Source organism: Taudactylus pleione, unplaced genomic scaffold (assembly GCF_031769625.1).
Source record: "Taudactylus pleione unplaced genomic scaffold, aTauple2 ptg000105l, whole genome shotgun sequence".
Lineage (NCBI taxonomy): Eukaryota > Metazoa > Chordata > Amphibia > Anura > Myobatrachidae > Taudactylus > Taudactylus pleione.
Window position 1 is genome coordinate 1,286,737 of NW_028284507.1, and position 72,089 is coordinate 1,358,825.

Genomic DNA, 72,089 nt, shown 5'->3' on the forward strand with positions numbered 1-72,089 from the left:
TGCAATTCCTACACCGTTCACCCGATTTGGATGTAATTACCCTCAAATTAAATCTGAAAGTCTGCAGTTAAAGCACATCTTGTTTGTTTCATTTCAAAACCATTGTGGTGGTGAATAGAGGCCAAAATCTGAAAATTCTGTCAATGTCCCAATATTTATGGACCTGACTGTATATATATATATATATATATATATATATACAATGCATATACATATATATATTAGGGATGAGCGGGTTCGGTTCCCTGAGAACCGAACCCACCCGAACTTCGGGGATACGGGGCGATCCGAGCCCAAGCTCGGATCTCCCTGTCTGCCCCGGATCCCTCTCCCGAGGCAAAACCTCGAGATCTGCTGTCGGATCTCGAGGTTTTGCCTCGAGCGGCCATTTTAAAAAAAATGCCTTTGCCTTTAATGGGCAAAGTGCTGATTGGCTGACAGAGCCGTCTGTCACGGCTCTCAGCCAATCAGCATTATGGTGCTCATTTGCATGTAGCACGGACTCGTGAGATCCGTGCTACATGCATCTGTGTGATTGACAGTGACACAGAGCACAGATGGGTCAGTGAGACCCGTCTGTGCTGCTGTGTATTTCAATGACACAGATGCACGCACGGACCAGGAGATCCGTGCTACTTGCATCTGTGTCATTGACACAGAGCACTAACGGGTCCGTGAGACCCATCTGTGCTGCTGTGGTAAAAAAAAAAAAAAAAACCTGTGTAAAAAGAGAAAAAAATGGCGTGCCCCCCCCCAAAAAAAGAGCAACCAGCCCCGGGCATTAGTGACCCAATGCTGGGTGTGCTTAAATACAGGGGACAAACGACATAGGGGTCCCCTGTACTTAAACACAACCGGCACTGGGCTAGTCAGAACCAGAGCTGGTTGCCAAAATACGGGGGACAAACGACGTAGGGGTCCCCCGTATTCTGCGCAACCAGCTCTGGGCTCTGATCCGGTCCTGGTTCTGGAAATACAGGGGAAAAAAATGAGTAGGGTTCCCCTGTATGTTCCAGAACCAGCACTGGACTTTTTCTAGCGGGGGGCTGATGCCACAGCCAGGGGAGCCCTTTCACCGGGCCCCCCAGCCGCAGCATCAGCCCTGACCGCTAGTCAGCCCAGGCCGGGGATCCCTGGAGAGCTGGGGACCCCCCCAATAAAGGGGTCACCCTCTCCAGGGCTCCCCAGGCCCAGGCTGATAGCCCGGGGCTATCCCCGCCACCCCTGGTGGCGGTGGGTGGCGGGTTGATTGTGTGGTGTGGTGTAAATAAAGAATATCAAACATTGTCTTTACAAGTAGAACTGCAAGTCCCAGCAAGCCTGCCCCGCATGCTGGTACTTGGAGAACCACAAGTACCAGCATGCAGGGCATTAAGGGCCCACTAGTACCTGTAGTTCACCTGTAAAAAAATGTTTAAAAAAAACACAGGACACACACACCGTGACAGTATAAGTTTATTAAACATACATACACACACACACACACACACACACATGTACACATACTCACCTATGTAACCCTGTAGCATCGGTCCACTTGTCCGGTAAAGTATCCATAGGGGACCTGTGAAAAAAAACATACTCACCATCTCCTATGCGAGGTTCTGTCCTCTTCGTTCCAAAGTAGGCATCCCCGGACTTGGCAAAAAAAAAAAAAACGAAAACGCGATCCACGAACTTAGTACCGTTCTATAGAACGGTACTTCCCGAATGAGAGCTTAGCGGTGGGGTATCACCATGGAAACCCCGCTGCTAAGCGTTCATTGGCTGAGAGAGGCCATCTCCCGTCTCTCTCAGCCAATGAACGGCTCCCTCCATTGTAGTCAATGCTGGGAGCCGCAAGGTTATTAAAGTTTACCCTGCGGTTCCCACCATTGACTACAATGGAGGGAGCCGTTCATTGGCTGAGAGACGGGAGATGACCTCTCTCAGCCAATGAACGCTTAGCAGCGGGGTTTCCATGGTGATACCCCGCCGCTAAGCTCTCATTCGGGAAGTACCGTTCTATAGAACGGTACTAAGTTCGTGGATCGCGTTTTCGTTTTTTTTTTTTGCCAAGTCCGGGGATGCCTACTTTGGAACGAAGAGGACAGAACCTCGCATAGGAGATGGTGAGTATGTTTTTTTTCACAGGTCCCCTAGGGATACTTTACCGGACAAGTGGACCGATGCTACAGGTTACATAGGTGAGTATGTGTACATGTGTGTGTGTGTATGTATGTTTAATAAACTTATACTGTCACGGTGTGTGTGTCCTGTGTTTTTTTAAAAATTTTTTTTACAGGTGAACTACAGGTACTAGTGGGCCCTTAATGCCCTGCATGCTGGTACTTGTGGTTCTCCAAGTACCAGCATGCGGGGCAGGCTAGCTGGGACTTGCAGTTCTACTTGTAAAGACAATGTTTGATATTCTTTATTTACACCACACCACACAATCAACCCGCCACCCACCACCACCAGGGGTGGCGGGGATAGCCCCGGGCTATCAGCCTGGGCCTGGGGTGCCCTGGAGAGGGTGACCCCTTTATTGGGGGGGTCCCCAGCTCTCCAGGGATCCCCGGCCTGGGCTGACTAGCGGTCAGGGTTGATGCTGCGGCTGGGGGGCCCGGTGAAAGGGCTCCCCTGGCTGTGGCATCAGCCCCCCGCTAGAAAAAGTCCAGTGCTGGTTCTGGAACATACAGGGGAACCCTACTCATTTTTTGTCCCCTATATTTCCAGAACCAGGACCGGATCAGAGCCCAGAGCTGGTTGCGCAGAATACAGGGGACCCCTACGTCGTTTGTCCCCCGTATTTTGGCAACCAGCGCTGGTTCTGACTAGCCCGGTGCTGGTTGTGCTTAAGTACAGGGGACCCCTACGTCGTTTGTCCCCTGTATTTAAGCACACCCAGCACTGGGTTACTAATGCCCGGGGCTGGTTGCTCTTTTTTGGGGGGGTGCACGCCATTTTTTTCTTTTTTTACACAGGTTTTTTTTTTTTTTTTTACCACAGCAGCACAGACGGGTCTCACGGACCTGTCATTGCTCTGTGCCAATCACACAGATGCATGTAGCACGGATCTCCCGGGTTCGTGCTACATGCAAATGGGCACCATAACGCTGATTGGCTTCCTGTCTGCCACTGCAGTGCCACTCCTAGATGGGCCACGTGTTTGTGCCGCCCCCTTGTGTCGCTTAGCATAGTCATCCAGCTTCCTCGGTACAACCTTTTGGCCTAAAAACAATATTGTGAGGTGTGAGGTGTTCAGAATAAAGTGGAAATGAGTGGAAATTAATGTTATTGGGGTTATTAATAGCGTAGGAACAAAAAAAGGCCCATTTATGTGATTTTAGCGTTTTTTTGTATTTTTTAAGAAAAAATCCAGATCCAAAACACAAAACCCAGAACCTAAAACACGGAAGGGTGGTTTTGGCAAAACCAATCCAGATCCAAAACACGAAGAAAGATCCAGATCCAAAACCAAAACACAAAACACGAAAAGTGTCCGGTGCACACCCCTAATATATATACACACACACATGCACACAATTTGTATACATGGCCTTTTTATTTACAATATATATACACACATTAAATATATTTATAAACATATATTTTTTTATATTTAATAATTTAATGATGTATATGATTGATATGCATACATATCAATTAGGGGTGAGCGGGTTCGGATTTCTGAAATCCGAACCCCCCCGAGCCCCCCAGAACCGAGTCCGATCCGAGTCAGGCTCGACTTTTCCCGCCTGACTCGGATTCTGAAATCGAGGCAAAACGTCATCTTCCCGCCTTCCGAGTCTCGCGGGTTTTGGATCCTATATATGGTACCCGCGTCGGCGCCATTTTCTCACTCGGCTGTGGACAGTGAAGAGGGAAGGTGGGAGTTAGGGCTGGCTGGGCTGTGTAGTGTAGTGTAGTGTAGTGCAGAGTAATGTTGTGCTGTGCTGTGCTGCGCTGTGCTGCTGTTGTCCACTACTTCAAAGTCCATAGGGGCTGGCTGTGTTGTGCTGTGCTGCTGTTGTTAATAGGGGCTGTGTCCACTACTTCAAAGTCCATAGGGGCTGGCTGGACTGTGTTGTGCAGTCAGTTCTCCATAGGGGCTGTGTCCACTCCAAAGACCTGTGCAGTGTCCCAGTCCTAAAGGGGTGCTGTAGTGTTGTCCAGGGGGTGCTCTGTCCATCAGGGGTGCTCCCCCAAGTGCTAAAAAAATAATATTTTTTTTGTGTTTGTGAATTGTGTGCGCAGTAGCCACACGTGCATCAACAAAGTAGTGCCAAGCGTGCGCCTGTGTCATAAGTAAAGGGCCGGCTGGCTTGACCGTTAAAGGGTGCTGTAAACCCCCAAAGTACACTCCAGTCCAAACCAAAAAAAAAATTATTTTCTGTGTTTGTGAATTGTGTGCGCAGTAGCCGCACGTGCATCAACAAAGTAGTGCCAAGTGGGCGCCTGTGTCATAAGTAAAGGGCCGGCTGGCTTGACCGTTAAAGGGTGCTGTAACCCCCAAAGTACACTCCAGTCCAAACCAAAAAAAAAATTATTTTCTATGTTTGTGAATTGTGTGCGCAGTAGCCGCACGTGCATCAACAAAGTGGTGCCAAGCGTGCGCCTGTGTCATAAGTAAAGGGCCGGCTGGCTTGACCGTTAAAGGGTGCTGTAACCCCCAAAGTACACTCCAGTCCAAACCAAAAAAAAATGTATTTTCATGTGTTTGTGAATTGTGTGCGCAGTAGCCGCACGTGCATCAACAAAGTAGTGCCAAGCGTGCGCCTGTGTCATAAGTAAAGGGCCGGCTGGCTTGACCGTTAAAGGGTGCTGTAACCCCCAAAGTACACTCCAGTCCAAACCAAAAAAATATATATTTTCTGTGTTTGTGAATTGTGTGCACAGTAGCCGCACGTGCATCAACAAAGTAGTGCCAAGCGTGCGCCTGTGTCATAAGTAAAGGGCCGGCTGGCTTGACCGTTAAAGGGTGCTGTAACCCCCAAAGTACACTCCAGTCCAAACCAAAAAAAAAAATATTTTCTATGTTTGTGAATTGTGTGCGCAGTAGCCGCACGTGCATCAACAAAGTAGTGCCAAGCGTGCGCCTGTGTCATAAGTAAAGGGCCGGCTGGCTTGACCGTTAAAGGGTGCTGTAACCCCCAAAGTACACTCCAGTCCAAACCAAAAAAAAAATTATTTTCTGTGTTTGTGAATTGTGTGCGCAGTAGCCGCACGTGCATCAACAAAGTAGTGCCAAGCGTGCGCCTGTGTCATAAGTAAAGGGCCAGCTGGCTTGACCGTTAAAGGGTGCTGTAACCCCCAAAGTACACTCCAGTCCAAACCAAAAAAATATATATTTTCTGTGTTTGTGAATTGTGTGCACAGTAGCCGCACATGCATCAACAAAGTAGTGCCAAGCGTGCACCTGTGTCATAAGTAAAGGGCCGGCTGGCTTGACCGTTAAAGGGTGCTGTAACCCCCAAAGTACACTCCAGTCCAAACCAAAAAAATATATATTTTCTGTGTTTGTGAATTGTGTGCGCAGTAGCCGCATGTGCATCAACAAAGTAGTGCCAACCGTGCGCCTGTGTCATAAGTAAAGGGCCGGCTGGCTTGACCATTAAAGGGTGCTGTAACCCCCAAAGTACACTCCAGTCCAAACCTAAAAAATATATATTTTCTGTGTTTGTGAATTGTGTGCGCATTAGCCGCATGTGTATCAACAAAGTAGTGCCAAGCGTGCGCCTGTGTCATAAGTAATGGGCCGGCTGGCTTGACCGTTAAAGGGTGCTGTAACGCCCAAAGTACACTCCAGTCCAAACCAAAAAAATATATATTTTCTGTGTTTGTGAATTGTGTGCGCAGTAGCCGCACGTGCATCAACAAAGTAGTGTCAAGCATGCCCCTGTGTCATAAGTAAAGGGCCGGCTGGCTTGACCATTAAAGGGTGCTGTAACCCCCAAAGTACACTCCAGTCCAAACCAAAAAAAAAATATTTTCTGTGTTTGTGAATTGTGTGCGCAGTAGCCGCACGTGCATCAACAAAGTAGTGCCAAGCGTGCGCCTGTGTCATAAGTAAAGGGCCGGCTGGCTTGACCGTTAAAGGGTGCTGTAAACCCCAAAGTACACTCCAGTCCAAACCAAAAAAAAAAATATTTTCTGTGTTTGTGAATTGTGTGCGCAGTAGCCACACGTGCATCAACAAAGTAGTGCCAAGCGTGCGCCTGTGTCATAAGTAAAGGGCCGGCTGGCTTGACCGTTAAAGGGTGCTGTAACCCCCAAAGTACACTCCAGTCCAAACCAAAAAACATATATTTTCTGTGTTTGTGAATTGTGTGCACAGTAGCCGCACGTGCATCAACAAAGTAGTGCCAAGCGTGCGCCTGTGTCATAAGTAAAGGGCCGGCTGGCTTGACCGTTAAAGGGTGCTGTAACCCCCAAAGTGCACTCCAGTCCAAACCACAAAAATATATATTTTCTGTGTTTGTGAATTGTGTGCGCAGTAGCCGCACGTGCATCAACAAAGTAGTGCCAACCGTGCGCCTGTGTCATAAGTAAAGGGCCGGCTGGCTTGACAATTAAAGGGTGCTGTAACCCCCAAAGTACACTCCAGTCCAAACCAAAAAAATATATATTTTCTGTGTTTGTGAATTGTGTGCGCAGTAGCCGCACGTGTATCAACAAAGTAGTGCCAAGCGTGCGCCTGTGTCATAAGTAAAGGGCCGGCTGGCTTGACCGTTAAAGGGTGCTGTAACCCCCAAAGTACACTCCAGTCCAAACCAAAAAAATATATATTTTCTGTGTTTGTGAATTGTGTGCGCAGTAGCCGCACGTGTATCAACAAAGTAGTGCCAAGCGTGCGCCTGTGTCATAAGTAAAGGGCCGGCTGGCTTGACTGTTAAAGGGTGCTGTAACCCCCAAAGTACACTCCAGTCCAAACCAAAAAAAAAATTATTTTCTTTGTTTGTGAATTGTGTGCGCAGTAGCCGCACGTGCATCAACAAAGTAGTGCCAAGCGTGCACCTGTGTCATAAGTAAAGGGCCGGCTGGCTTGACCTTTAAAGGGTGCTGTAACCCCCAAAGTACACTCCAAACAAAAAAAATATATATTTTCTGTGTTTGTGACTTGTGTGCACTGTGGCTGCACGTGCATCAACAAAGGAGCAGCGCCAAGCGTGCGCCTGTGTCCCATAAGTAAAGAGCCGGCTGGCTCATTTCTTAAAGGGTGGTGTAACCCACAAAGTGCACTACTCTCCAGCAAAAATAAAATAATATTTTCTGTGTTTGTGTGCGCTTTAGCCGCACGTATATATCAATATAACATAAATGGAGGACCAAACTTTCCCCAATAAAAATAAAATAGGGAAAGATCAAGAACCACTTCCTCCTAGTGCTGTTGCTGCTGCTGGGAGTTGTTCATCATCCCAGAGAGGAAGTAGGAACATCACTACTTTTACTAAACAATTGACCCTCCAACAGTCCCTAGCGATGAGGATGAAGTACGACAGCAGTCATCCTGAAGCAAAACGTATGACTGAGGCCTTGACTGCTATGTTGGTGTTAGACGTGCGTCCGGTATCCGCCATTAGTGCAGTGGGATTTAGACAATTGATGGAGGTAGTGTGTCCCCGGTTCCAAATCCCATCTAGATTCCACCTGCATCCTCAAAGCAGCAGCAACAAGCGTGCATCTGTCTGTTAAAGGGTGGTGACACCCTCAAAGTGTGCTACACAAACAATAAAAATATTGTTCTTTTTTTTTCTGTCTTTGTGAATTGTGTGGGCTGTAGCCGCACTTGCATCCTCAAAGCAGCAGCGACAAGCGTGCGTCTGTCTGTTAAAGGGTGGTGTAACCCTCAAAGTGCTCCAAAAAATAAAAAACTATTTTTTTAATGTGTTTGTGACTTGTGTGTGATGTAGCCGCACGTGCATCAACATAGTAGCAGCGCCAAGCGTGCGCCTGTGTCATAAGTCAAGGGCTGGTTTGGTCATCTGGTCCGGACTGAAGGACGTGCCCACAATTTCTGACAAGTCTACTGTCACTGCATATGATACTGTCCTCAAAGCAGCAGCGACAAGCGTGCATCTGTCTGTTAAAGGGTGGTGACACCCTCAAAGTGTGCTACACAAACAATAAAAATATTGTTCTTTTTTTTCGGTCTTTGTGAAATATGTGGGCTGTAGCCGCACCTGTATCCTTAAAGCAGCAGCGACAAGCGTGCGTCTGTCTGTTAAAGGGTGGTGACACCCTCAAAGTGTGCTACACAAACAATAAAAATATTGTTCTCTTATTTTCTGTCTTTGTGAATTGTGTGGGCTGTAGCCGCACTTGCATCCTCAAAGCAGCAGCGACAAGCGTGCGTCTGTCTGTTAAAGGGTGGTGTAACCCTCAAAGTGCGCTCCACAAACAATAAAAATATTCTTTTTTTTTTTCTTTCTTTGTGAATTGTGTGGGCTGTAGCCGCACTTGCATCCTCAAAGCAGCAGCGACAAGCGTGCGTCTGTCTGTTAAAGGATTACATCGGTGACAGCATCCAAGTAGGCATGTCAAACAGTCCGTACCTGTACTGGCAGGAAAAAGAAGCAATTTGGAGGTCCCTGTACAAACTGGCTCTATTTTACCTGAGTTGCCCCCCCTCCAGTGTGTACTCCGAAAGAGTGTTTAGTGCAGCCGGGAACCTTGTCAGCGAAAGGCGTAGGAGGTTGCTTCCACAAAATGTGGAGAAGATGATGTTCATAAAATGAATTATCAACTCTTCCAGGGAGACCAGCCTCCAGAACGTACAGAGGGACCTGTGGTTCCAGCGGGGACGAATTAATACTCTGTGAGGATGAGGATGTACACACTGAAGAGGGTGAGGAATCGGTGGATGAGGAGGATGAGGATGACATCTTGCCTCTGTAGAGCCAGTTTGTGCAGGGACAGATTAATTGCCAGCTTGTTTTGTGGGGGCCCAAACGAACCAATCATTTCAGCCACAGTTGTGTGGCAGACCCTGGCGCTGAAATGATTGGTTTGTTAAAGTGTGCATGTCCTGTTTATTCAACATAAGGGTGGGTGGGAGGGCCCAAGGACAATTCCATCTTGCACCTCTTTTTTTCTTTGCATTATATACAGTTTGGGGCCTAGTTTTTCAAACTGCCATCCTGTCTGCCACTGCAGTTTCACGCCTAGATGGGTCACGTGTTTGTGACGCCCACTCGTGTCGCTTAGCATAGTCATCCAGCTACCTCGGTGCAACCTTTTGGACATAAAAACACTATTGTGAGGTGTGAGGTGTTCAGAATAGACTGGAAATGAGTGGAAATTAAGGTTATTGAGGTTAATAATAGCATAGGAGCAGAAAAACCTACAAATTCTGTGATTTTAGCTGTTTTTATGCTTTTTTTCAAAAAAATACAGATCCAAAACACAAAACCCAGAACCCAAAACACGGAAGAGTGGTTTTGGCAAAACCAATCCAGATCCAAAACACGAAGAAAGATCCAGATCCAAAACCAAAACACAAAACACGAAAAGTGGCCGGTGCACACCCCTAATATCAATACATATACTACTACACAGCAGCAGCCTGGCCATAAGGACTGAAATGCAGCTCACCCTTTGGGGGACTTCAAAGATCACACCCAGTGCTGCTGCAGTCACAGAGTCACCAGCTTAAACGGAGGAGCTGTGAGAATGTGACAGACTATGCCAACACCGTTGTACACTAGACCACCAGTTCTACTATCCACCAGTCTTATATCTCTGAACTGGTTAAGCATACCAAAAGTTCATGTTTTGTATTCTTTATCGATAATTCCCATTTATAGTGGTTTCCGATATTACTACATATCAATTAACGATCTTATCATATTTGACTATTTGTCTATTCTCTCATGTCTTGGACTCATGGACTCTTTTGTGGCATAATAGCATCCATCTCTGAATCAACCCCAAGAATAGTGATCTAGATATGATAATATCAGCAGTAAATATAATATGTAAATGCCACAGGAATCATTGTGTTAAAAGACACCTCCTGCCAGCTCCTCTGACCCGCTGAGGCATCTAAAGACGCAGCATCGGATCAACTGTATGAACATCGGACATCTGAGTAACTGTCAGTTTACTGAGGATGCCCGGGTAAATCACGCTGCTGGAGCCAGGAAGATGCGTCAAAGGAAATGGCGCTAACACTTCCCCTTTTTCGAAAATGCTCCCTGTCGACCCCCCCAAACGCCAGCAGCTTGTCAATCATGTTGCGGCTTTTGGGGCACTACAACCCATAAACAGAAACAGACCTGCACATGCACAGTACAGCTCCTGCGTATAAACGGATTTAAATATCGGATTTACATAAATCTCTGAATCAGACTCATTGTTCTTATGTCATTTCAAGTATTTGTTTACTAATAAGAGTCTATGGGCCTGATTCAGAGGTATGTGCAGTGCTGATATTTACGCAGATGTCCAATGTCTTTTGTACTGCGCGTGCATCCGAGTTACACTGCGCAAGTGTCATGATGGTTACCGCCGGGGTGTAGAACTAATTCAGTTGCAGAGATAGGCAATTTCGGTGGGCATTCCTGGGAGGTAACAGGGGAATAGGTAGTCAGATGTGGGTGTTTCGTGGGTGTGTCACGGCCAGCGACTGCTACTTTTTTTAGCATTAGTGTCTATGTTACAGTGTGACCACTAGAGCCCGCCCTCAGGTAGATTTTTCTATAGTGCCGACATGGGAGTAAGTTGGGTCTGTTTCTTTGACAGAATACTTACAGCTGCCCCCCATAGCCTTGCACTAATGTGACAGGAGAGCCACTAATTAGTGCTGACAGTGATTATTTATAATTTACACTGTTATTTAAAAAGTCAGGTGAGTGTAATGTTTGTTTGTTTTTCCTTTCTACCTCAGAGCCTGAGGTAAAGTCACTGCCAATAGTCACCTCTCTCCTCTGTTCAAGAGATAGAAATAAAGTGGCCTCTGCCTTCTAGCAGTGATTCTCTCGTTTAGGGCCTCATTCAGTAACGAGTTTTATCACCAAAACGAGTGATAAATATCACTGAGTATAATAAATTGTGCTCCAGCCAATGAGCTCCCAACTGTCAACTATTAGAAAAATGACAGTTGGTAGCTGATTGGCTGGAGCACCATTTATCATACACAGTGACATTTATCACTCGTTTTGGTGATAAAACTAGTTACTAAGGGCTCCATTTAATAACAAACTAAATACCAGCGGTAATTTTCATTTAGTATCACTGTGATGCAAATGAAAATTCCTCTGGTATTTAGTAATACTTACCCCTCCGGCGAGGTCCCGCGAAGTCCAGCAATATCCTCGTCTTCGACAAGGTCCTCCGCTGGGCTGCTGGTAGCCTAACGCTGCCAGCGACAGGGCTCCAGTGTTATGCGCATGTGTGACGGTCCGTCTGTGCATGTGCATGACACGGGGACCCGGCAGTACCTGGAAGGCAATGGGGCCCGCAACGCTCTCGCCATCTAAAAGATGGCGAGAGTGATGCTGTGCAAACAGCGGTAATCTAAGATTACCGCTGTTTTCTAAATAAAGGAAGGTGGAATAACCTCTTTAGCGAGCGCTAAAGGGGTTATTTTTCGTTAGTAAATGGGACCCTTAATGGGGGCCTTAGGGCTCTATTCATCATCACTTAATTTCTACAAAAGCAGGTGAAAATGAACATTTTCACCTGCAATTGTAGAAATGAAGTTATCGGGCCATTCATCAAGAAGGTAAAACAGGAAATATCACATATATGTCCTGCTTACCTTCCTCTTGCGGAATGGCCCACTGTCCCCATTCACTAGTATGGGGACAGGAATTCATCAAGCTCTGAAAATACAATATTTTCGGAGCTTGACTGTGGGAGCATTCGCTATCTTCAGATGGCGAATGCTCCTGCACTCACCGCTCACTCTGCTTCTTCCCTATAGGAAGGAGTCCCGGGTTGCGAAAAGGGATCCTTTAGGATCTCTCCGCCTCTGTCCGACTCCTTCCGCTGGACGTCGGGGCTTGTCCAAAAGGAGCAGTTAAAAAACTTGTGGAGACAGCTGATATTCGGATCAGCTGTCTCTGTGCCAGAGCAATGATGAATTGCTCCGGCGCTCGCAGCGAGTAGGAATGTCAATTATCGAGGTCTGTTCGGACCCCGATAATTAACATAATGAATAGAGCCCTTAAACTGTTAATTCTGATTCAAAAATATATTTTACCGTCAAGTAAGTGGAATACATGTATTTTTTTTACTACCTCAGAGTCTGAGGTACAAATCACTGCCAGAAGACACCTCTCCCTCCAGAGACTACACAGGAATGCCTGTTCAGTCAGAAATGTAGCAGCCCCTGAAATTGCCCAAAGGTGACAAAGCATGAGGTGCAAAACTGAATGTGGAGATAAATTCACACAGGGATGCTTGTTCAGGCGCAAATGGATCCTTCCCTGAAATTTCTCCAAGGCGGCAAAGCATGAAGTGCAAAAGTGAATGCAGAGGAAAATTCACACAGGGATCCCTGTTCAGGCACAAATGGATCCTTCCCTGAAATTGCCTGAAGGTTGCAAAGCACCAGTGTCTGCATCAGACACATTTCTCTGGCTAGTAGCTGGTATATTACCGCTGCCCAAAGCGAGTACCATTAGGGCACCATTTAATGCAGAAGGGAACCCAACACAATGCTTCACTATTAAACTCTCTTGAGTATGTTTGTCCACCACCATGTCCCTCTTCGGTGGACTGTGAGTCAGAAAAGGTGACTAGGTCCTCAGCCTCTTTAAAGAGGCAAGTGTAGTGACATAAAATGGACAGCATGGCACTAGCAGGTAAGACCTCCAAACAAATTATATACCTCATACTGGAAGCTTAGTCAGAGATATGAGGTGTACAAGTTTGGCCAGCTAGCCTGTAGAGCAGCTGTAGGGGGCCCTCCAGTTGCTGTGGGATTGTGCATCCCAGCATGCCCAGCCTCAGTTTTGCTATCAGGGTATGGAGGGGTGTGTGGGATGTGTGGTTCAGCAGTGGCTGATGGGCTGCTTATTGGCCACCCCTGATGCAGAGCAACCCTAGACAAAAATGACAAATGGGTTTTAAGAAGTTATACAGTGCTTACATATGCACCCACACTATTTGCCCTGAAGTTGACTCCTCTTTATGTTCACATGAAGATGACAGGTCTTAAAGCAACCCCATGGACCAAATGTTAAGGCAAATTCAGTATTAGAATAACCAGTGCTGCTGGTCCTTTATGTTCTGTTCCGAAAGGTTGATTCTGTAATAGCTGTGAAGCTAAGCAGTGGGAGACAATGAGCTGTAGGTTTTTTCTGCACAATAGAGTCTCTAGTAGATTTTAAATATATCTTCCTCAAGGCAATTAGTAGAGTCGCCCTCATTAATGGCGAAGAGCTCGCTGGCTGACCAGAGCTGGAATAATAAGTTTAACCCTGAGGCCACATGACATGCCCATTCTGGTTGATACAGACCTCTTTGGCTACTTTTCATAGGTGATGTCAAGGTCCAAAGGTCATGCCCAGACAGGTGGCTCCTAAAAATACTTTGAAACAGTTTGAGTATCCCTATTCACTCTCCTTTCTAAAATATGCTCAAGGAGTTGCAGCCCCTTGCTAGACAGTCTTGTCTATAGCTTGGCAGCAGGGGAAAACAGATTTGGCAGTCATGGCTTCCAAAGTCTGCACGATTCATTTCCCATAGAGGTCAAATGTGTCATTCAGACTAGAGCTAAATGTGAAGGCACTGAATACATTTATTAAAAAGAGAGGGTTCAGAATAAAAGGGCTAACATATACATTATTCCCTTTTTCTTGTGACCAGTAATTGGTTTTGCCTTAAATGATACCTATAGGAGGTAATTAATTTGGTCTCAGTCTACCACAACCATTGACATCTTTGCAATTTTCTAATAAAGAGACCACCTCTTTTAGAGGACTGCAATAGTGTTCAAATTCTCAATAGCACCTTGCAACTGCACAGGTTTAATGAAAGCAGAGATTCCATGCAATGTTATTGTCACATTTGTCAGAAAGGAGTCCATTGCATAATAAACTGGATCATATTAATCAGTCACCAAGGTCTAACTCTACCCTGGCCAAGCTTGGATTATCCATAAATGAGCTAAAACTTGTAACTAGACTTTTTGGTGCCCTGTGCCAGAAAGAGCATTGGCGCCCCCCTCATTTTTCAAAGGGACATAATGCACCCAAAAAAGGAGAATGGCCTCATGGGGAAGGACCAGGGAAGAGATAGGGGAGGCCAGGAGATGCTGGGGATGAAATAAGAGGAAGCTACAAGTAAGAATGATAATCAACAGACATTTGACAGGCCCAAACAGCGCCCCCTGACCTGTGGTGCCCTGTGCGATGGCACCGGCCGCACTACCCTAACTACGGCCCTGATAGGAGATATCCTTTCTTTTTCTCTAATGGCTCTTCTAGAAATGTGGTCAGAATTACGTTTCAATGACAGTTCAAAGTCAGAATATACTGTAAGGGACTTATACAAAGCTATTTGAAAAACAAAGGCCTTACACCTGAGGCTTTTCCATGTTCCCTTACACTGCAAACAATCACAGAACCTATTTGCATATCTAAAATGGATTGGGAGAATTTACTCAGAATGAGGCAGTGAAAGGCAAATGGTCCACAATGGAGCAGAAAGCTCATAGAGTCAAACCTGGCTAAGTGGGATCTCAAGGGACGGCACGTTTAGTATCACTTAAAGAGGTGTCTCACTTATCCAGTTTTTCACTTATCCAGGTTTAAAAAGTGTTTGTCTCACTTATAGAGGTTTTCATCACTGTAAGTCTAGGTACAGACATAGAGAATTGTCAAAACCGGTACTAATCCCAGTTACAGAGTTTCTAAAGGCGGTTGTCTCATTTACTGTATACTGGTTAATAAACTGCACTAATCTCACTTAAAGTGGTCCTAACAGCAATCGTCTCAGTTATAGAGGTGATTATTCCTAATAATCGAGAAAAATCAGTCTTAGTTAAAAAGGGTTGACAGTCTCACTAACGGAGGTTTTTTGGTGCAAAAGTGCCAGTACCTCACAATTAGTCCCAGTAATAAAGGTTTCCTATTTTCGACTGTATCAATCCGCTCAAGTTAAGGCCAGCCATGTTAGTCCTTAGAGCTTTAATTCCCAGTGACCTATGGAAATTTGTTTAAATTTGTTTGGACAACAACTGTGGTATCATCTGATCAGGATGGATAGCTCTTGTACTTTGTCATAAAAGTCCTAGGGATTAGGAAATGGGCCATTCAAAGGCTATTCACTTAGCAACAATTGTATACTGGGAAAACTAAATGAACTAAATGAACTGGACAATTCTCCATTGACATCACCTAATTTTGGGCAATGTTGCCTTAAATTAATATTTCAAATAATGTTTTTTGCAACTCCTTTCTTAAGCTTAGGGTTCTACCTTTGAGTGTGGAAACAGGGAGCATTCAAGAAGATTCCCATTATCAGACCTTCTCCCATATGCTCTCCCACCTTCTGCTTTTTACTGATGATATTGCAAAAGATGACAGCAGAATGCATAGGGGGAGGGGCCCTAGATTGAACACCCTAAGCACAATGTGAGGTGCAGCACAGTTACAGACAAATATATATATAAGAAACACACAAATATCGAGCGCTGTCAGAGAGCTGCTGGTATATAGGGGATGTATACCCCTAAAAAAGAGTAATACAAATAAATGAAAAAATACCAGCGCTGATGTATATAATAAAAAATATATCAATGGACAGTTGATATCCTTATAAAAAGCAGTTTAATACACAATAATCCTAAAAAACATCATCTATATGTAGAAAACATGTGCATGATTGATGTAGCCACAAAATATTAAAAATAAAAAATTATAAAAAATGAAAAAATATTAGAACCAATAAGTAAGTCCTTAATGGGTACTCCCTCCAGATTATGACCGTTCAAGTGCTGGATAGAATAAGATGAAATATTTGTATCCCTTAGGCGATGTAATTACCGGTTAAATTCACAAGTTGTCACAGTCCTTGGCAGCCTGCAGCAGCCTTAATGATAATTATGCAGGGCTGTGATAGTCCACCGGAAAATGTTGATAGTGCCAAAGTAAACAGGGATGAAGATTCAACAGCATACGTAGTACCAGCAAAGAACAGGGGTGTCCCAGGGTCTATAAACTCAACGCGTTTTGTTAGCTCAATATACCTCCAGCTTCCTCAGGAGCATATCCAAAAGTGACCCAGAGTGGTGTATTTATATGGTTCTTCATTAAAAGTTCAGTGGCACATGTGTAAATCAATTAAACACCATAACATCATTAGCACTAATCAAATTGATTAAAATCAACTGTCCAATGTTTAATAAATGTAAATAATATAAATCCTACATGTCACAAATCCCAATATTCAGAAATATATATGTATATATGTCAGTTTAATACTGATTTACCTCCAATACTCCGCATCTCTGCAGCCACCCTCCGCATCTCAGCAGACTTGTCACGTGATACGGGTGTCTGCCGAGATGCAGAGTATTGGAGGTAAATCAGTATTAAACTGACATATATATATATATTTCTGAATATTGGGATTTGTGACATGTGACATATTTGTTTGTGTGTTTTTAAGGGGGTGCTACTGAGGCATGCTAATGGGGCACTGCTGCTGGAGGCATACTACTGGGGGTCATACTACTGGGGGGCATACTACTGGGGGCATGCTAATGGGGGCACTGCTACTGGGTGGCATGGTAATGGGGGCACTACTACTGGGGCCACTGCTACTGGCGGGCATACTACTGGGGGGTATACTACTGGGGGCATGCTACTGGGGGGCATACTACTGGGGGCATCCTAATGAGGGCACTGCTACTGGGGGGCATACTACTGGGGGGCATACTACTGGGGGCAAGCTAATGGGGGCACTGCTACTGGAGGGTATACTATGGGGGGCATGCTAATGGGGGCACTGCTACTGGGGGGCATACTACTACTGGGGGCATGCTAATGGGGGCACTACTACTGGGGGCCTGCTAATGGGGACACACTGCTACCGGGGGGCATAGTACTACTGGGGGCACTGCATAGGGGGCCCTACTACAAATAGGACTGCATAGGGGACACCACTACTGGGGGCATTTTGTAAGGGACACCACTGCTGGGGGCATTGTATAAGTGGCACTACTACTGTGGGCATTGTATAAGGGGCATTACTACTGTGGGCATTGTGTAAAAGGGGCACTACTGTGTGTCGTAACATAAATAAGAGACACTACTTTATGATGTAATGTGAATCAGGGACACTATGGGCCTGATTCAGAGCCGCTCGCTCTGACAGAGTGCTCGCTCTGAATCAGGGCCGGGCTTTTATTTTTTGGAGCGACCACCCACAGCTATAGCGAGTGGCCATGATGATGGTCGCATTAGTCTTGACCATCGCAACCATTGGGCTTGTGACGAGACCCTTGTGGTAGGGTCTCGTTCATCGCAAGCCCCAGAGAGCTTTCGGCTCTAATAGAGCCGGAAGCTCTCCACTGACATCACTCGTGATGTCAGTGGGGCCACCCCCGCATGGCAAGCGTTCCTTCGGGAACGCCTCCGTTTGGGCAGCCACCCCCTCGGCCCGCCCACCAATGGGGGCAAACTGTCACTCAACATCGACAGCTCGCCACCATTGGTGCAAGACCTGGAGTGACGGATTGCCCGTCGCTAGCTGGGTCTCGCGTATGCGCACGTCGGAGCCGGCTCCGTTGTGCGCAAGCGCTGTGGGCCATCATCGACCCGGTTGCCAGCGCTCAGCGCTTGCGACCGGGTCTGAATCAGGCCCTATGTGCGGTGTAATGTGAATAAGATTGTGCACTGTGACTCCTAGGGCGGTAGCCCACTTTGTAAACAAGTACTGTGATTCTGCTGGCCGTACCCCACTGGGTAGGTGCACTACTTTTAATTTCTGCCACTGCTGTGTGGCAATGTGTCATTGATGTGCTTTAAACAGTGGTGTCTGTGACGCTGCTTTGTCGCTTGGTAACCAGTCAGCTCACTGCAACCTTTGTGGTAATGGTGAAAACTATAATTTAAACTGTGATGTGGTCTAAATTGACTGTAAATGACTGGAAATTAAGGTTATTGAGGTTAATAATACTCTAGGAAGAAAAAAAAGCCCAATTTATTTGATTTTAGCTTTTTTTTGTCAATTTTTGTAAAAGAATCCAAATCCAAATCCAAAGCCAGTCACCGCAGTTTGGCAAATCCAAATCCAAAGCCGGACGACGAATTAGAACCAAATCCAAATCCGGCAAAAATGGTCCAGCGCACATCCCTACTTGGAATATTGAACCTGTTCTAATCCTCTAAACTGCCTTGGACACCAGTTTAGAGAGTGTGATTTTATTGAGAAAATGTGCATTATTGCTAGATTTAGCTTTAAAGGCCAGGGGTGCAGGGCTAACCTTAATTTATATTACCTAATCAAAAGGTCCTCCTTTGAAAATCATATCGTTGGAGTTTGATATAATCCAAGATGGGACAGATCCAATTTTTTATTTTCTAGCTCACCTCATAATTGAAACTTACTGCTCCACTAAAGGGTGAAGCTTCACAGTTATTTTTTACTTGCCGTAAACCCCTTTAAAAAACACTCCATCTGGGATTCTGCCACCTCTAGTGCAGCAGCAAAAGTACGTACATTCCATAATGCATGCCACTTGCTGATCTTCTGAGCATACGTTTCCCAAGAATTACTGGAGACCAACCGATCTTCCAAGCAGCCATCAGGTATGTGGTAGTTTGTCCACCAGCTGTTGCTAGGTGGCAATCATCCTGACGAACAAACAGTAGTTTGTAGGAATCTATGACCTGCAAATGTTATTTGTTCTAGGAAATGGGATTGCCACCCTACCCACCCTATACCTTGCTAGGTCTGTTGGTTGCTCTGTCCAGAGCTGCTTCAAGAAAGTAATGTCTTTATTATTTTCTCCTGGTGGGGTAGGGGAGCATGAGAAAACACAGGCATAAAATAATTATCTCTGCTTTACCATTTGGTTGTCCAAATTATGATCAAGTCGGCACCTGTTTTTTTTCTTTCATGGCATTTGAGCCTATAGTTTTGCCTAGCCTGTGGATGCTCTTCATATTAATGTTTGTATAATTACTTTATTTCATTGTTTAAAACTATGTTTTTGTTACCAGTTCAGTAAACAATGTAACTTGGGAAGAATAATGTCAGTATCTTCTTTCCTTGCATTTGAAATTATAAACCTTATTTCATTATCCAAGTCTAGGTTTGGGATTGCCATCAGTAGGCTTCCAAAAAATCAATCTTAGGGCGGGGGCTCTAGCTGTCACATGACCACTAGCTCAGAGAGCAGATGGTCAGCCCCACCCTCCTGCGCAGAGACAAGCTAAGTAAGTGAATTTATTTTTTCACTTTGCCTTGTTCCAGCGGTATTCAGGAGGCTTGCTCATCTACCCACCAGCTATTGTGGCAATCCTCCCGACAGCAAAGTCATGTGCTTAAGCTCTGCAAACATCTACCAGGCCTAGTGTTATTAACTAGGCCTCAACATCCAGACATTTTTACCATCACATGGATGACCTCCCATATTATTCCATGCTAAATGGTAAAATATTTATGTAACAACAATAATCTATTTTTGCATCCAGTGATTTGGTTATCCCTAGCAATAGCTGCCCTGGCAATGTTTGTGTAACACCCCTTTCATACAAGCCTATGGATTGGGCCATGGGGAAGTTGCAAAACTCTTATTGTTTCTCTTATTCAATTTATGGCAGTGCCTCCACCTGACTCTGTACAGGCCACAGGGATAATGAACGGGTCTTCCGTCCACCAGGGATTGATTCAGGAAACCTCTGCGCCAACAACACTGACTTTTTGTACTTGTCATGTACAAACCTTACAAAGTTTATTGCCAACACAACTATGGTCATATATTCGTACTATTTCTTTCATCCTAGAAGAAGGTCACAGCATAACTTCAGAGTTATCACATGAGGCCAACTTTATTAATTAAGGGAAAGAATGGGTTTGATTAAAAAGAACAAAAAGACAAAACAAGAAAACGAAGGCACTTTAGCAGTGACCTAATTATTATGTGAAAATATATTCAAGGTTAACACAGAAATTTGCCTACTTTTACTGGAATAAAGTACATTTCACCATCAGCATAGAAAATGTTTATTCATTTTAAGGGTGGACAGCCTATAGAATTAATTGCCAAAGGCGGCGATGTCCTACTCATTGGCTGGATTTAAAAATGGATTGGATATCTTTGTTATAGCATCTGCAATCTCCCCCTCTCTTTCTTCATTGGTACTGTTGCATCATTATTCAAGCATGTGGTTTTTACTTTTATGCTGAAACAACGACAGCGTAATTGTGACTCAAACTCTCTCTCTGAGTACTGTCCTAGCTCTCAGTTCCCATCTTCCTTAAAGTTTTTTGAGAGTCTTTCTCACACTCGCTTTGCATGCTTTATTTTCCTGACACATTGGAACATCTTCAGTCAGACTGCTATTCCTAATGCTCCGCTGAGACTACTGTACACTACAGTAAGTGAACAATTATTTCATCACTCCTAAATCTAGAGACCCCTACTGTGTTGTCATTCTCTTTCTTACCTCTTGCTTGCCATGCTGTACTTCATTTTCTAGGTAATTTTCTAGGTCTTCAGGTCACTGAGCTTCATTGAGTTGTACGCTATTTTGAAGTTTACACAGTTGAACTATTATCAGGATTCTGAGCATGTGTCTAAGTTGCACTGCGCATTTGTCAAGGTGCATTACCGTAGTCACTTGCAGCGACTATTTACTTGCAGTGTGATTGGCACTGCAGTCAGAGAGCATTTGGGGGAAGTAATAGGGAGTGGCGGCAAAAAACATAGGCCCTGTATGTGCAAATAAATTAAATGTTTCTTAAATACTGTATAAGTGACAGGATTTGATGTAAACCAGAATGTCCGTCCAATTGTCTTTAGTAAGATCTTGAAGTATGGTAGATGGGTGGCAGTGAGTTGTGGTATAAAGCGGTAGATACAGAAAAACTGGTCCAGATGAATATATAAAATGGTCCAAAGTATCCGAGGTGTTCCGCTAGGTGGTAAGCTCAGGTAGGTATTTAGCTTAACACATTTAGTCGTGGTAAGGTCCCACAACTTCCTCAGAAGTATATGCTTCTGAGGTTTATATTAAGTTTGTAACATATTTTTCATTTACTGGTTGTTAATCCAGACTATTCCTCAGTTGTGCACAATAGACAAATTAGTTTCAAGCATGATTAGTTCCTAATAGACTCTCCAATTACTGGTTCTGAAATACTCTAGGTGTTGAATTATACTGTTAATTGTATCGATTTTATCGTGGTGATAATTGATTTTTTTTACTGTTTGTGTAGCATAAAAATATAAAGGGGCCTATTTATCAATATTATTTTTACGATAGGGCAGGGGATGGTTGCGGTATCTGTGGTTGTACGAAAAATACAGTGAGAAGTCAGCGGAGAGGATTCGCAGGGACAGAGCTTTATCGCAAGCTCTGTACCTGCAAGGGATTTTTGATACATTCCTGTGATATTTCCTAAATTCGCGACGCAAATTTAGGCAAAAATATCACACTATAACCTCATTTAAATTGTGTATGGTAGTAAATAGTGCCCACGGTATTTTAACCAAGTCATATTTATATCTATGTTTTTTTTACAATACCAATATTTATAGATATATATTCCTTTTAATTCATACTGATAATTTTTTTGATAGTTATTGAATTTGTATCTATTCACAACAGCGCAGGTCAACTCTTTTCCAGACATTCTAGTGACCGGTAAAAATAGTATGCACAGGAATGTACACTGTTGAGCGCTAATTAATTTATCCAGCTATACCTGTTTAAAAAAACCTCACATCAGCTACCCTTTAGAGAGATGTGGACTCTCTCTATATACAGACAGGTGCATAAATATTGGGACACTGACAGAATTTTCATATTTTGGCCTCTATTCACCACCACAATGGCTTTGACATGAAACAAACAAGATGTGCTTTAACTGCAGACTTTCAGATTTAATTTGAGGGTAATTACATCCAAATCAGGTGAACGGAATTACAATGGTTTCTATATGTGCCTTCCACTTTTTAAGGGGCCAAAAGTAATGGGACTATCAACTCAAAAGCTATTTCATGGACAGGTGTGGGCTATTCCCTTGTTATTTCATTATCAATTAAGCAGGTAAAAGGTTGTTGATTCTAGGTGTGACATTTGCATTTGGAATCAGTTGCTGTCGACTCTCAATATGAGATCCAAAGAGCTGTCACTATCAGTGAAACAAGCCATCATTAGGCTGGAAAATCCAAACAAACTCATCAGAGAGATAGCAAAAACATTAGGTGTGGCCAAATCAACTGTTTGGAACATTCTTAAAATGAAAGAACGCACCGGAGAGCTCAGCAACACCAAAAGACCCAGAAGACCACGGAAAACAATTGTGGTGGATGACAGAAGAATTATTTCCCTGGTGAAGAAAAACTCCTTCACAACATTTGGCCAAATCAAGAACACTCTCCAGGAGGTAGGTGTACATGTGTCAAAGTCAACAATCAAGAGAAGACTTCACAAGAGTGAATATAGAGGGTTCACCACAAGATGTAAACCATTGGTGAGCCACAAAAACAGGAAGACCAGATTAGAGTTTGCCAAACAACATCTAAAAAAGCCATTACAGTTCTGGAACAACATCCTATGGACAGATGAGACAAAGATCAACTTGTACCAGAGTGATGGGAAGAGAAGAGTATGGAGAAAGAAAGGAACTGCTCATGATCGAAAATATACCACATACATCAGTGAAGCATGGTGGTGGTAGTGTCATGGTGTGGGCATGTATGGCTGCCAATGGAACTGGTTCCCTTGTATTTATTGATGATGTGACTGCTGACAAAAGCAGCAGAATTAATTCTGAAGTGTTTCGGGCAATATTATATGCTCATGTTCAGTCAAATGCTTCAGAACTCATTGGACGGTGCTTCACAGTGCAGATGGACAATGACCCGAAGCATACTGCAAAAGCAACCAAAGAGTTTTTTAAGGCTCAAAAGTGGAATGTTATGCAATGGCCAAGTCAATCCCCTGACATGAATCCGATTGAGCATGCATTTCACTTGATGAAGACAAAACTGAAGGGAAAATGCCCCAAGAACAAGCAGGAACTGAAGACATTTGCAGTAGAGGCCTGGCAGAGCCTCACCAGGGATGAAACCCAGCATCTGGTGATGTCTATGCGTTCCAGACTTCAGGCTGTAATTGCCTGCAAAGGATTTGCAACAAAGTATTAAAAAGTGAAAGTTAGATTTAGGATTGTTTAGTTTGTCCCATTACTTTTGGCCCCTTTAAAAGTGGAAGGCACATATAGAAACCGTTGTAAGTCCTACACCGTTCACCTGATTTGGATGTAATTACCCTCAAATTAAATCTGAAAGTCTGCAGTTAAAGCACATCTTGTTTGTTTCATGTCAAAGCCATTGTGGTGGTGAATAGAGGCCAAAATATGAAAATTCTGTCAATGTCACAATATTTATGCACCTGACTGTATATAAGAATTTAAAATCACAAGAAGAAGAGAAAAAGTGGGGAAAGCGCTCGGAGGTTCTAAATGAGTACAGTAAGATAAGTATATATATAAAAATGATGAAATACAATTTATTATACAATGCCTGCTAGTCACAATATTGATACTAAAACATACTATTAAAATAGAAATAAGATACTTGGTTAAGACTAAATAACAGGGAATATGGTGTATCACATATTGAGAATTCCATGTTATTGGCAGATATTTATTTACCACATATTATTATAACAGCGAACAGGGAGGATTCCGCACAGAACCAATACTAGAATTACTATAACCAACCATCTACATCCACGAATGATTTGTACATTACATATTAGTGTTGGTGGTGCTCCCACAGCCAAAATATGACAGATTGACTAACAAAAGAAAAAGTGAAGCTATTCTAGGGGCACACTTAATATGAATTCTTATTGATAAAGTAAAATATAACTTTTATTAATTATCATCATAATAAAATACATACCAGGTACATACAAAAATTTTAGTAGGCGAAAATATTATTGACAATTCCTGCAAGGTACCCCACACATACAATTACGGGTTCAATGAATGTGCTTGAGTAAAATGGTGCAACAGATACCACTGATATTGGTATATAGGCTACACAGTGTGCAATCCTATGATCCCCATTAAACAGTACAATATTTGTCTACAGCACCTGGTATTCTTGAGTGGTCCCCCACATCAGTACTAACCAGGCCTATCACTGGATCGCTTCCAAGATCAGACGGGTTTGGGCATAATCAGTGAAGTATGGCTGTAGACCATCGCTACTGAAAATATATGGGGATTCACTTATACACACGGTCTGAGCCTATTATAAAATGTAGGACTATTCTCAACAGAGAGGTCCAATTAATAATTAGTTGCTTTCAAGACAAGTGATGCATAAGCATACCTTACTTGTGATGCAATAAATTGACATATATAGCATAAGCATATATAGATTGTAACTTTATAGAAAACATCACATAAGTAGCTTCACACAAATTTTACTCAGTTCCCAGTGTACATAGATAGGAACTACTCATGGTAATAGGCCTGACAACACACATAAGTACATGAATACTGAGAACAATCACCACATCGACATAGGGCATCAATATTATATATGTATAATTGTGATGATTGCTTAAAACTTTATCCAAATAGCTCCTAACTAATTCAACAATCTCTCTAAATAGGTCTATCTTAATTGGAATGCTCAAAATTCCTATTTATGCTGCAGATGAAACAGAAAAGTACTCTCAAAAACCGGGTACATAATACATAAGAAAAGATCCCAAAGGATACATACAATTGGCAGCCATATAGGAGAGACCAGTTATATCACAGCAATAAGTTTATATCCAGCTCCAAATAACAGACAAGAAGTAGGAAATAGCCATTGGAAAAAAGAAATGACAGTCTAAGACTTGATAGGTTTCAGCGGCTGACCAGACATATTAGTCTGTCAGCCTGTATACATTACCAGTGTGGGGTAAAGTGGAACCCGGTCCGTGCACTGACTGGGTTCTCCTTAACATCAGCAGAGTGTCATGTGAAGAAAGAGAGGACGCGCGTTTCGCCCGCATTGAGGCTTGATCACCTCGTGTAATAATAGAGTAGATAGGAGTCTATTTAAGCATGTATAAAATACACGTCACTTACCCGCGACTCGGGTCACGGCTCACCGCTTGTGCCGATAGTCACAAGGCAATGCAGTCTCCCACGATCTAAACTCCATTCTATTGGTTATAATTAGACTTGTGATGGAGTGGGCCAATCAAATAGTCCCAATTAGACAAATTGCCTATTGGGATATGTAGTTCAAACAGACTAACCAAAAAGATTAAATTTTCATAAAATAGCGCTGGTAATCACATATTAATCAAGCGAGCAATCTATACAATCCTATTATATTGGATCATGCTAATTCAATCCAGAGACCATAATGAATACATAGGATACAGTATATTACCATATTTAATGATAGTAAAAAAACGTAGTATACTCCTATAAGTAAAGCGGAGTTTGTATATCATACTATACATATAGACTGATACTCATAAATATTCAATAGAACAAAATAATAAAACAATATAAGATCCTTAGCTATCAAGAAATGCCATGAAGTTTAATCACGCATGGCATAATGATAATGTATTTGCAGATAAAAGAAATAAAATTAATAATCAAAGTGCTAATATTAATTAAAATTACTAATAAATGACAATAGAGTTATCAATTGAAAACATATAATCAATAAGTGACATATAACGCATTGGTAATGGATATATATTCTAAGATCACAGTGAGCACAATAAAAAGTGAATATTAATATGATGGTACAAAATACCAATAAGATTATTATAAATAGAGTGTACCATTGTAAGTGAAAGGTAAATGTGACAAAAAATTTTTTTTAAAAACCAACATTAAGGTGTAATGTTAAAATTGTGACTAAGTGAGCAATTAATATTATATTAAGATACCATGACATGGTAATTATATAAAATATAAAGTACTGTGCACATCATAAATATAGAATATACAATAGGTGATAATATTATAAAGTGCATTAATAAAAGAAAAAGAAAAATACATTATAGGATGCAAAAAATTAAGCATGACTACAAAAATACACTGAAATTAATGTATTCATTCATTCCTCTAGGAGATAAAGCTCCTAATTTGAATGTCCAGTAGCTTTCACGTTTCATTAATTGTTGCATGAGATCGCCGCCGCGGATCCCCAACAATACTTTTTCTAGGCCAAAAATACGCAAATCCTTAGGATTGTCCTTATGGTATAAATGAAAATGTCTTGCGACTGAGGTAAGTTTCTTAAATTTCGCAAGATCAAGTTGAGCATTCCTAATAGTCCCAACGTGTTCCAAGATGCGTTGTCTAAATTGCCTTGTTGTAATCCCTACATATTTCATATCACAGGTACACGTCAAGCAGTACACAACCCCAGTAGTACTACAGTTAATAAAATCTTTAATCAGAGTAGTATTACCATATTTATCTTGGACCCTATTGCATTTTGCCATATGCTTTGCATGTCCCGCATGGAAATGAGCCATATATTGTATTATCCTTCTTAGGGAATTTAATATAATGGCTCTGCACAAGATTGTCACGTAAGTTCCTAGATCTTCGCCAGCCCATTGCAACTTTAGTGCCTAATATTTTAGATAAATCTTCATCCAATAGTAAGATGGACCAATGTCTCTGAATGATATCCTGAATGGTCCTCCATTCCCTACTAAAGTTACCGATAAACCGTACAATTTCAGTTTCTTTATTGGTTCTTTTACCTCCAGGGTGATATTCCTCTTCTTTAAAGATCATCGCTTCCCTTTGAATAGAGGAAATACTAGCCTTTGCTTTTTTAATACTTCTCTTACTGTATCCTCTTTCTAACAGACGTTCGGAAAGTTCAAAGCTTTTCGTCTTATATGTTGATTCCTCTGAGCAATTTCGTTTAAGATGCAGGAATTCGCCTTTGGGTAAATTTTCCACCGTCGGCGGAAAGTGTGCGCTTGTCTGGTGTAAGAGACTGTTCGTCGCTGTTGTTTTACGAAAGAGTTCAGTATGGATCACACCTTCAAGAGTTTTATAGATTTTAAGATCTAAAAATGATACCCACTCACGACTATATTGGAAGGTCAATCTTATGTTGAGATCATTGTTATTTAGCTCCTGAATGAACTCCAACAATAAGTTCTCCTCACCCTCCCAGATCATAAAAATGTCATCTATATAGCGCCACCACCCGCCAACAAATTGGGTATATTTGTCCATCATATCACCAAAAACAAATTCCCGCTCCCACCTGCCCAGGAAGAGGTTGGCATACGTGGGGGCACAGGCTGCCCCCATTGCCATCCCTCTCGTCTGCAGGTAGAAGCGGTCTCCGAACGTAAAGTAATTTTTGGTCAGAATAAATCTGAGAATGTCCAGTAGAAATTTATGGAAGTCGCATGGTTCCTCCATTTGAAGAAAATAAGCAACTGCTTCAATCCCCAGCTCATGTCCAATGCAAGTGTATAGAGATTCGACATCTAATGTCACAAGGAAATGATGTACATCCATTCTTACATCATGTAATTTTCTCAATATGTCGGATGTATCTTGTACATAGGATGTCAGTCCAAGGACATGGTGTCTTAAATGGAGGTCAATGAATCTACTAGCTTGTTCTGACAGTCCTCCAATCCCAGATACAATAGGTCTCCCTGGTGGCTTGTTAATATCTTTATGTACCTTGGGGAGTAAGTATAAAGTTGGTATCCTGGGTTTCTGTACTTGTAAGTATTGGTATTCCTGTTTGAGGATAGTGCCTTCTTGGAAAGCTTTGTCAATAATCCTATTATAAAGTATGGTGAAATTCTCCATTGGGTTGAACAACATTGGTTGGTAACAATTTAAATCTTGAAGTTGGCGCATCGCTTCTTGATAGTACATTTCAACAGGCCAAATAACAACATTGCCTCCTTTATCAGAAGGTTTTATGATTACTTCCTTCCAATGTCGAATATCTTCCAATGTTTTCATTTCTGTTCTACTGAGATTGCCCTGGATACTTTTCTTACCACAGGTTTTAGAATGAAGGATATCAAGATCTCTCGATACTAATTCCTGAAATATCATAACTTCTGGACAGAGGGATTCTGGTGGAAAGAATTTTGATTTTTTCTTGCAAATTAGTCTTGTTTGATTAGATAAGGTATTGGTACAAGATCCTTCTTCTTGTAATTCCTCCAGTGCATAAATTGCTTCCAATTCATCATCATCCAGTATTGACTCTCCATCGGGTGTGGTATTCATAGATAAATTGTTGTTCTTCTGATTCGCAAAATACTTTTTAAGAAGAAGCTTTCGTCCGAACAGCTTTAGGTCCTTTTCCCAATTAAATCGATTGAATGTTTGTGTTGGTGAAAATGATAAGCCTTTACTAAGTATTGAGGTCTCCACATCGGTCAGGACTTTATTAGAAAGATTAATAATATTTAGTTTGGTATCATGTAATCTTACCTCCTCGGGGTTCTGATCGGGTATCTGGATTGAGGATGACGATCCCAGTCTGATGGTTCCCCCGTATTTCTTCTTCCCCCGCCTCGTTTTCCTCTTGTACTGTATTTTTGTCGTCTCCCTCTGCTTGGTCCTAAAAAAATCGATGAAGGGTGCTCGTCATCATAGGAACCATATCTTGGGTGGGGGTTGAGGATTTCACTACTATTAGTAGCTGAATTTTCTTCTCCACCAGAAGATTCGACCTCTGATGATGTGTATGACTCCTGAGGTTTAGAATCATGTCTGTTAACACCCTGTTTACTCCATTTGAAAATATTACCGGTTTGAAAGTCTCGTTTATCCCTATTGAATTTTTGTTTTTTTCTCTCAATAATGTCTGATTCATACATTTCAAGTTCTTTTTTATGTTTTTCTACTACTTTTTGGAATGAGGTATCTTGTTCCCAATTTTCAAGTTTTTTACCCAATGTCTCAATCTCCTTTTCACAGGCATCCAGGATAATGTGATTGTGCTTGATTAGGATGGCCATTAGATCTTGAGAGCACTTAAGTAGAACTGCTTCCCAGTCCTTACTCAGATTTTCAGTGGCCAGTTTAAAAGCAGGGAATACTTTAGGACGTAGACCTCTTGGGGTGATTTTGTATTTCAAATAATTTTCCAGGGTAGTGATGTCCCAAGATACCCTAGTTCTACGTTGTAAATTAGATTTGAGTTGAAACAATTCCTCTTGCCAATTATCTCTGGTAGGGTTGGATATTGAAATGTCAGAAAAAATATCATCAAGATTATCAAAGGTTCTTTTTTTCGTAATGAGTTCATTTTTGAGAGAGAATGTAGACATATTGTTAAAGAAAGACTAAATCCTAATGAATATCTATATAAATTTTGTATATCAAAATTGTTTTTTATATTAAAAATATTGTACCTAAAGGTAGAATTCAAGGTTCTGAATGATTCGTGCCGGAATCAGAAACTGAATGGTTATCAGTAAAATAGGTTAACAGCGAACAGGGAGCATTCCGCACAGAACCAATACTAGAATTACTATAACCAACCATCTACATCCACGAATGATTTGTACATTACATATTAGTGTTGGTGGTGCTCCCACAGCCAAAATATGACAGATTGACTAACAAAAGAAAAAGTGAGGCTATTCTAGGGGCACACTTAATATGAATTCTTATTGATAAAGTAAAATATAACTTTTATTAATTATCATCATAATAAAATACATACCAGGTACATACAAAAATTTTAGTAGGCGAAAATATTATTGACAATTCCTGCAAGGTACCCCACACATACAATTACGGGTTCAATGAATGTGCTTGAGTAAAATGGTGCAACAGATACCACTGATATTGGTATATAGGCTACACAGTGTGCAATCCTATGATCCCCATTAAACAGTACAATATTTGTCTACAGCACCTGGTATTCTTGAGTGGTCCCCCACATCAGTACTAACCAGGCCTATCACTGGATCGCTTCCAAGATCAGACGGGTTTGGGCATAATCAGTGAAGTATGGCTGTAGACCATCGCTACTGAAAATATATGGGGATTCACTTATACACACGGTCTGAGCCTATTATAAAATGTAGGACTATTCTCAACAGAGAGGTCCAATTAATAATTAGTTGCTTTCAAGACAAGTGATGCATAAGCATACCTTACTTGTGATGCAATAAATTGACATATATAGCATAAGCATATATAGATTGTAACTTTATAGAAAACATCACATAAGTAGCTTCACACAAATTTTACTCAGTTCCAAGTGTACATAGATAGGAACTACTCATGGTAATAGGCCTGACAACACACATAAGTACATGAATACTGAGAACAATCACCACATCAACATAGGGCATCAATATTATATATGTATAATTGTGATGATTGCTTAAAACTTTATCCAAATAGCTCCTAACTAATTCAACAATCTCTCTAAATAGGTCTATCTTAATTGGAATGCTCAAAATTCCTATTTATGCTGCAGATGAAACAGAAAAGTACTCTCAAAAACCGGGTACATAATACATAAGAAAAGATCCCAAAGGATACATACAATTGGCAGCCATATAGGAGAGACCAGTTATATCACAGCAATAAGTTTATATCCAGCTCCAAATAACAGACAAGAAGTAGGAAATAGCCATTGGAAAAAAGAAATGACAGGCTAAGACTTGATAGGTTTCAGCGGCTGACCAGACATATTAGTCTGTCAGCCTGTATACATTACCAGTGTGGGGTAAAGTGGAACCCGGTCCGTGCACTGACTGGGTTCTCCTTAACATCAGCAGAGTGTCATGTGAAGAAAGAGAGGACGCGCGTTTCGCCCGCATTGAGGCTTGATCACCTCGTGTAATAATAGAGTAGATAGGAGTCTATTTAAGCGTGTATAAAATACACGTCACTTACCCGCGACTCGGGTCACGGCTCACCGCTTGTGCCGATAGTCACAAGGCAATGCAGTCTCCCACGATCTAAACTCCATTCTATTGGTTATAATTAGACTCGTGATGGAGTGGGCCAATCAAATAGTCCCAATTAGACGAATTGCCTATTGGGATATGTAGTTCAAACAGACTTGCAGGAATTGTCAATAATATTTTCGCCTACTAAAATTTTTGTATGTACCTGGTATGTATTTTATTATGATGATAATTAATAAAAGTTATATTTTACTTTATCAATAAGAATTCATATTAAGTGTGCCCCTAGAATAGCCTCACATATTATTATAGCAAGTTGCAAAAAAGAAAAAGCATTAATTACTTATGAAAATAAAAAGAAACATTTGTTGCAAACAGAGAAAAGAAAACATATATTAGTATTATCAGCTGTAATCTAGAGTCGGTATGTTTAGACCCGTGTATCAAAGTCTTCAGAAGTCATAAAAAATCCTGCTATCTTTCGAGGATATTCGATAATATGTCTTATTTAATTATTGAAAAAGTGTTCTCAGTTAAAAATATTAGAAAGTCGGCATCAGTGCACTGTAACCTTTATAGAACAAATTAATTGGATCTTACCGATGTCAGGAGTGAAACTGCAGAGATCAGCAAGTCTGAGTAGAACTATGTAGTCCTTATTTTGAGGGTCCCGCCGAAAACCACCCCTATTCTCCACGTCAACTGGAACCAGGCACAACGCGGTGGAGGAAAAAACTACATAGTTCTCCTTAGACTTGCAATAGATAAAATAATTTTTATAAGCAGCAGAAATGAGGGACACTATTTAAAAGGTCACTGTTCCATAGGTGTATGCGAAGATGCAATATCAAGACTGATTGTAAATAATGTGTAGCAATGAGATGGGAGAATGGTTACTAGTCCGTGTGCCAGGTAAGCAAAATTGATCCTTAGCAGATAGTCTGCTTTGGCTGTGCCAGAAATATGTAAGACTCAGTACTAAGGAAATTCTGGCACTGTGATTGGTGGAGAGTGCTGGCCATTCACCTATCAAATTTGCGGGAATAGACTATTGGTTACTTCAGGCCCAATCAAATTAGACTTGGATGGGAGAAATGTATCAGCCTGTATCCTGGTGTCATGAAATCCATCCATTTAAGGGCTAAAATCAAAGATAAAGGGGGCCAAAGGCAGATGAAACCTGACAGTCATACAATGCTTCTCTGTTATAAATCAAAGCATCTCAGAGAAGGAGACATTTAAATTGTACCTGTCACTTGCATACAGCTGCAAATTGCATTTAATGTGAGTTAAAACAGTATTGTTTCGTCATTCGCTTTTTTACATATCTACATAATGTTAGCAATGTTATGGACATCTATAAATATTCATGAATATAAATTAGAGTGAATAGCTCATGTACTGACAGCAGCAGCTCACTGTGCTCATGAAAAACGTTGAGATATCAAACTGTAGGACACAACCAGGTTCCAGTATGACGTCTCTGAATGATTGTAAGAGATTAGTGTCTATGGAAGGTCAGCTCACCTGTCAGTCTGTAGCTACAGCTAACTGACATAGGGGGAGATGTACTAAGCATGTACTAAGGATTTCGCAAAGGACAGCTCTCTCGATAAGAGCTGTCCTTTACGATGCTGCCGGGCAGAGGGACTTCCGGGTTGAACACCCAGAAGTCCTTCTGCGCATGCGCACAAGGCTGCGGGCTGCGGGGGCTCATGGGAGGGATCCGATCGGATCCCTCACAGCCAGGAGCATCGCGTTAAGCAACCCATGGGCTTCTATGTGGCATTACCTAGCGACGTGAAGCAGCAGAATGCATCGCAGTCTGCTGCTTAGTACATACGGGGAATGCGGTAAGACCCCCAAAAGTTACATCTTTGGGGGTTTTACTGCATTTTTGCCGTTAGTACATCTCCCCCAGAATGCGTAAGGCCTTGGTGGGCAGCCTCACACATGGCCACAAACTCCTCCAAATAAATCCTACATAAAGATGAACAACAATACACTTTATATATAATTATTCATATGTCACCTCCAATTGCTTTGGGATCTTAACTGTGACCCTCGAGACAGCATCAGCAATGCATAAAATCTGCTCTCAATGTTCTGCTTTAGAAACAGACTGTATGTACAAACGTATTCTCGGGTTTTACTAGGTTCCCCAGTCCACTATGGATGTTAACACTCCATGCTAGTACAACTGACTGATAGTGTATGCTCCTAGTGACCGGATGACCAAAACTGTCCTCATAGTAACTAATAAAAGCCACTTTCTTCCTTATTAGTAATAAATGATGCCCATTAAAATGCCCCAATTTAGGAGTAAATCCACTACACGGTACATCAGTAATAGTAATGTACATTACTAGGCAACCAGTAGTATTATTGCCCAGTCAGCAGCAGTAATAGTGTCAGAAGGATTTCAGAGGTGTTGCACTGGACTAATACTTGTGGGTGTGGCTAAGCAGCCAAGATGGATGGTTGCACCCTGTGAGAGCTCCATCAATCTGGACATTTCTACCTGTACCTAATCTTGGTCTGCTGGATTTTGTGGGGATTTAAATAGTGCTTTTAAACCTTACTGAGCTGGTGCAGGCTTCTTTGCAATATCTTCCTGGTTATCATCGGCAGTCTTTAACCTGTACTAACACTGGAGAAGTGGTTTTGCAGCCTCCTATCCTACCTAGCGGGTCAGCCTACACTTCCAGACTCACCAATTGTGAAATGCGTTAAGGGGGCGATTACATGCTGTTCTCCTACCCACAACTGGCTGGATCTGCACCAGCGAGTCCTCCAATCGTACCTCCACCAAAATCTCCCACCTAGCCTGCATCCTTCAAAACCCTTCCGCTTTGCAGTTTGCAAGCTATTCTCCCTGGCTTCTGTCCTGCAGGACTCAGGCATGGCTCCGGCTCTCACTCCCTGGGAGTACACAATCTGTAGCTGCTTCACACTGGATCCTGACACCTGCAGAATTGGTAGTTTCCTGGCGCTCTAACCTCACTGGACAGCTCTCTATTTGTTTCCCACAATCTTTTGGCTGTTTGCTACCAGACTCAATGCAATTACTGCAGCTCTTTCATTTGCTGTCACTTCTCTCTTCTGTTCCTGGTTGGCTTACCACACTGCCTCCTGTCTCCATCTTCCTCCCATACCTGATCATTGGAGGAAATTTGATATTTAATCATGGGCAATGTCTCATTCTAGGGAGATTTATAGCTTTTATTGGGATGACATCCCTACTGCCAGGAACTGCCCTCTGGCCACCTCCCACCATCTTCTATTAAATATGGGAGACCTCTTCTACACCAGATCTATCATACCTGCACTTAATGAATCTTAAGTCACAGTGCTGCTGATGTACTCTACTGCCCTCCATTGACTTTATTTCTTTGACAACATTGACTTTCCTTCAACTATACTTGACAAGGCAGTGTGCACTCTTGACACCTCTCCTTGCAAGACTTACCAGAACTTACCAGTTCATCAACCCCTTACTCTCCTTTTCTCCCAACACACTACAAACCACCTCAAGTGGTTGAAGCAAATCTTCTATGAGAGCAGGGATAAGGCAGATAGAATTTTGCCCTCCAATTATCCTCATGCTTAAAAACGCCAAAAACTATCTTCTACATACATGATCCTGCTGCTATTCGCACTGAATTCCAAAATTATTGCAGCAAACTTTACAACTTACATGCAACCTCCTCTTCTACTCCACATAACGATACTGTGTTTCATGACTTTCTAACTGTAGCCAGACTCTCCCAATTGTCACATGATGCAATAGACTACTTCAGCAGGGTGATCATAGTTGAGGAAATAGAGGCCTCCATTAAAATGCAGAAGATTGGTACACCTCCTGACCCTGATGGCTTTACCGCTGCGTATCACAAGAGTTATCAGGTTTCTTGGTTCTGCATCTGCACTCTCTCTATATTGGAATCTTAAAAGGTGGCTCCTTCTAGGATTGTGGTGATACCCAAGGAGATTAAGGACCCCCACTATTGAGCCAGTTATAGGCCTATCTCCCTCCTCAATCTGGATTATAATATTTACGCTAAAATACTGGCCAATAGGCTTAATCAGGTCCTTGCCTCCTTGATCCACTACAATCAAGTGGGTTTCATACCGTTACATCAGGCGCGGAACAACACAGGATTTTCCTACTGGTCCTTTACACTGGCCCCTCCTGTAGGTTCTCCATAAATGGTATCCTGTGATCATTTTTTTTAAATTTTGAATGGTACCAAGGCAAGGCTGTCCCGTGACCTCACCCTGGTCATTGCACTGGCTTTGCATCCCACACTCAGTGTCGAAAATTGACCTATGCACGATGCCATGGTATGACTCGTCTTCTGCTATTGCTCTTCAATATGCTATACTCAAACCCTATTGTTGTTTTTTTATCTTCCTTTTTTATCACATGTTGGCACCCCCTTATATATGTTGCAGTATCAGAGTTAATTTGCTTCCTTTTTGCCCTAGTCCTGTTTCGCCCTTCCCCTCTCCCCCTTCTTTGTAGTTCTGTAGGTATACCAGTTACCCATTTTTGGTTCATGTTCTGTATTCGTTCCTGATGTAAAACGGCTCACTTGTTTTGCTTATGTTTTTCCTGCTCTATAAATGTTTTATATCATTATTGTGAGCACTCAAAATAAAGAATTGCAAAAAAAAAATTACTTATGGATGGTTGTTCTAGTGTAGGTGCTGCTAGATATGATGATTGGGAGACTCAACCACTCAGTAATAGGCAAGTGTATATAAAAAGACTAATCTATAAACCCATGTGCCCAGATTATTATTTTTGAATAAATTAGCAGTAAGATATATGCACAGTAATAAAGCACCAGTTGGTGAAATTACCCATAAAATGTCAGTAAAGTATAGTAACCCCAGTCATATGTGTAGCGTGTAGTCACAGAGGTGTAGTGTGGAGTCCTGGCACCTGAAGCAAGCCTACGCTCTGCTTTCCCCCCCATGCCACTTTTGAATATTGCTAAAGTGGACGTGGCCAGCATGTGGGGCTAATTTGAAATAATAAAAAAAAAATCATAAATGACCCACAGAGACCCTCTTTTGCTGGGTAGTAAATGGGGAATTCAATGGGAGGGGAATTCAATTCTATGCGACTGCTGACACTGCGGGCATATCGGGCACTTGGATCTGCAGATATATCTACAGACTGTGCAGAACATATGTTCTGCATACAGGAATCTTGTACGATATATACCGCACTGTAAAGCTGGGTACACACTGACAGGTATATTGGCCGATCAATTGATCGGCCAATATGGGCCGTATTCAATTAGCGGCGAAAAGCTGTCATCTGCGAAAAAGTATCGCGGAAGACGTCATTTCACCAGGCGGAACTTTACGCCGTATTCAATTGCAAAGACTATTCGTATACGCGGAAAGTCAATGAAATGTAATAGGCGAAAAAGTTTTGCCTATGAATACCCGCCGGAAAAAAGTGTAGACTTGCGGTTTTGGGGAAACCACTCTGCACCATTTGGACAGCCCCCCAAAGGTTAACTGCATAAAAAAAATGCCCCCCCAAAAAGAGGAACACCCCAAAAAAGTACAAAGCGGGGGTACAAACGCAAAAACTAGTGAAATAGACTTTTGGGGGCTCAGCAAGTATGGGGGAGGTGTTTTTTTATTGCAGGTACTTGCTGAAGGTGCGTTTTTGCGGCACTTAAACCTTGACTAGCGATTTTGAACTATGCTTTCACCCATTTTCAAGTACCCCAAATTTGACAGGACTACTCATTTTCACCATAAAAAACTGCTTAAATGCTATTCTTCACCACTTGTGCAAAGCCGCTATTTTGGAGCAATTGACAGCACTTAAATACCCCAAATAGGTTCAGTAGGGCTAATCAGGGACATCTACATTGATCCCCAATGTTAGTGCTTCTTTTGTGGGGTGTCAGGCTGATTTCCCCAATTCTGCCAACACTTTTCGCCTGTTAGAGTTTCACCGGGACGCGTTTTCACGTCCTTTGGAATTGAATATGGCGAATAGCGGGAGCGCGCACAATACTCTTACGCATGCAAAACTGGCGATGTCAGCAAAATGTCTGGCATGCAAATACGTTTCGCGGGTGCAAAAATAATTGAATATGGCTCTATATCGGGTGCCCGTCGCCCACTGTGTACCAGCAATAGGTCTGTGAACAATGTCATTCACAGACATATCGCATTGGCTGTCTAACGGCAGGTGTGTATGACCGATCAGCCGACCGCCTGTGCACATGTAGCGGCGATCCCCGGCCAGCGGGACCCACAGCTGCCTGGAAGATGATGGTCGTTCAGTGAATGACTATCGCCCACCTAACCTTTTATAGCTCCCTATCTAACTCTCTTCTTATAGTAAACACCCATCACATCTTCTCTTTCTTCAATTGAACATCCTCCTCCTAACCCTAGGCCAACTTTCCAGTGTGATTGGATTATACAGCCCACCAAGAATATCTACAATTCTGCTGGACCAATTTGCAATATATAGCACCTCTCCTTGTGTATCAACACCTATTTCCCTATAGATTGTAAGCTTGCGAGCAGGGCCCTCTTACCCTTATGTATGTCATGTATGTATGTCTTTTACAACTCAGTATAATGTTAATCTTGATTCAAATTGTAAAGCGCAACGGAATTTGCTGCGCTATATAAGAAACTGTTAATAAATAATAAATAATAATAAATAATCTACAGATACTGTATATCTGCAGGTTACACCTTAAAGCTGGGTACACACCTAATAGATATATCTGCAGATTGACTGGTCTGCAGATATATCTGCACATGATGGTTGTTCATACAAACTGAACAACCATCATCTATCACCTGGACGCGGGTCCAAGTGCAAGTGCACACCTGGCTAGCCGATCGCCTGTACAGACAGCATGATGGACAGATATAACTGCAGCACAGCTGGCGGGATATGTCTGTGAACGATGTCTTTCACTGACATATCGCTGGTAAACACAGAAACTATCTTTGTTTACCTAATCCACAAGAGATCTAGCTAGGTGTAGTGTCCCCCTTCTGTTCTAAATCTAGCCAGACAGGGTGACTCAGCCCGAACACATAGCACAATGTGCAGTATATATGCAGATATATCTGCCATAGGCTGTGCTGCACAGCCGATGCAATATGTCTGTGAATGATGTTGTTCACAAACATATTGTCTGTACACACTGGGCGACGTACTCATGATATATCGGTTGTTCAATTGAACAGCTGATATGTGAGTCAGTGTGTACCCAGCATTAGAAGAAATCCAAACAAATTCCTACAGACTGAGACTATACTGGTGCTATAAGGAGGAGTAGTTCAGTGTTCAGAGGAGAAAAAAGATGAGGCTGGTGTAGGACGTAATGGTTCCTGCCAACTGGCAGAGGATGAAGATAGAGAGGAGGACTGCAAGGACCCTTGTTCCTCTTCCTTTTGCACAAGATGGCTCTAGACCTATACTTACAGTTAAGCTATCTCAAAAGGCCAGGGATAAATACATCAGTGAGATAGATGAATACCAAGAAAGACTAGAAAAAGCATCGGATAGAACCAAAAACTGATATGCTTAAAGTGTCAAATGTAAAGAGTGTTCAGGAACAAATTCAAAATACTTTGGATCAACTCAGGTCCAGTTATGTTAACTGGAAGCTTGAAGGAACATGAAGAGAGACATTGATCAAGGACATGACAGTCTTATATGTAATGCAGTCACAGAGGCTGAAACTAGATTAGATCGCTTAAAGGAAGTACAGTCCCAACGCACTAGTTCAGCCACTCTAGTTCATCCAGCCATTATTCAAAAACAATAAAAATCGTTGCGTTCCAACATGTCCACAATGAGCGCTGCCACCATCAAAGCACATGCAGATGCTGCGAAAGCATGAGCCTCTTATGTAAAAATGGTGATCGCATCAAATTTGGAAAAAGCTAGTTTGGAATTAGATGCACTACATCAAGAGAAAGAAGCAGCTATTGCTGTGGCACGGGCTGAGGCCCTTGAAGCAGCCATAGACCAAGACCAAGATAGCAGAGAGGATCTACTGTATGTAGCCAAATTATCTCAGAAGACCCTGATAAACACACCAGAGAATATGTACTAAGTCATACCAGTAAGCACAGCAGCTTACCCTGCTCTGACAACGAGGAACCAGTTGTAATTGCTAAACCTTTAAATAAACAATCCGACATGTACAGTCTCTATAGTGATTTACAAAACTTCTCACATGTTAATTCACTTCATCAGGCTCACCTGCAAAGTATAAATCAGCTGGAGGAGATGCTATTTTGCTTTCAAGAACAAAAACCTTACAGACTACAAATGCCTGATCATCAGAAACTTTCCCCACTCATCAGACAAAATAAGTAGGTTGATACATTGAATCACAACATCCTACAAACACCTCATCATACACAGGCTGTTAAATCAGAGATGACAGACTTTGTTAAATTCATGGTTCGCGGTGAATTGGTTAACACAGGACTTACAAAGTTTGATGATCGTCCAGAGAACTACAGATCATGGAGGTCCATCTTTAAGATCTCAATCAATGACCGTTGAATCAAAGCAAGTGGAAACTTGATCTCTTAGCATAATGGTTGGGGAGCAAGTGTTCAGGATATGTGAAAACACAGATCAGTTATTGTGAATAATCCCTCAATAGGACTCAAACTAGTATGAGAGCGACTTGAAGAGTGTTACGGTAACCCTAAGCCCTTTTCAACAAAGCTAGAAACGTTCCCAAAATTTCAAACACAGATAACCAGAAATTCCGAGAACATGGAGATCTGTTGCTAGAATTAGAGTCAGCTAAAATGAAAAATGTTTACCAGGACTCAGCTATTTAGATGCTACTCAATGAGTGAAATCCATTGTTGAGAAGCTTCTATATAGCATACAAGAAAAATGGACTTTCCAAGGCTCAAGGCACATGGAAGAAAATCATGTGGCATTTTTCCCTTCTATTTCTTTTCAAAGTTCATTTCGAATTTAGAAAAACAAGAAATGGACCAAGTTTTGACCTTAACTCCCACACTACAGCCAGTCCAGGTTATCCAAAAGGTGAAAGAAGTACGAAAAGGTACGATAACTCCAAAATACCTACTTCAGTACACAAGACAGAGGTGAAAACATTTGTAACTTCTCCTTTCACAACGGGTAAAATAGTAGAGGTTTCAGATAGACAATGCCCCCTGCACAAGAAACCACACCTCCTTAAGAAATGTCGTACTTTCAGAAAGAAACCTTTAGAAGAGAGAAAGAATTTACTTAAAAACTTTGGACTGTTTCCGATGGTGTTCTTCTACAAATCACCACTCTAGAGACTGTAAATCTACAATTAAGGACTGTATTCAATTAGTTTCGCACCCGTGATACTTTTTCGCATACCGTACTTTTCGCCGACATCGCGTGTTTTGGCTGCGTAAACTTATCGTCCCCGCTATTCGCCATATTCAATTACAAAAGACGTGAAAACGCAACCCGACGAATGCAAACCAGGCGAAAAGTGCTGTTAGAATTGGGGAAATCAGCCTGACGCCCCCTAAAAGATGCACTAACATTGGGGATCAATGCACATGCCCCCGATTAGCCCTAATAAAGCTAGTACTAAAGGTGTGTCAATTTCTTCTTATTAGCGTCTTTGTACAAGTGGTGAAGAATAGCATCAAGCAGTTTTTTTTGGTGAAAATAAGTAGTCCTTTCAAATTTGGGGTACTTGAAAATGGGTGCAATCATGGTTTGAAGTCGCTAAAGTAAAGTTTAAAAAAAACTTAAACACGCACATGAACTAAGCACCTGCAATCAAAAAAATACCTCACCCATACTTGCAGACCCCCCAAAAGTATATTTTGCTAGTTTTTAAGTTTGTACCCTCACTTTGCACTTTTTCACCCCCATTTTCAAAGTGCTTTTTAGGGGTGTTCCTCGCTTTTTTTTAGTTTTTTTTTTATGCAGTTATCCTTTGGGGAGCTGTTTCAAGGGTGCTGAATAGATTCCCCACCTTTGCACCCCAAAATAGAGGTTTTGCACTTTTTTTCTCCACCTATTCACTGGTGAATATATTTTGCCTATTACATTGCATTGCGTTTTCTCATACGCAAAAAAGTGTTTGCAATTGAATACGGAGATAAGTTTCCGCCTGTCAAAAAGTCACAATCGCCAATACTTATTCGCGGATCTCGGCTTTTCACTTCTAATTGAATACGGGCCTAAATGTTTAAAGTGTGACAGTGAGAAACATGTAAATGCTTTACACCCAGACACCTTTAACCCAGATTCTGCCAACACTCTTGGCCCTGTGTCAAAGGATGGCGGGGAGAAGGAGGGTGAAAAGATGGAAACTTTAGTCACATCTACATGTACTGAGGTCTGCAAAGAAGGTGATAGCAATCGATCCTGTTCAAACATATTCCTGGTCAAGGTGAATCTCACAGGACATTCCGATACATCCGTCAGAATGTATGCCATTTTGGATGATCAAAGTAATAGATCTTTAGCTGCGTCAGAGTTCTTTGACCTATTCAACATAGGGGTGAACCACACTCCATACACACTTAAAACATGTGCTGTGATGAAATATACATTAGGAAGAAGAGCAAGTGGATATATAATTGAGACTGTGGATGGAAGCATAAAACTTCCTTTTCCTACACTTATAGAGTGTGATCAATTGCCAAACAGCAGGAGTGAAATCCATACGCTTGACGTTGCACGTCATCACCCTCACTTGAGAGCTATTGCTGATCATATCCCACCATTGGATGATGCTGCACAAATTCTTCTTCTGCTTGGGTAATAGTGGGTGATGTTTGTATTAACAAGGTGCACAGACCAGACAATTCAATGCCTCCAAAACATGCGTGCTGGAAAATGATCATGTATCCCTATTTGAACCATGCCCTAATCACTTATTTATAATAGAGAGTCTCACCAGAACAGTTCAACAAGGGGTTAAGTGAATCATACTGACAGAGAGCTTACTACATATGGGAAGGGTGGTGAAGGTCTTGGTGATACTGTATTTCAGACAACGAAGGATGACAATAAAACTGCACCTTCAATGGAAGACAAGGAATTTCTAAAAATTATGGATAAAGTCTTCAAAGATTAATCAAGTACAGTAGTTGGGTTGCTCCATTTCGTTGATCTAGATGTCGTCTTCCCAACAATAATGAGCAAGTTCTTGCAAAATTCAACTCGCTGAAGCGTAACTTGGAAAATAATTCAGAAATGAAAGAGCATTTTGTAGCCTTTATGAAAAACATATTTTCCAACAGCCATGCAGAACAAGCTCCTCCACTTGAAAAGAGTGATGAATGTTGGAATTTCCCAATCTTTGGAGTGTACCATCCATGAAAGACAGGTCAGATAAGGGTGGTATTTGACTCAAGTGCTATATTTGAAGGTACTTCATTGGACTACATCTTCCTCACTGGACCAGATCTTACAAACAACCTCATGGGAGTGTTTATTTGCTTCAGGAAAGAACACGTCACTATTATAGACGTTTTACTGCTTCATTGTTAGAGAAGACACTATAAAGTAGTTAAGGTTCCTGCGGTACCGCAACAATGATGTACATGATTAAATAATTGAATACCGAATGAAAGTGCATGTTTTTGGTAATAGTCCTTCACCTGCAGTGGCTACCTACAAACTTAGAAGAACAGCTCAAGAGGGAGAAATTAATATAGCACTAATACAAGGCAATTCATTGAAAGGGACTGTTATGTGGATGATGGGCTTAAATCCCTGCCTACTGAAGATAAAGCTATACATCTACTCAAAAGAGCTCAAGCAATTTGAGACTTCACAAGATAGTCAACTCACAAGAAGGTGTTCTACTCGGAAGATTATGCAAGGATTTAAAGAATTTAGATCTAGGCTTTGATACTCTTCCAATTCAGCGCAGTCTAGGAATAAGTTGGGATATAAAGACAGACACCTTCACATTCCAAGTGTCAACAGAAGAAAGATCATACACCCGAAGAGGTACTGTATCCGGTCAACAGTCAACAGTCTCTATGACCCATTTGGGTTTGTAGCTCCAGTAACAATACAAGAGAAGTTTTTGCTAAGGGAGCTTTCCACAGATTTACAAGACTGGGACGCACCAGTACCTTTAGGAAGGTAACAAGAATGGGAGATGTGGAAAGATTCCTTACCTTCCCTAGAACAAATCCAAGTTCCACTTTGCTACACCTCTGTGTCACTTATTGCAGCAAAATGCAAGAAGATTTGTATTTTCTCAGATGCTTCAACAAAGGCCATAGCTGCAGACAAATAGCTAAGGGAGCTTGCCAGGTTGGATTCATTCTAGGCAAGAATATGTTGGCACCACAACCTCAACACACTATTCCGAGACTTGAACTGTGTGGAGCTGTACTAGCAGCAGAGATAGCAGAGCTTATTTTATCAGAATTAGACATTAAACCGGATGCAGTTAAATTCTACACTGATAGTAAGGTAGTTTGGAATCCATATGATTTACCACCGGACGCAAGTCCGGCAGTTGGAATCCTGACAGCGGCTGCCCGACATGGGTGAAAATCCTGATCGTCCCTAAGGTAAGTACAGACTAACCTAATTCCCTCCCCTAACCCTCCCTTAGGGGTGCTTAACCCTAACCTCCCCCCAGTACCTAACCCTAATCCCCTCTCTAAGTGCCTAAACCTAACCCCCCCTTCCCCGCTGCCTAAACCTAAAACCCATGGGGGGGTGCCTAACCCTAAGTCCCCACCGGGGGTGCCTAACACTAACCCTCCCTCCCCCTAGCCTAACCCTAATCTCCTGGGGGGTGCCTAACCCTGTCCCCCCGGGAGCCCTAAACCTAACCCCCCCTGCGGTTGTCCGCGCCCTTCGATCGGGATGCCCGGCGCCAGTTTCCCGGTGTCGGTAAAATGACAGGCATCTAGATTTAGATGCCTGTCATTTAACCCTCGCCCGGATAAAACAATTGGGAAGTCGGCTGTCGGGATTAGGTACGCCGGCTTCCCGACTGCATACTAGTAGTTTTAGGCTACACATATAACAATCAAGAATGTTTCATGTGTATGTCAGTAACAGGGTGGAAAAGATCACATTATCTTTTTTCCGAAACAATGTAACTATGGGCTTGATTCAGATCCGCTCGCTAGATGCGTACGCTCGCTAGATGCATATGCAAATTCGGCTATGTGACAGCAAGGCAGGTGATTGCATGGCAAGGCATAAGCACACCCACTTTGTTTTGGCATCGCTCTGTGTATGCAGATGCCCACCTGCCTGTCTTAAGACGCCCACTTGCGCACGTCATCTCCAGGATGGGTATGCAAACATCGGTACCATTGGAACTGAACGCAGCGCTTGTGGATGACCATACCCTACTGCAAGCACTTCAGTGTACAATCCAGCCAGGTGACGTGTACTATGATGCTGCGTCTTAATTATGCATGCCTCTGAAATGGCGTTGAGAAGCACAGGCAAGCCTGCTCTCGCACCTCCACTCCCCCGTTTTCATAGATCAACCCCTGCCACCACTCACAAATGGCTTCTCCTGTCATTCACTCAGCTGGGCAGTCTATGCACAGCGAGCACACGCTTCCCGATCGCTTGGACTGGTTCGCGTACACGCACTGCGATGCATACGCATGCGCACAATGCAAACATCGGCAGTCTGCGTGCGAACGCTTCTTAGCGAGCGGGTCTGAATCGAGCCCAATGTGCCTACAGATGAAAACTTTGCCGGTCATGCCACTAGGTCAGTTCCTGCAACACTTCTGATGAGTACCACCTGGTTAACAGGTCCAATATCCTTGTTATGTCCAGATGATGAATCACTCATTGCCAGAGACTCTTTCGAATTGATAAATCTGATACAGAGCTTTGCCCACTAGTAACTATGTTGTTTGTTACTGCTGACACAAGGGAACAGCTTGATCTACATTGATTTGAATGGTTTTCAAAGTGAATGACACTCATAAGAGCTATGGCACAACTCATTCATATTGCACTGTGTTACCGTGATGGACCCGATGATTAAACAAAGAATTGTCGAGGGTGACACATTTGTGCAAAATCATGTGCTCCAAATGAACTCTCTAAAAAAAAAAAAACGCTTTTACTAATTTCTACCAATCCAAAATTGCCCGTCATCTTGACTCCAGCAACACGTCTTACACAGAAGTTTGGTGTGTCCGCCATTCCATCTGGAAACTTTAATGATAGAGACTTTTACAAACGTCAATGGAAACAGGTGCAGTTCTTTGCCAATACCTTTTGTATTCGTTGGAAGCGTGAGTACCTGACTACTCTACAAAATCATTGCAAATAGCAATATAATTGTACCAATTTATAAGAAAAAGACCTTGTGCTACTTAAAGACAAGCAGGTCAATCGAAATGAGTGGCCAATGGGACAGTGGGCCTGATTCAGAGCCGGATGCTCTGACAGAGCGCTCGCTCTGAATCAGGGCCGGCCCTCTGGTTTTGCAGAATGGCCTCCTGCCGCTCGCATAGCTGTGGGTGACCACCCACAGCTATAGCGAGCGGCCATGATGATGGTCGCGATGGTCAAGACCATCCTGACCATCGGGCTTGCGATGAGACCCTTTGGTAGGGTCTCGTTGACGCAAGCCCAAGAGTGTTTTCGGCTCAGAGCCGAAAGCACTCCCACTGACATCACTTGTGATGGGAACGCCTCCGTCTGGGCAGCCATGCCCCTAGCCCGCCCACCAAAGGGGGCGTGCTGTCACTCAACATCGACAGCACGCCTCCTTTGGTACAAGACCTGGAGCGACGGTTTGCCCGTCGCTCTCCGGGTCTCGCGCATGCGCACGACGGAGCCGGCTCCGTCGTGCGCATGTGCACTGGACCGCCATCGACCCGCTTGTGAGCGCATAGCGCTCGTGAGCGGGTCTGAATCAGGCCCAGTGTTTCTTACGTCTCATAGGGATCTTGTGTAATTATTATGCATGCATTACTATGATATTGTTTTTTCCTTATGTGTTTGTATAGTTAAATAGTGATATCTACATATATCAGATGGGGAGTGTACTGTATCCACAGCACTTCTATTATATCATGTTGTGTTCTTCTTAGTGATGTTATGTGACAAGTTAATGTTCTGCACTCTGCTGGTTAATTCTATTTTTTTCTGTGCAGATCTCCATTTGTTTGTCTATGCCTAGCTGCATTTTACCATGTGACAGGTCAAAGAATCCTCCATTTTTATTTTACTGTTCAGTTAATCCCTACAGGATTATATTTTACACACACAAGCACGCATGCACACACGCACGCACACATGCACGCACATGCAAACTCTTTATTTTATCTCTTATTTTATTTGTTAGCATATGTACTGTTATCTACTCTGCAGAACCACAGCAGTATTATACTGACAATCATTCCAGTCTGTATTAATAAAAGGTGGAAAGTTCCAGAAATATCATTGTCTATCTATGCTATCTGAATAGTTACACACTCCTTACGGGTAATGAGGGTCAGAATAATAGCAGTAATCTACCAGTAGTAGCAACATTCAGTAAAGCTACAATATGCCAGCAGTTACAGTGATAGAGTAGTAAGCTGCCAGTAATAGTAACCAGGCTCGGGCTGGGCCACTGGGGATACTACAAAATCACAGATGGGCCCCGCTGATTCATAGCCATGCCCTCTGTTGTGGGAGGACGTGGCCTTGCTTGGATTTACTGACCTGGCAGCAGCTGCGGGCAGCATGCGGCAAGCAGCAGGGTCCATCTTAATGTAGATTGCCTACAGGTGTAACGATTGGCATAGGGTAGGGCTTGCTTGGCTGGGCGGGGCATGGGGCGGTCACTCCATAGTCAGCATGAGACAAGTGACTGGGGGGGGGGAGATGTATGAACGGGTGTTAGGAGGATTAGTGGTATCAGCGCACATTATGTGCACTGATACCTCTTCTCCTCCATGTATTAAATTGGGGTTGGGTGGTAAATGACAGGGGCACTATGCCCCTGCACCCTTGATTCCATCAGTGCACCACTATAGACCTGCACCATTGATTCCATTTTCCAGAATTAGTTGTGCGGGCGAAGTCACGCACCATCAGGAAGGAAAGGGGAAAAGGGGTTTGGTGGTGGAGGCTTTCATTCATAATTTTTTTCATCTTTAATTTATTAGTTGTCTTGCCATAGCCCTCCAGCTGCTGACCACACCTACCTAATGGCTGGTCACGCCCCTTCAGTGGGCCCCTTCCATTGCATTTCCCTGGTGGGCCCTTCACGCACCAGTCCGACACTGGTAGTAACACTCAGTAATAGAATATGCCAGCAGTAACATGAATACAGAGTAGTAAGCTACCTGTCAGGATTCAGCCTAGGATCGGCCAACTCTCACCTCCGTGCTGGCTTCCCCTGACTTCCCGTCAGACGGCTGATGCAGAGGCGAGTGATGCGTTGAGTATTCTGCCTTAGGCACTCACGGACTTCCATGGTCGGGCCTGTGTCTTGGGGATTGTGGTTTCTGGCATAGGCGCCGCCATGACAGTCTTTTCTCATGTGAAAGTGCTTCCAACCAATGGTAGTATGATCTAGGTCAGCTGACGCTGTCCTCCTATCAACTGCTATCCCTGGGTATATAGCCAGCCCCAATACACCAGGAAGTTGCCTGTATAACGATTGTCCTTCCTAGTGTTACTAGTTAAGTGCTCGTTCCAGGTTCCCCTGAGATTTCCTTTGTGTTCTTTCTAGTGCGTTTGACCATCTCCGCCGGAGTGCCACTCTGTGCCTCTCTTCAGTACAACAGTGCGATATCCCTCCTCAGCCTGTGTGTAACTCTGAACTACCATCTGTGCCAGAAAACCAACTCTGTTCTATCCTCAGTGCAGCAGTGCATTTACCATCTCAGCCTGTACGCAAACTAGCGTCTCCTACCAGAGCACCAGTGCGTTTACTACCTCTGCCTGTGCGCAAACCAGCGTCTCCTACTGGAGCTACAGTGCATCCTTTCCCTTCTGCCTGTATATCAAGGAGTCATCTATCGGCATAACAAGTGCGCCTACACACTTCTACCAGTGGGTACCTCAAGTACCAATTTCTTGTGTAGTTGTGTCTCCTAGAGAGACATATTCCTCAGGCCACCGTCTGTGTAATTCTCCATTCCCTTGGGGCTTAGATACCATATCAAAGGACCGAGACCTGTCTGCTGGGTGCAGCAAAACCCATATCCTGATTTGTAGGGGTCACTGGTTAACACCTCCTGGCAGGTTAGACTCCGCACCTTTGGTAGGGCCTTGCTAACGTCCAAGTCCTGTGGATGAGGAGATCGTACATTCAGGCCCCTCGCCTCCGATTCCTTCCTCAACCTCGGACCTCAGCTTCCAAAACCCCATTGGCAAGCGTGACAGTACCTGTAGTAGTAACAGTTAGTAATAGAATATACCAGCAGTAACATGAATACAGAGTAGTAAGCTACCCATAGTAGTAACACTCAGTAATAGAATATGCCAGCAGTAACATGAATACAGAGTAATAAGCTACCCGTAGTAGTAACACTCAGTAATAGAATATGCCAGCAGTAACATGAATACAGAGTAGTAAGCTACCCGTAGTAGTAACAATTAGTAATAGAATATGCCAGCAGTAACATGAATACAGAGTAATATGCTACTCGTAGTAGTAACACTCACTAATAGAATATGCCAGCAGTAACATGAATACAGAGTAGTAAGCTACCTGTAGTAGTAACACTTAGTAATAGAATATACCAGCAGTAACATGAATACAGTGTGTTAAGCTACCTGTAGTAGTAACACTTAGTAATAGAATATGCCAGCAGTAACATATATACAGAGTAGTAAGCTACCCGTAGTAGTAACTATTAGTAATAGAATATGCCAGCAGTAACATGAATACAGAGTAATACGCTACTAAAAGTAGTAACACTCAGTAATAGAATATGCCACCAGTAACATGAATACAGAGTAGTAAGCTACCTGTAGTAGAAACACTCAGTAATAGAATATGCCAGCAGTAACATGAATACAGAGTAGTAAGCTACCCGTAGTAGTAACAGTAATAGAATATGCCAGCATTAACATGAATACAGAGTAGTAAGCTACCTTTAGTAGTAACACTCAGTAATAGAATATGCCAGCAGTAACATGAATACAGAGTAGTAAGCTACCTTTAGTAGTAACACTCAGTAATAGAATATGCCAGCAGTAACATGAATACAGAGTAGTAAGCTACCTTTAGTAGCAACACTCAGTAATAGAATATGCCAGCAGTAACATGAATACAGAGTAGTAAGCTACCTGTAGTAGTAACACTCAGTAATAGAATATGCCAGCAGTAACATGAATACAGAGTAGTAAGCTACGCATAGTAGTAACACTCAGTAATAGAATATGCCAGCAGTAACATGAATACAGAGTAGTAAGCTACCCATAGTAGTAACACTTAGTAATAGAATATTCCAGCAGTAACATGAATACAGAGTAGTAAGCTACCCATAGTAGTAACACTTAGTAATAGAATATTCCAGCAGTAACATGAATACAGAGTAGTAAGCTACGCATAGTAGTAACACTCAGTAATAGAATATGCCAGCAGTAACATGAATACAGAGTAGTAAGCTACCCATAGTAGTAACACTTAGTAATAGAATATTCCAGCAGTAACATGAATACAGAGTAGTAAGCTACCCATAGTAGTAACACTTAGTAATAGAATATTCCAGCAGTAACATGAATACAGAGTAAAACATGTTGGTAGCTGCTCAGTCACTTCAGCAAGATCACTCAGGTGCATGTAAGGGAGGGGTTAGTCTATACAAGAAACAACAAAAAGTAATCCCCCAGCACTCAGAATGAAATCAGCAATAAGATTTGAAAAACTGCATGGTGGTAGATAATTCAGAGACCTCAGTTGCATATATTTGCAAAAATATGGCTAAACCTCCAGGCCACGTCACGGCGTCTCTGATACCGGAGGTCCCTGAACACAGAGTAGTTAGCTACCCGTAGTAGTAACAGTTAGTAATAGAATATACCAGCAGTAACATGAATACAGAGTAGTAAGCTACCCATAGTAGTAACACTCAGTAATAGAATATACCAGCAGTAACATGAATACAGAGTAGTAAGCTATGTATAGTAGTAACACTCTGTAATAGAATATACCAGCAGAAAGTATAGTGCCACTGAATGTCTCTGAAATTCACATGAATCATTTTGATCATTTCTTGTTACACAAACTAAAAAAAGATTTTTCAGGACTCTCCACAATGGGATATTCAAACAAGAGGTTTAAGTTCAGTCCTCGCTGGATTCACTCCTGTACATTTGCAAAGGTAGCAATATAAAATCCTACCTTGTTTGCACACTTTATGGGCACTCAGCGGAAGCATTGTCAGGTCTTTTTAGATACAGTGATTTATCTCCCCAACAATTACCTAAGATAGGGAAAGACCTTGCTTTGCTGTGATCTATTTTTATTTTTCTGGTGAATGGGTTGGTTGGCTGATAACTCTCCTGGTAATCCAGAACTATTTGCACAGGAGCATAAATTTAGATTGTAATAGAGTAATATTAGTAAATATAGAGTAATATTAAGAAATTTAGATTGTAATAGAGTAATATTAGTAAATATACACTATGGGCCTGATTCAGAGATGTACACTAATGCCACTGCTGCTGTATATGTGTATGCAGATGCGATACGAAAATATACAAATGTCACAGCCGCCGGGAGATGTATTGAGACCCCCACTTGCGGATTTGTAAATCACTTGATTGTTGCAGTCCTGAGAGAGTTTATGGTCCCGCAGAATGAACATGGAAATTGAGATGCTGGAGCCTTATTACTTGCGTACAGTCGCAGGGTGAGACATGCCCCCGAAACGGTCACCACAGACCTGCGTTCTTTGCTGCCACTCCCTATTACCTCCCCCAAATGCCCCCTCACTGTCAATCACACTGTGAATAAATACCTGCTGCAAGCAACTACGATAATCTACCTTGACGCATGCGCAGGCGGTCGATAATCGCTCAACTGCGAAAACATCAGCATTGCGTACATCTCTGCATCAGACGCCTTATCCTCTCCCTGCAAACCAACACCATATTCTCCCTCTGTTCTCTATTTAATGAAATGTTTCTTTTTGGAATATTTTCATGTCTAAGTGAGTTCCCCCAGTGAGGCAGTCTTGCTTTCATTCTCTGATTGTGTGTGCAGAGGGTTGGTTTATTAAAGTACATCAGCTGCATGAAAATTCACTGTGATTACAGCAGCGATTTCCTTGTCCAATTTGTATACCAGACTCACCTTTAAATGAAATGCCAGGCAGTGCGAGGGAGGCGCGCCATAGTAAAATGCTTTGTACTGTGTTGCTGATTTAGATGCCAGCCCTAACACTCGCATGCATCCCTATAACTATGCAAGAACATCATATTTTCCTGGATTATCCCATCAAACAATTTTGCTGTCACTAAGTGCTCAGAAAATACTCCTAATGGATGAGATTGTAATGGTGGCTGATAACAGCACCTTCAAAACTGGATGTTTGTTTTCTAAACGAGGTGTACTTAATGGAATATACACCAGCCATCTCCTCTGTTTTATACTCCCTTGGAGGACATATAGATACCAACAAGCGCCTTTTTTATCCTCTAAATTAATTCCGCTGAAATATCAGTCTGGCTGGTTTGCAAACAAATGTTGGGACAATTGACCCAAGTCATTGATTTCTGAGGATCTCGAGACTGAAGTATCTTCATTTAGTAGCTGATATAATTTCATATAACATAATACATCACTTCATATTACATTCTGTAAGGTCAATTTATCATGTAGTGAGATGTACAGCATTATAGGCAGCAAGAGAATCAGCTCTACAGAATAACACAGAAAGAAATGGTTTTAGTTAATGCAGATGATTAATGAATATATCACCTACAGATGGATTGTAGTTTATTGTACTGATATACAGTATGTGCATGGATTCATTTAATGTTTTTTATTTAAATCACACAGCTAAACTACCTAGATATGTATTACAAGTTAGCATTACATTTCCACTTATTTAATCTATACCCATTTCGCTGCAATAAACTCTACTCCATCTGTTTAAGATAATAGTGGGTTCTGACACCTATAGTTTGCGCACTAGGGGTTATTTTGGGGGGATTACTACCACCACAAAAGTGTTATTCCATCCTAAAACTAATGCTGGGTGCACAGTTAAACAACGGATCGGTCAGCAGATGGAACAAATTATATATATCGGCAAGTATGTACCCAGCTTAAAGCAACCAATCAGAAATGTACTTTCTATTATTTAACTTGTAATAGAAGATAAAAATGAATTGCTCATTGTTACCTATGCTTAATAAATATCAATACAACTTTTTTTTATATCATTCTCTACACCTGACAACCGACACCTACTGTAGGCCCAGAGTCTCTTGCATAAGATAAATAATTACTGACTTGTTCCTTACATGAATCATTACTGACTTTATTTTATTATTATCTCTTGTGCCTAATAAAAACAGCAGGCGGCACAATGAATATATAAATATAATAATAAGCCACCTGCATGCCCATCGGTGTTGATATGCGATGACTTGAGTATGCCAACTCAGGGGGCTCTGAGAGGGGGTGGAAGCGGGTACTAATTACCCGGGCTTGCTGGAGAGGCCCAGGTCCGACACCACATCCCACCCTCCCTCTTACTTCACAGTAGCGCAGGCTGGGCTGCAGTGGGAGACGCAGAAGTCTCCTATGCTTGTGGGGGGGGGGAGCGATCACACAGATCGCGGCCCCCCCTGCCTTTGCACCGGACTGAGGGGCTCACAGAGCGCCCTCTCGAGTGCCCAGCACCATTACGCGGAGCTGCAATAAAAAAATAAATCACTTTTTTTAAATCCTAAGTGGGCTTGGTCACGCATCCTGCGGTTAGGTCACGCCCCCTTCTCCTGGGCCCGGTATGGCCCTCAACGCTCTTGTGCCACCTATTAATAAAATGCTATCAGAATACCTATTAGTAATAATGTGAGCAACATGAATAGTATACAATACTATGTGCATCAGAAGTAATGCCATTAATATGCCACCAATATGCTGATCATCAGTATTACTGCCCAGGACTGTGACCTTAAGCCAGTGGCGTAACTTCATCCCAGGTGCCCGGGGGCAAGACAAATGTTGGTGCCCCCCCACCCCCCAAATTAAAATTTACCACCCTCCAGCACCTGTGTCAGCCTCAGCTGCCACCGCCCCCTATGCATTTCCTTTTATACAGTGCCCCCAGTAGTGGTCCCCCTATGCAGTGCCCTCAGTAGAGATTCCCCTATGCAGTGCCCGCCTATGTAGTGCCCCTCAGTAATGGTTCCCCTATGCAGTACCTCCAGTAGTGGTACCCCTATGCAGTACCTCCAGTAGTGGTCCCCCAATGCAGTGCCCCCAGTAGTGGTCCCCCTATGCAGTGCCCCCAGTAGTGGTCCTTACACAGTGCCCCCAGTAGTGGTCCCCCTATGCAGTGCCCCCAGTAGTACCTCTTATACAGTGCCCCCAGTAGTGGTCCCCCTATGCAGTGCCTCCAGTAGTGGTCCCCCTATGCAGTGCCACCAGTAGTGCCCCTTACACAGTGCCCCCACTAGTGGTCCCCCTATGCAGTGCCCCCAGTAGTGGTCCTCCTATGCAGTGCCTCCAGTAGTGCCCCTTACACAGTGCCCCCAGTAGTGGTCCCCCTATGCAGTGCCTCCAGTAGTGCCTCTTATACAGTGCCCTCAGTAGTGGTCCCCCTATGCAGAGCCCCCAGTAGTGGTCCCCCTATGCAGTGCCCCCATAGTAATAATTCCCCCTGTAGTAATGCCCCTGGTAATAATGCCTCTAAAAGTAATGCCCCCTGTAGTAGTGCCCCCAGTAGTAACACCCCCTGCAGTGACCCCAGTAGTAAGGGCCCCTGTAGTGCCCCCAGTTGTAAAGCCCTTGTAGTGCCCCCAGTAGTAATGCTTCCTGCAGTGCCCCAGTAGTAATGCCCTTTGAAGTGCCCCCAGTAGCAGTGCTCCCAATAGTGCCCCTAGTAGTAAGGCCCCTGTCGTGCCCCATATGATTTCCCTAGTAGTAAGGCCGCTGTAGTGCCCCCAAAGGATGTCCCCAGTAGTAATGCCCCCTGTAGTGCCCCCAGTAGTAAGCCCCCCCCTCGCACACGCACACACACCACACACAACACTTACCTTACTGCTCTAGTGCCTGCCTGCGTCCGTCCCCGGCGCCCGCTCCTCGGAACTATGGGAGTGACGTCATGATGTCACTCCCATAGTGCACTGCATGACCCGGAAGCCGGAGCTAAGGAGTGAGCTCCGGCTGCTGCTGTCGCGCGGGGGGGAAGAAGAGAGCGGAGTGAAGGAGCGGAGAGAAGGAGCGCCGATCAGCGGTGCTCCGTCTCCATGCAGCTCCTCCTCAGTAGTGCCGGAACGACCATTTGACAATGGAGCTAGGTGCTCCCTTCAGGGCTGGCGCCCAGCGGCAAATGACTCCATTGTCTCCGAGAGTTCCGCCACTGTCTTATGCAGTAATATGCCTCTGCAGCTGGGTCCCCCCTCTGCCCTACTGTGCTAACTCTTCATTCTTCATTCATGTGGCTGCTGCCATCCTCTTTTGTGTAACCATCCATTGTCAGTGATGTGAGAGTTCACTGCACAGATTTTAATTGTTCGCCGTCAGTTTTCAGCATTATAGCTGTTCAGCTGTGGAGCGGTAATTGTGCCACACTTTTGTTATGTACTTCAATAAAGAAAGTTAATACATTCAACTTGGTGTCACATGTACTGTAAAGGATTAATAACAATTAGTCATCACCATATCATGCACCCACTCAGTGATCAAATATAGTAGCTGGCAGGATATCTGAATTATGACATAGATAAGTTGATCTTGGTGCTACAGTATGAACATACAAATAGATGAAATGCTTATATTTGGAAGGGACTTCCACTCTTTATGTCCCATGAGGAGATGATTCAGTCAGTACACTACTTCATGTAAAAATCCTCTCCACGACAGAACATGGAGAAATAGCACAAAATGAAAAACTTGCAGTGTAATATTTACATTTTGAAAAAGTCTATACACCCAGCACACAATAGCCCAAGAGTGTTTCTGCAATCCACCTTGAAATATTCCAGGCTGATAAGCACCCCTTCGTGACTGCACCCACACAAACTTGGTGGTACAAAGTCAAATCAATCAATGGGCCGATGTTGCACTGCTGAACACAGATTCCCGATGATTGGGAATCTGCGCAGGCGACGGACCCGCACTACACATGTGCAGTACGGAGCCTGCGTGTTTGCAATTTTGCATTCAGTCCAGCAGCAGACTGTCAGTAATTGACAGTCTGCTGCTATTTGCGGGCGGGAGGGGATGGCATCGGCCTCCGTTTCCCAAAACGGAGGCGTGTCGCCACCGTTGGGGTGGTGGGAAGAGTTCAGTATCTGATGTAGATTTCCTGGCCTCTTTGTTGTATCTGCGGTGGCCGGCTTACGTGACCCCATGGGTCACACAGCCGGCCGATGTAATCGCAGATTATCCGATGTTGTGTCCTTGGACGCAGCTCGCATAAGTAATGTATGCAGGAGGCATGACGCCTCTTGCTGCATTAACATAATTGCAAGGACAGAATAGTAAAGCTGCATTGTGCGGCTTTGCAATTCCGTTATGTACTGAGGGCCTGATTCAGACCCGGTTGCAAGCGCTGAGCGCTCGCAACCGGGTCGATGGTGGCCCACAGCGCATGTGCACGACGGAGCTGGCTCCGTCATGCGCATGCGCGAGACCCGGTGGCTCCGTCATGCGCATGCGCGAGACCCGGCTAGCGACGGGCAATCCGTCGCTCCGGATCTCGCACCAAAGGGGGTGAGCTGTCAATATTGAGTGACAGCACACCCTGTTTGGTGGGCGTACCGGGGGCGTGGCTGCCCAGACGGAGGCGTTCCCATGGGAATGCCTACTGTCTGGGGCCGGCCCCTCTGACATCACAAGTGAGAGCTCAAATCTCTCTGGGGCTTGCGGCAACGAGACCCTACCACAAGGGTCTCATCGCAAGCCCGATGGTCGTGATGGTCTTGACCATCGCGACCATCTTCCTGACCGCCCGCTATAGCTGTGGGTGGTCAGCTCGCCCCGTTTGGTGGGCGGGCCCGGGGGGTGGCTGCCCAAATGGAGGCGTTCCCGTGGGAACGCTTGCCATTTGGGGGCGGCGCCACTGACATCACGAGTGATGTCAGTGGAGAGCTTCCAGGTCTGGGGCTTGCGATGAACGAAAGCCTACCACAAGGGTCTCCCACAGCTATGCGAGTGGCCAGGAGGCCACTCCAAAAAAAAAAATGCCCTGATTCAGAGCGAGGACTCTTTCAGAGCGTCCGGCTCTGAATCAGGCCCTGAATCATCCCCAATATCCACTTTTCCTTATGCCCTCCTCATTACCACATGTTAGAGAACAGATGTAGTACAGGCACCAAAAGGTTTCTGTGTTTTCCCAGCACAAACACAGGAGCCAGCCATGTGGTTCCCTAACAATAATATCTGTGCGTATCAAGGTTTCTTTTTCAAATCTGGTGGATGACTCTGACAGATAATGGAGCCACTCTTTCTGTATACAGAATTCATCTATTTGTATGTTCATAGCGCCAAGATCAATTTACCTTTTTTATATTTACCATGTTTCCCCGAAAATAAGCCCTACCCCTACTTTTGAAACCCGGTCCAAAATAAGCCCTACCCCAAAAATAAGGCCTACTTAAATCCCCATTTTGTCCGGTCCTACACTAAAATGCCCCCAGCTCCGCCCCCCACATGAAATGGATGCCGCCAGGGGGGAAAGGAGGCCTGGCTGCCGCTGCTGCTGCCCGCCGACCCGGTCCCTTAGTAAATGATAGAGCTGGAGGAGGCTGCCAGCTTACAGTGAGATACGGTAGTCAGACTTTCTAAACAAGCTTTCAATAAAGCTTGTTTTGGAGTCAGCGCGCGTGACATCATGATGTCACGGCGTGACTCTGAAGGGCGAGGTCGACGTCGGAGGAGCCGTGGATCAAGAGCTGTGGATCGTGGAGGAAGGTAAAGGTAAGCGGGGAAATGGCAGGCATTCAGACTGCATTCAACAGGGACGGGGAGATTAAAAAAAAAAGTTAATTAAAATAAGCCCTACCCCGAAAATAATGTCTTATTATCGGGGAAACATGGTAATTTATGTTTTTTTGGAGAAGGGTGCGGCTCCTTGGTTTTGATTTTGGTTTAGGCAGCTTTGTGCGCACTGGTATGCGAATAGATAAATATTTTTTACAGTAGGCTATCTCTGTCTGGAGCAGGGCATTGTGGGCCCTGGGCATAGCAATGCACTGGGGGCTGGGCTACTACCCCAATATCTCCTCCTCCCTCTTCTCTAGCTCCTGCTCTGAACTGCAGCTGCGATTAATGTATGGGGGGCCCCTGAGAGAAAGGTGCCTGGGGGATTTGCCACTCCCCCCTTCCCCTGTCCTCCTTAACCCGTCTCTGTGGATGCAGGCTGGGAGGCAGGCAGAGAAGGCTGCCTGGTCACTCTGATTGTATAATTCACAATAAGAGCAGCCCTGGAGCAGCTTTCTCTGTCTGCCCATCAGCCGGCTGCCCTATGCACGGAGAGAGAAGCAGCACACTCCAAGTAGGTGCCCTGCAGCCCAGCCCGTCCCTGGTCGAAGGCGCCTGAAATCGTGGGGCCTTGGCCAGCTAACCAGTGTACTTTTACGTTAAGATGGCTGTAGTCTGGAGTCCCTAGGGGAACAAGAAAGAAAAATTAAGCAGAGGGACACTTACGATTTGCCTGGTGTATACCACAATTTAGGAGGGTATTCCAGAAAATAAAGACTATTTGCGCATTCTCACCACACAGGCCATTCACCCTTGCCAATTCATGGGCGGTCTTTATTAATCTCCTTAATCTGTTTTCTAAGTGCTCTGTGAGTGGTATGCTGTTTTGGCGATGTAGTGTGTGTTACAATAAACCCTACAGTATTGTATTTAAAAAAAACAAGAAATAAAAAGAAATTACCAAAAAAATTGTTTTCTTTTCTTTTTTTTTTTTACAGCCAAACAGTCTCTACTTTCTGGATTTCCCCCATATATAATATACTCAGGGTTGGACTGGCCCACAGAGGTACTGAGGAAATCCCCGGTGGGTCCTACTACCTGAGGGCTCCACTCCCATTTTTTGGGATCGGGTATCAGGCTGTGAATTCAAATTAAATATTATTACTATATTAGACTGTCAGCTACCTGGTGGAGCAAGACCACGGATGAACATGGGTGCGTGGAAACTACACCAAGATTTGCCCTTCTGTCCAAAAAAGTGGACAGTCTGCACATACAGTACCCCAATATTAATCATGTTCTCTACAGGTTGACTATGGGCCTGATACAGAGATGTATGTCAACGATGTACTGTACGTAGTGAAGTGATTTTTCCTACTGCGCATGCGTATAATTCGCACTGCGCATGGGTCACGATGGTCTTGCAGCGGTGGTCTCCGTGAGAATTTTTGCAAAGTGAGTGATAGGCAGGTAGCATTTGTGGGATGTAACGGGCAGGGCCATAACTTGGGTGGTGCGACTTGTGCCATGGCACAGGGCACCGCAGGGCAGGGGGTGCTGTTTGAGCCTGTCAATTTTTCTGTGTATTATCATTCTCACTTGTAGCTTTCTCTTCTTTTATCCCCAACATCTCCTGGCCTCCCCTATCTCTTCCCTGGACCTTCCCCATGAGGCCATGGACCTTTTTTTCAGGTGCACTCACTTATGTCCCTATTTATAAAATGGGGAGTGGGGGCGCCAATGCTCTCTCTGGCGCAGGGCACTAAAAAGTAGTTACGGCTTTGGTAATGTGGTAGGGGCGACTCAAACGCCGGTGTGTTGTGACCATTTCGGGGGCATGTCAAAGTTTGCAACTGCGATCCCATATGCGGTGATAATGGCTCAGGAGTCTTACATCTTACACCGATGTGACCATGGGGTTGCTTAGAAGGTCTATGATCACCCAATGTGCATCTGATTATTCTGTATTTGAACACAAGTGGCGGATCTCATGTGCCTCCAGTGAGTGTCTCAATACAAATCCTGCCAGCCGTGACATTGGCAAATTTTTACACAGGTGCTGCAAACTGATTGGCAGCTGCGAATGCATTTCTGCCCATCTCTGTATCAGCCAATGTGCCCATCTCTAATAGTTGATCAAGAATTATTATTTATTATTATTATTATTATTATTATTATTATTATTATTATTATTACCAGTTATTTATATAGCGCACACATATTCCGCAGCGCTTTACAGAGATAATATTTGCCCATTCACATCAGTCCCTGCCCCAGTGGAGCTTACAATCTATGTTCCATACCACATGCTCACACACACTAAGGTTAATTTTGTTGGGAGCCAATTAACCTACCAGTATATTGTTGGAGCGTGGGAGGAAACCGGAGCACCCGCAGTAAACCCACGCAAGCACAGGGAGAATATACAAACTCCACACAGTTTGGGCCATGGTGGGAATTGCTGTGAGGCAGTAACGCTAAACATTACACCGTCTGTGGCTGGCAACACCCACCTTTATGCATGGGCCCCTACCACTGCATTTCCCCCGTGGGCCCTTCATTCCTCAGTCCAAAAGTGTGGGGTCTACTAAGCAGTGTTAGGAGAAGTGAAAAGTGAAGAGTGATAAGGTGCCAGCCAATCAGTTCCTAACTGCCATCTTACAGGCTGTGTTTGAAAAATGACAGTTGGGAGCTGATTGGCTGGCACCTTATCACTTTTCACTCTTCACTTTCACTTCTCCTAACACTGCTTAGTAAATAGACCCCTGTATATACTAAATGGCATAATCAATAGGCCACAATTATGAATGAACTCACAAAAAAACAGGTTTGAATGTCTGTCTTCATCATTATTTTTCTTTCTTCAAATGTTTTGTATTTTTGGAGCCATGATTTGCATTTTGTGCAGTGCACATTTTAGGTTACATGTATCTAGTGCATGTAAAAAAAAAGTTATGAAATAAATCTAATATGTTTATCACTATTGGCAGTGACATGTTAAATGAATCCGTTTCTGCAAGCAGCAAATTGCATTAATGGCAATGACATATTAAAGGACCAGACCCTAAGGTGCATTAACCCACAATGGATATTAATGAGGTTTTCCATCCTATTTGTTATCTCTCTTTTAAAGGCAGGTTGTCAGGATAAACGTAATACAATTACTCTATAGGGTAGTACTCTATACTCTATAGTGACTGACATTCATTTACAGAGACATAATTATTGTTGTGAATTTAGATTATAAAAAGGCAGCAAGGGAGATCTAGTGCTATTATTGTTACTAAACAGCCTTTGTGTGATTAGAGAATGAAGGACTAATAGGAAGAGGGCTGGGCACAGTGGCCCCTTGTGTTCAGCTCCTTGCCCCGGGGTGCCTACTGTCACATTTTGTGGTGCCAATTAAACAGCTGGACATTTAGTAATAGCAATAACTATAGATTTAATTTTGCCATTGGAACTGTCAATATTTATGGCAACATAACATTACTAACCATTGAATTCTTGGAAAAATATATACAGTATTAAAATGTTAGTCATTAACTAGTTCTAAAAAATGAAATGCGCCATTGATCTAGAAAGAACCTGCACCTTATATGAGAGAGTGTAGTTTGTTCTTTATTGACTTTAGGCTAATGCTGCTTATCGATATGGTGCTCATAAACAGGAAAACCCTTAAGGCCATTTATTTAATAAGGAGCAAGGAGCAGTCACTCATTACAACCACACATAACAGTTCTAGGAACCCTTGTGCTGGCTATTGACAGCTGTCATCCGGTCCAAGCCTCAGGAACCACATGTGGCATTTACACAATATTTCTAGTTATTGCAGACCATTTCTCAACTTTCTACCAGTGCTTCCAGAATTTCTTCTAGTGCTGTCATAGCCTCATTGGTATATCACATGCTTCCTCCATCCCTTTCCCCCCAAAAGATCATGTTTGGAAGTAATGTTACCACTTATATGAGAACGTCATGCTTTCTTTCTGTTTGTCGTACCTTTGAGGGGTCATGCGTTTGCCTCCAGGGGGCACAGTGCCGCCAATGGGGCACATTACCATTTTGGAGTAGGGTTGGCCATCAGAAAACCGATTGTTGGCAACCATCAATGTTCCTGATTCGATGGAAATACATTTTCTATTCGATGCCAGGATTGTGATGTGTGCTACCATTGCATGCTTGTTTCTGATGGCTCAAGAGATGTTTAATTAGGTCCTTTCAGCTGCAGACAACTGGAAGTGGTGCCCCATTGCGCATGAATACATTTCCAGTGCACTAAATAACCATTTCAAGTACACTAAATAACCATTGAAGGTTGCCTTGCAAAGACTACATGCCATCATAAGGCAGGTTGCGATGGCTGCAATGCCACCACTATTCGATGTCCATCTTTATTTTAGATGTTTTTGTGTGATTTTTGTCCATGGATCTGAATTAGGGCTGCCAAAAGCTTGGACAGGCCCTGTGGACTGGGCAAGTGAGGACATGGAGATGCCCCGTTGGGTTCCATTTCAAGAAACTGTGAGTACTGGTGGTGGTGGGGGGCATGGACGTGTAATTTAGAAGGCATGGTTACAACTCCCTGGCAACTCCAGACCACCAGTGAGCCATAGATACATTGTACCCGCCCAGCTTTTGGCACCACTGCTCATAGGGCCTGATTCAGAGGCGCTCACAAAAAGCAAGCGCTCGCTCTGAATCAGGGCGGGCGCAGGTTTTTTTTAGTTGTGGCCTCTTGGCCTCTCGCATAGCTGTGGGTTACCACCCACAGCTATTGCAAGCGGCCATGATGATGGTCGCGATGGTCAAGACTATAGCGACCATCGGGCTTGCGACGAGACCCTTGTGGTAGGGTCTCATCACCGCAAGCCCCAGAGAGCTTCTGGCTCAAATAGAGCCGGAAGCTCTCTCTCTGACATGTCAGTGGGGCCGCCCACAAACGGCAGACGTTCACATGGGAATGCCTCCGTTTGTGAAGCCACCCCCCGCCACGCCTACAAAATGAGGCGAGCTGTCAATCAACATCGACAGCCGCCCCTTTTGTAGTGAGTCCCAGAGCGAGCGCTTTTTGCGCTCGCACCGGGGCTCGCGCACATGCAGTGCACACGCCACATGTGCGCACTCGCCCACCATTGACCCGCTTGCGAGCGGGTCTGAATCAGGCCCATAGTTCGGAGTTAAGGCCATCCTTCTAGCAGATTGACCTTGAAAGAGCTGAAAGGTTTATGTGTACTTTGCAATGTATGCAACTATTTAAAAGATTTCTGCTTGTATTGTTTTCTTAAGTGCAAATTTTATGCTTGGTATTTTTTTTTCAAGCATTCTAGCGCAAGGTCTTGCTTGTTATCTTCAGAAAAGAGCATTTTTTCATTGCAAAGAATTCCTTGAAATCTTACCATCACTTACACATTTGCAAAAATGTTTTCTAAATGGATACTTTAAATTCCGAGGCGACCTTTTAGTCTGAATGCTCTTTACTCTGTACTTGTGGAAATAAGCACAGGGGCTTATATTTAGAGGAATTTTATACATTGCAATCTCGTGACAAACAATATATATTTTCTATTTCAGGTTTATAGCGACCGTATCTCCTTGGCAATGCAACGCAGCGGTTCTTGAGGAGTGGCCGCAAATGTATGAAAGGGAAAATGACGGCAAAGACACATGAAGGGTATTTCTGATCAGAAGACAGTGCAGGGCACTGGAAAGGAGATATCATTAAGATAAAGCAAAGCAGACTGTGGTAATGTAGGTGGACAAGGCGAGAGTGAGAACAATCAACATTAAAATAGTTACATTGTGGAAAAATAGAGATGATAGAAATAGCACTACTTGTGAGTCTTATGTTACATTTTCAAATCATTCTATACTTATTTCCAGCACTATCATATATTAACTAGAAAGCCACCCACCAAATAACATAGACCCTTATGCTGAGTACACACTGGCGGATACTGTATATCGGGCATTCAATGGAAAGGCCGATATATACTATGTGTGCGTCGACCATTGTGTATCAGCGATATGTCCGTAGTTCACAGACATATCACGTTGGCTGGGCTGCACAGCCGATGTCCAATATATCTGCAGATATATTGGTGCATAGTGCTGTGTGTATGGGCGGTCAGCCGCCCGCCCAAACATTTGCTGTTGAGGTCCCCAGGGAGGGGGGCGCAATGCGACCCTCGGCCAGATATATTTGTAGATGGCAGTGATGGTTGTTCAGTGTCTATGAACAACCATCATCTGCAGATATATCTTTCAGGTGTGTACCCAGCTTTAGTCCAATGCTGCTTTCAATATTTAGATCTACCACCTCCACTGAGTTATGTTCTCACTGAACTCACAGCTCCGCAAGTTCATTCCGTGTATTTTTCTTTCACTTATGTTTTTCCAACAAGCTCTTTTTACTTTTACTTGTTTAATTCTATTATTTTTAACACCCTCAATGCTGAGAGATCGTGCAAGCCCTCTAATTATTACTTGCAGTTCTTTATATTCTATGAGGTGCTGAGTAGTATTAAATTGCCGTTCTCTGCCATGTGGCCAGGGTTAAATCATAGTCAGTTAAATGAGTTTTATTTGTAACTGCCTGAAGAATTAATGATATGTTTTACATTAGCTCTTAGTGTGGCTAATGAGATTTCATATACCATAATGCGGAACACTAATAAGATCGTTATGTCAAACTGAGCTAAATTGGGTTTTTATCTGTTGCTTGATCTTAACCAATTGAACCGTTGCATGTATTAAATTATGGAGTCATCGGAACATCACATGATGCCCTGGAAATGGAACATTACAGTGTCGTTGGTTATAATTGTATGAAATGAGTATATGCCAAGTTCTACAGGGTGGAACCAAAAATCGCTGCTTGTTCTTTACTAGTGCTAGGCACTACACAAAATTAATCATTACTGTACACTTATATTTTGATTTCCTCTTGTTACTGGTATGCAGTATTTTTCTTGAGTAGACCTGTTTTTGCCACACAGGCTGGCACCAATAGGTAGCCATAAATGTGCCAGTTAGTACCAGCTCTGATATAAGGGCTTGAGGTGTTTTATGTGTTACACAGACATCAACAAGGTACAGTATGGCAATGCTTACAGGATGTAATCTGTCCCAATCCATATAGCTCAGAAAGCTTGCAAAACCTGGATGTTACATATGTAACAATTAGGAAATCGCTGGTAATTATGTTATTATCACTATCTCACTAGTCAGTGAATTATTTGATGCTACTGCTCTGAGAGGTGAATATTATGTATTTATTGAGATCGTCAAGCTTGCGAAAATAAATGTCTTACTTTTGTTTAATTTTAAGGCACTTTGGGTTATATTGTTAATTTATTAAAATAAACTGACAAAAAATATATATATTTTATTAGTCATAATTATAGTCTATATATGTGTGTAATTTCATCTATTTTGTTTGTTCTTCCTCAGACCATAATGTAAAGCATGCGCACAATTATATCCATGTAAACCATTTCTGTACATGTAAACCAATGTATCTAAAAATTTTAAATAAATACTGTATGCACAACGTTTAAAATGAAGGCAACCACAGGTGCATAAACAGAAGCTAAGGGGTATATTTACTATAGTGAGAGTTTTTAGAAATGGAGCTATTGCCTATAGCAACCAATCAGATTCTACTTAACATTTAGCTAGCACCTTCTAGAAGACAATAGCTAGAATCTGATTGGTTGCTATGGGCAACATCTCCACTCCTAAAAACTCTCACTTTAGTAAATATACCCCTAAGTCGGTTTAACAAGTGAGTTAAAAAGTGCTATTGTTTGTCTTTGGAAATAATTACTGCTACAGTAGCTTTACTATATTGTTGTACACATACTTTGGGCCTGATCAGAGCTGTAAGCTATTGCTGCAGCAGCTGTGATTTACGTAGCTGTGTGTGTGTGAAAATATGCTAATGCAACAGTGACCGGAACCTGTACTGAGATGCCCACCGGAGACATCTCAGCTGTCTGCAACTGCGTACACATACACAACATTGGACGCAGATCATCGAGTAAGTCTATGGTCACTCAGAATGACCGGAGCCCTGCTTCCTGAATACGGGGATCGTAGACGCAGGATATGATATGCCCCTGAAATGGTTTCGACGCCTGCGTTTTTAGCTGACACTCACCGTTGCCTCCCCCGAATGCTCCCTGCCTGTTAATCACAATGTGAATCAAGACACGCAGCATGCGACTACGGTAACGTGCTCATGCACAGTGTGACTGAGACGCATGCACAGTGGAAAAATAAATCACTCCATTTGCGAAAACATCGGCACAGCGTACAATTCTGAATAAGGCTTTTTGTCTTATTCTATACTACAATTATATGGTCTTAGTCAACAAAGAGCTGAAACTAATACCTATTATTATACAAATATATCACCCTTAGTGACCTCTAACATATTTAGTGGAAATTTGCATAAAATATATGGAGCACATTGCTTTTCTTTTGTTTAGAAATCAACTCTATTTGGTGGATCAGGTTAGCTTTCAATGTGACCGTATTTTGTCAGTGCCATTTCAACCCTTGAATGTAGGAAGATTTTCGGGATCTTGTTCAGGAATGTGTTTTGCTATAACCACATTGGCTAAATCTGTTGCATCTGTTCATGGTGTCCCACATCAACACTAATAATATCATCAACATTGCCATATGTCATATCCTCTCCCTTTTCTCCTCCGCCTTGTCCCGCTAGGCCATTTCCTGACTTACTTTGTGGTCAGTCCACAGGAGGGGTCACTTTTCCAACATGGCGTGCCAGCTTGACTGCTGCAGAAACTTACCTCCTGAAACCAATGTTGGACACGAACTGCCAATTCTTCTGTGCTGTTAGCCGCAGGCTCGGTTATTATTATGCTGCAACTTTTTCATCTGATCTGTGTAACCCTGCATCAAGGAATGGATTAATAACCTTCTGCATGTAATCAGAACCATTTTAATACAGATCAAAAAGGAGGACTTATATCACTAAGGGGTGTCTTTATGAGAGCTATTGTAGATAAGCCCTTTTTCAGGTGAAAACACAACTGAGAGATATTCTCTCTATATACTAAAGGGGCTGGGTATGCCGCTGGTATCCTGGAACCATTCGGGATAGTGGTGTTGGTATTTTGCCGGGCGGCGGGATTCCGGCGTTGGTATATCGACAGCTGGCATTCCATCCACCAGCATATTCACTACATCCCATACTAAAGGGCTGCTGCCAGCTATTACAATTGGTACATCCAGGCAATAACTTACCAATAGAAACATGATGCAGATCCACTCAGGAAGGCCTGGTGTGTCAGTGAGTTAAATCTTATCACTTCTGGCCTTGTATCACTGTGCTGCCTCTCCAGGTTTTAATGACATCAGCCCAATTGTAGTTCTTTAGTAAATAGGCCCATGACAGAAGAAGAGAGAAAAATAAAGCAGAATAACTAATGACCTTAGAATGTTCTTTTTAGAATAACTAACGGCCTTAGAATGTTTTCCAAGCCTGGAGACAATGCCCCAGAAAAAAGTGAGCAAAGTTCAGGTGTTGAATAAAACATACGAGCGCTAGGTAAAATAAGGTAAATTCAAATAAGAGAAAGTATAAAAAAAATGGATCAAAATATAAACATAAAACCTTTATAGCTTATAAACAGTATGGGTAATGTTTATAGCCATTTTAAGGGAAAAGGTTGGGAGCGGGTGAAGAGCAATGTTGTTTTCCGCTTGCAAAAGAAGTACACAGTGGTCAGTTTGGTATGGCTTGGTAAAGTAGCTAACACTAACCCTATTTTTCCCTACCTCTAGGAGCTGCAGTCCTCTTGTGAATCGGAAATCACCGTCAGCTGAGTGTAGAGTTGCTGCAGTGCCTGGTTTATGACATCAGATGCCCGGACCGTGTGTAGCAAACACGGATAGCTTGTAGTGAATCGCTTCTCTTCTTCTCTCCCTGGTCTTTCCAATGCGTTTCGTGCCACTGCTGACGTTTTGTCAAGGATAAGGGAGTGTTCCTAGAATTGTCATTATATAGGAATAACTTTATTATGATATTCTAAAAAAAAAAAAAAACGGAAGTGCAAACCGGATGTGACATCCGAAAAGGCGATATACACATGGTAATTGATAAAAAAAACACTTTTAATGTGATACTTTCTCTTATTGTATAATAAAGCTAAATGAATGATAAATATATATATATATATATATATATATATAACATTGTAAAAGCAGTATAAAATCAGTAAAAAATTCAGTTCAAGATTCACATAAAAACTTCATATAAAAAACTGGTAATAGAAGATTTGAAATGGGTATGTAATACCACCGGATGTAGGCCCTGCGGATGAAATCCCCATACTGGAAGGCCATCAGATGAAGATCCCCACTAGAGTAGGTAAGTACCCTAACCCTCCTCTCTCCTCCCCTAACCCTCCTTTAGTGGTGCCTAACCCTAACCTCCCCCCTAGTGCCTAACCCTAATCTCCCCCCAGGGGTGCCTAAACCTAACCCCTCCTCTCCTCCCCCTAAACCTAACCCTCCTGAGGGGGGGTGCCTAACCTTAACCCCCCTTCCCCTAGCCTAACCCTAACCGCCCCTTTCCCTAGCCTAACCCTAACCCTCCTGGGAGGTGCCTAACCCTAAGTCCCCCCGGGAGTCCCTAAACCTAACCCTCCCCCCCACGGCTAAGAGCTCCCGACGCCCGGCTCACCTACATTCGGTATGCCAGGCGTCTGGATTTTGGCGTGAGGCTAATGATGTGTCGGTATTTAGATGGCTATCTTTAGTCCAGTGCCGGGCTTTCAGTTTCTTGACTACATCCCGAAAATGTTATTAAAAAGGCTTTTAGCTCTATATTCAATCCATGGGGTTCCAAAGTTTGTAATTGGTATATCCATTTTGTTTAATTTTTCTTTAGTTTTGTGACAATGAGATCTTTGCCTCTCTTTGTTGGATGCCTGTGAATTTCAGGTCTTTCAGATTACTGTTATGATACTTCAAAAAAATGTGCAGATAAACTGTGAGTGGTTATACCACTTTTAATACTATAAAAATGTTCTGAGATTCTGTTTTTTATCTTTCTTTTGGTTTGGCCTACATACTGTATTCCACAAGGGCATTCAAGCAAATAGATGGCTCCTTCTGTTATGCACAAAATCTTTTCTTTAATTTTGAATTCTTTCTTCATATTTGTACCTGTAGGTTTCATCGTTGTTTGATTTTTGCAGTCCATACATTTTTGGCAATAGTAAAAGCCATTTTGGGAAACTTCTTTACTTTCTTCTGGCGGTACAGTATGTAGCTTTTTGTAAGGTCAGTTTTCAAATTTCTTGCTTTTTTGTAAATAACTTTAGGGCTTTCTGATAATATTTTCTTTGCATCCTCTTCTAGCATTAAAACATGCCAGTGTCTTGAGAGTATCTTTTCAATTTCCTGATAATTTCCATTATATTGTGTAATGAAGTTCGGTTGTCCTACCATTTTGTTGTTCTTTTTTCTATTGTAGGTGATTAGGTATTTTCTTTCTAATTGTTTTTTTTTAGAATTGCTGTTGCAAATGTTGTTCCCTGTAACCTTTTTCAAGGAACCTTTGTTTCATTTGGATGCTTTGTTCTATGAAAGTTGAGTCTTCAGTTTCTCTGAATTATTTGGAACTGTCCACCTGAGACATTTCTGACCCAATTCCGGTGATGATTGTATGAATTGAATTGTCTTTGATGAAGACTTCCAAATCAAGAAAAGTCACAATTTCTGTACTGTGTAACAAGGTGAATTCTAAGTTAAGTTTGTTACTGTTCATAACACAAAGTTCTTTTTCAGAGCCGTTCCAGATAAAAAATAGATTGTCTATATATCTTGACCAGTGAAGGATCTTTTCTTTAAAGGGGCTATTATTCCATATCTCTTGCTCCTCCCACCACAAATAGATTGGCGTAGCTGGGGGCAAAGGTTGTCCCCATAGCTGTTCCTCTAATATGCAGAAAGAAATCCCCATTGAACCAAAAGTAATTATGGCGCAAAATGAAATCGCTACTGTCTATTATGAAATTGATTTGGGTAGTTGGTATTTCTGACTGAGTTGATAAGAAGCTTCGTGTTGCCTGGCATCCCACCTCATGGTCTATCACTGTATACAGTAACTTAATATCGCTTGTGCACAGGATATACATTTCTTCCCATTGGATCTTTTAAATTTCTTGTAAAATACTCATGGTATCTTTCAGGAAACTTATCTGTTCTTCTACAAGGGTTTGTAGGAAGAAATCCAAATATCTTGACAGGTTCACTGTTAGTGAGCCGATTTCTGAAATTATTGGTCTTCCAGGTGGGTTATTTCTATTTTTGTGCACTTTCAGTAGGTGGTATAGCATGGGGTATTCTTGGGTATTCTTCATGTATGTACTCAAATTCTTTTTGTGTAATTATTCCCAAATGTAGGCCTTCTTCTAATTGTTGTGTTAATTTTCTCTGAAATTCTTGGTTTGGGTCTTTTGTTAATTTTTTGTGTTTCTTTGTCTGAAAGTAATCGCTTTGGCTTCTTGTTCGTAGTCTGTTTTGTCCATCAACACCACACTTCCACCTTTGTCTGCTAACTTAATAACTATTGTTGTATCATTTTTCAAGTTGCTTTCTTTTCTCCCCTGGTGAAGTTGTAGTTGTTTTTCATTTTTTAAGGAAGTTTTGAGATGTCATCTTCAACAAGTCGCTGAAAGGTTGAGATGTGTTGGCCTTTGATATGTGCCGGATAAAAGGTTGATTGCGGTCTATTGCTGGTGTGCTGGTAGTCAGAAGTATTTATGGTTGTTTGTTCATTCGGTCCATCTTTTACAAAAACATTTTTTATGCAAATCTTAGTTTGAATAACTTAGGTTTGTTGAACCAGATGGCCAGTTTTCTCTTACATTTCATTGCCAATCTAATTACAAGGATTAGAAGTGACTTGCCCATGTATGTTATATCCTGATCCAGTAGCAAGATCCCACGTAGTATAAACATCCAGCATAATAGTACTACATAAGTATTATTATTATTATTATTATTATTATTATTATTAATAATGTAACTATTTCCCTCTGATTTGGAGACATGGTGATCTCTGCTCTGCTGTAGCAATCTTTCAATAGAACAGTACAGTTAGTAGAGTTGTTACCAAATAATGTGTAGATGGAATGTATTTATCTACACAAAGTTATTGTGACATGACTGATGCACTTTAAAGAGAGAAATGCTTTTGTTTTTACTGAGGCTGAGCAACGAACACTGGGTCTGCATACCAGCTATTATGCATAATAGAGAGAAATACTAAGTCCTTGCAGGATCATCACTATTATAATTGATTAAAATACTTTATGTGTGTACATTGTCCTCTTCATTGACATGGGGTAAGCACTTGGGATCATTTTGTCACAAGACCACACTAGAGATTTTCTCACTTCTGGCTCAGGGTGAATCCACTTCTCTGTCTTTTATTTCCTCTTTTATGCTTTTGACCTATCTGGGTCAGGAGACTGATACAAAATCCATTACATTGAGTCAGTCAAAGAAACACTATGGTTTTTTTGTGTTTGTTTATTACATTTATTTTCCCTTTTGGTTTTTTCATTTCATTGTAAATTTTTCCATTTTCATTTGTCATAATGATGTCTTTCTTAGCTTTATGCAATAAATGGACATTTTCCTCTAAATACACCCATTAAGTAAGGTTTATTTAATTTCTTCAGATACTGTAGGCAACTAAGAGTCTGATTCAGACATGATTGCTAATGCAGCCGCTCTCGCAGCCGTGCTCTCACAATAGCGGTAGCTGGAATATGCAAAATGCTAATCTCAGCCTTCCCTTTGTGCCCCATGGTGCGATGGAATGTACAAGCGGTGGGATGCCCACTTTCAGGCTGTGTGGTCTGTGCGTTTGCTATGGAGATTGTAAACACTCCAACATTGACGTAACATACAGTATGTTGCATCATTGACATTTGCAGTAGCTTAGGGTCTACTCTGGTTACTCTCCACAAATCCAACTAAACATAGCCTCTGAAGCAATGGATTTCCTATTGGGAAAGCAGCAGCGTTCCCAGACACGTCCATGAAACTGCCCCTATTTTTTAACAATGATTTTTATTGACATTTTCAAAACATAGGGGTTCAAAAAATAAATAGAGAAAGGCAAAGGAATCAGGAAGGAAGAGCACATATAAACAGTATCATGACAGTAATGAGTAACATGAGGTGAAACAGCACAGAAGCCATGTGATGATCCTAAGGAAAGAGGAAATAAAATTGGGAAGATATATGGGGTCTCCCTTTTCACTTCAATAAACAACAAAAATTCCAGGATCAAACAACAGCACAAGGACCCTCTGTAGAATAGACATGCCAGCTATACCACTTCATTAGAGGTGAGTTGGCTGAAGAGGAGTAGGGACAATTTAAAGTCTCCATCTGGAAGCTCCTGTTTATTTAATTTTTGAAATAACCAAAGCAAATGGTGGGTGCATATCGTTGCTTCCAAAACTGGGAAATGGCCGCTCTTTTTGAAATAAGGATGTGGCCCACAACGTATTTATAGTGAAGCAGGATAAACTCTGGAAATATATGGAAGAGGGCTGTAGCAGGGGTACGAGACACCCATAGACTCATCCCTTGCAGAATGAGGTCCTCTACTACACCTTGTCCAGTCAGGTGGATAAATTTAAATCAGGGATTAGGCGAGCCAGACTCAGTAAAGGAAAATTGGCCGAGGGAATGGGGTGGGGGGCTCAAAATAGCCAGCTAACTAATCCCATGCTTTAAGGGTTGCTAGCGCTGCCTTAGATGTGGACAGGGAGAGAGCTTGGGATTCAGCCAAGATCCATAACAAGTCCCACAAGGTGAAACTACCAAGGATATTACCCTTTAAAAG

The 72,089-nt window shown here is 42.8% G+C and overlaps 2 pseudogenes; both read right to left on the reverse strand.

The window, feature by feature from the left end:
- Positions 1 to 24,262: 24,262 nt before the first annotated feature.
- On the reverse strand, positions 24,263 to 24,381 carry LOC148525517 (5S ribosomal RNA; annotated as a pseudogene).
- A 5,680-nt stretch (positions 24,382 to 30,061) lies between these two features.
- On the reverse strand, positions 30,062 to 30,180 carry LOC148525518 (5S ribosomal RNA; annotated as a pseudogene).
- Between the last annotated feature and the right edge of the window lie 41,909 nt (positions 30,181 to 72,089).